Source organism: Heterodontus francisci, chromosome 34, assembly GCF_036365525.1.
Source record: "Heterodontus francisci isolate sHetFra1 chromosome 34, sHetFra1.hap1, whole genome shotgun sequence".
Taxonomy (NCBI): domain Eukaryota; kingdom Metazoa; phylum Chordata; class Chondrichthyes; order Heterodontiformes; family Heterodontidae; genus Heterodontus; species Heterodontus francisci.
Genome location: NC_090404.1, coordinates 9,452,481 through 9,524,144, shown reverse-complemented (window position 1 = coordinate 9,524,144; position 71,664 = coordinate 9,452,481). Strand labels below are relative to the sequence as shown.

The following is a 71,664-nucleotide window of genomic DNA, read 5'->3' as shown; positions in this document are numbered from 1 at the left end:
TTCACACTGATATCAGACCTTTTCAATGTTCTGACTGTGAGAAGAGCTTTTAAAATCTAACAGGAACTGGTAACACACCAATACATTCAGTGGAGAGAAGCCGTTCACCTGCTCCAAATGTGGGAAGAGATTCACTACATTATGCCACCATGTAACACATCAGGGAACTCTACAGGGGAGAGGCTGTTATATCTGCTCTGAATGTGGGAAGAGATTCACTGCATTATCCCACCTTCCAACATTCCAGCGAGCTCACACAGGGGAAAGGCTGTTCCCCTTCTCTGTCTGTATTCATGCACTCATCCAACCTGTAAAAACACCAGTGAGCTCACATGTGAGCGCAGGGATTGGATTCTGCTGCTTCTGCTGTTGTTAATCACATCCAACAACAACTTGCCTTTATATAGCATTTTTAATGTAGTAAACTCATCTCGAGGTGGGTTATCAAACAAAATTTGACACTGAGCCACATAAGGAGAAATTCAGGCAGATGTCCAAAAGCTTGGTCAAACAGGTAAGTTTGAAAGAACATCTTAAAGGAGGAGAGGGCCAGAGGTGGAGAGGTTTAGGGAGGAAATCCAGAGCGCAGGGACTAAGCAGCTGAAAGCATAGATGCCAATGGTAGAGTAAACAAAATAGGGGATACACAAGAGGCCAGAATTGGAAGACGACTGATATATCAGAGGGTTGTAGAGCAGGAGGTGATTACAGAGATAGGGAGGGTTGAGGCCATGCAGGGATTGAAAATAAGGATGAGAATTTCAAAATCGAGGTGTTGCTTCATAGGGAATCAGTGTAGGTCAGCGAACACAGGGGTGATAGGTGAATGGGATTTGGTTTAGGACACGGGCAGCAGAGTTTTGGATGACCTCAGGTTTACTGAGGGTAGATTATGGGAGACCGGTCAGTATTGGAATCGGGTGCATTTGCTGTAATAAAGATGGAATAAAAACAGAAAGTGCTGGAAGTACTGAGCAGGTCTGGCAGCATTTGGGGGGAGAGAGAAGCAGTGTTAATGTTTCAGGTCTATGACCTTTCATCTGTTCAGATGCTGCCAGACCTGCTGAGTATTTCCAGCACTTTCTGTTTCTTTTCAGATTTCCAGCATCTACAGTATTTTGCTTTTATTTTAGTAATAAAAATGGCAGTCAACTTGACACAAAAAGTGAATTGTACTCAAACCCCCTCGGCTGCTCGCTGTCTCCCGCACTGCACAGAGACGTGGCCAGGGTTGGGGCGGGAAGCGGGCAGTCTAGGGTGGAGCGAGCAGCCGAGGGGTGGCGCAGGGAGTGAATGGCCGTGGGGGGAGCGGCTGAAACAGCGAGGTGGGGAGTGAACGGCCGAAGCGGCGGGGCGGGCAGCGAATGGCTGAGGACGGGAATTGGCTGAAGCAGCGAGGCAGGGATCAAACTGCGAGTAGTCAAAAAGTGGTGATTGAGGCGGGGATGGCTGGAGCGAGCGGAGTACTGTTGGGGGGAGATGGAGGCAGCGATCGCTGCCATTACGTCTGACATCATTTCGTGGTGACGTCATCCCGAGCGTGTGCGGATTCAAACTGGCAAATATTCAGACGCGCTGATGAGGACAGCGATCGCTCTGCATCATCAGGAGAGACACTGATTGCAATAATCAAGTCTAGAGTTAACAAAGGTATGGATGAGGGTTTCAGCAGCAGATCAGCTGAGGCAGAGGTTGAATCGAGTAATATTACAGAGGTGGAAACAGGCAGTCTTAGTGATGGCACGGATGTGTGGCCAGAAGCTCATCTTGGGGTCAAATATGACATGAAAGTGTTAAATGTCTGGTTTAGTCTCAGACAGCTGCCAGGGAGAGGAATGGAGTCAGCAGTTAGGGAGCAAAAACAATGGCTCCCATCTTCCTAATATTTAATTGGAGCAGATTTCTGCTCGTCCACTGCTGGATATCAGACAGTCTGATGATTTAGAAAAAGTGGAGGAAGCGAGAGAGGTGATTGTGAGGTAGAACTGGGCACTGTCAGTGTACATGTCGAAACCGATGCAGTAATTTTGTATAATATTGTCAAGGGGTAGCATGTCAATGAGAAATAGGAGGCCAATGATAGGTCCTTGGGGTGCACCAGAGGTAACTGCATGAGCAGGAAGAGAAACCATTGCAGTTGATACGCTGGCTACAAAATGATGAGTGGAACCAGGTGAGAGCAGTCCCGTCCAGCTGGACGACAGTGGAGAGGTGTTGGAGGAGGATGGTGTGATCAACTATGTCAAAGTCTGCAGACAAGTCGAGAGGATGAGGGGAGATAGTTTACCTTTGACTGTCACATAGGAGGTCATTTGTGACTTTGATAGGAGCTATTTTGTTATGGTATTTGGGGGAGGTGGTGGCGTAGTGGTTTTGTCACTGGACTGGTAACCCAGAGACCCAGGGTTTTGCTCTGGGGACATGGGTTCAAATCCCACCACAGCAGAAGGTGGAATTTGAGTTCAATTAATAAATCTGGAATTAAAAGCTAGTCTAATGATGGCCATGAAACCATTGTCGACTGTTGCAAAAATCCATCTGGTTCACTAATGTCCTTTAGGGAAGGAAATCTGCTGTCCTTACCTGGTCTGGCCTACATGTGACTCCGGACCCACAGCAATGTGGTTGACTCCTACATGCCCTCTAAAATGGCCTAGCAAGCCACTCAGTTGTATCTAACCGCTAGGAAGTCAATAAAAAAGAATGAAACCGGACGGACCACCCGGCATCGACCTAGGCACTGGAAACGACAACGGCAAACCCAGCCCTGTCGACCCTGCAAAGTCCTCCTTACTAACATCTGGGGCTTGTGCCAAAGTTGGGAGAGCTGCCCCACAGACTAGTCACTCACGGAATCATACCTGACAGACAATGTCCCAGACACTGTCATCACCATCCCCGGGTATGTCCTGTCCCACCAGCAGGAAAGACCCACCAGAGGTGGCGGCACAGAGGTATACAGTCGGGAGGGAGTTGCCCTGGGAGACCTCAGCATCGACTCCGGACCCCATGAAGTCTCATGGCATCAGGTCAAACATGGACAAGGAAATATCTTGCTGATTACCATCCACTGCCCTCCCTCAGCTGATGAGTCAGTACTCCTGCATGTTGAACAGCACTTGGAGGAAGCACTGAGGGTGGCAAGGGCACAGAATGTACTCTGGGTGGGGGACTTCAATGTCCATCACCAAGCGTGGCTCAGTAGCACCACTATTGACCGAGCTGGCCGAGTCCTAAAGGACATAGCTGCTAGACTGGGTACGCGGTAGGTGGTGGGGGAACCAACAAGAGGCAAAAACATACTTGACCTCGTCCTCACCAATCTGCCTGCCGTAGATGCATCTGTCCATGACAGTACTGATAGGAATTACCAGCGCACAGTCCTCGTGGAGACTTTTTTTTATTCATTCATGGAATGTGGGTGTCGCTAGCCAGGCCAGCAGTTATTGCCCATCCCTAATTGCCCCCGAGAAGGTGGTGGTGAGCTGCCTTCTTGAACCGCTGTAGTCCATGTGGGGTAGGTATACCCCAGTGCTGTTAGGAAGGGAGTTCCTAAGTCCCGCCTTCACATTGAGGATTCCCTCCATCGTGTTGTCCAAGGCTCCTTAGACAGCACCTTCCAAACCTGCAACCTCTACCAACTAGAAGGACAAGGGCAGCAAATGCATGGGAGTACCACCACCTGCAAGTTCCCCTCCAAGTCACACACCATCCTGACTTGGAACTATATCGCCGTTCCTTCACTGTCGCTGGGTCAAAATCCTGGAACTCCCTTCCTTGCAGCACTGTGGGTGTACCTACCTCCCATGGACTGCTTCGGTTCAAGAAGGCAGCTCACCACCACGTTCTCAAGGGCAATTAGGGATGGGCAATAAATGCTGGCCTAGCCAGCGACGCCCACATCCCATGAATGAATAAAAAAAATTATGGTAGGGGTGGAAATCTGAGCAAAGGGTTTCAAACATGGAGTTCTGGGAAAGATGGGCACGGATTTGGGAGATGTCAAAACATTCAAGGAGAGGAAAGGGAGGTTGCTGAGGGGGCTTTAGTTTGCAAGGACGGTTGGGTCAAGGGTTTTTTTTTGAGGATGATGTGATGGCGACAGATCTATAGGAGAGAGGGACAATACCTGAGGGGAGAGAACCATTCACAATGTCAGCAAACATGGGGAAGTTGGGTGATCAGCAGTTTAGAGAGGATAGGGTCGAGGGAGCAGGAGGTGGGTCTCATGGACAAGATAAGCTCACAGAGGGCAAGAGGGGAGATAGGAGAGAAAATAGAGAAAGATGTGGGTTCAGGGCTTGGACAAGGAGGAGTTTTAGAGGCAGTTTGGACTAGTGGACTAGTGGAAGGGAAGGAAGCAGCTGATTGGATGGTCTCAATCTTAGTGACAAAGAAGTCCATGAGCTCCTCGCACTTGTTGTTAGAGGCGAGGATGGAGGAGACAGGCGAGAGGGAGAGCACTTCAAAAGGAACTAACTTGTGTTAGAGATATTAAAAAGTCTCGACACACTGTGTGTTTAACACAAAGCTGATTTATTGGACTTTTATCCAGAATATTAACCCTTTAACTGGGCTGGAGTTTATTCACATCAGCACAAACAGACTCCAATGAACATGGTTCAGTCCTGGATGCTATTAACAGGAGAATCTAATCACTGTAGTTATTTGTGAACTCGCTGGTGTTTCATCAGGGTGGATGAATGAGCAAATCTCTTCCCACACACAGAGCAGGTGAATGGCTTCTCTCCAGTGTGAACCCGCTGGTGCGTCAGAAGTTGGGATGACTGAGTGAATCCCTTCCCACACAAGGAGCAGGTGAACGGCCTCTCCCCAGTGTGAGTGCGCTGGTGTACAGTGAGTTCAGATGAACGTCTGAACCCTGTCCCGCAGTGAGAGCACCTGAAAGGTCTTTCATCAGTGTGAACAAGTTGATGGAACTGCAGTTCACGAGAACTTTTATAGCACTTCCCGCAGTTTGGGCATTTAAAATGTCTCTCGGAAGTGTGAACTCGCTGGTGTGTCAGCAGGTTGGATGACTGAGTGAATCCCTTCCCACACTCAGAGCAGGTAAATGGCCTTGCCCCAGTGTGAATTCGCTGGTGTGTCAACAGGTTGAATGAGTTAATGAATCCTTTCCCACACACTGTGCAGGTGAACGGCCTCTCCCCAGTGTGAACTCGTTGGTGTGCCAGAAGATGGGATGAACAAGCAAATCCCTTCCCACACTCGGAGCAGGTAAACGGCCTCTCCCCAGTGTGAACTCGCTGGTGTCTCACAAGATGGGATGACTGAGTGAATCCTTTCCCACACACAGAGCAGGTGAACAGCCTCTCCCCAGTGTGAACTCGCTGGTGTCTCAGAAGATCGGATGACTGAGTGAATCCCTTCCCACATACTGAGCAGGTGAACGGTCTCTCCCCAGTGTGAACTCTCTGGTGTGTCAGCAGGTTGAATGACTGAGTGAATCCCTTCCCACACGCGGAGCAGATGAATGGCCTCTCCCCAGTGTGTCTGCGCTGATGAGTTTCCAGCTCACATGGGTAACTGAATCCCTTCCCACAGTCCCCACATTTCCACGGTTTCTCCCCGGTGTGACTGCGTTTGTGTTCTGACAGGCCAGATGATCGACTGAAGCCTCGTCCACACACAGAACACGTGTACGGTTTCACCCCACTGTGAACGGTGCTTTTCCCTTCCATGTTCAAAATATTCAGATGATGATAAATTGGGCGACTCCGCCAGATCCTGAAGTGACGTTTGTTTGAGTTTTCCGACTGAAAATCTTTCCCTTCTAATACCCTGTGAAACTGATTTAAAACAGGAAAAAAGCAGTGAGATCCCAAACAAATACAAAGGCAGGTTGTGAAATTGAGCTGAACGAATCTGGTAATTTGTGGGGCTGACACTAGGAAAAAAAGAGAGGGGTGGGAGAGGCAGAGGATGATGGAGAGGGATTTTATATATCTACAATTCGACTAGAACTTTGACACCACCTCCCAAACCCTCAACCTCCACCACCGAGAAGGACCAAGGTAGAAGGTGCATGCGAAGACCATCACCTCCAAGTCACACATCGTCCTGACTTGTGTGACATCCAACAGTGGATGAACACACTTCCTCTATTTAAACATTGGGAAGACTGAAGCCATTGTTTTCGGTCCCCGCTACAAATTCCATTCCCTAGCTATCGACTCCATGCTTCTCCCTGGCAACTGTGTGAGGCTGAACCAGACAGTTCACAACCTTAGTGTCATATCTGACCCCAAGATGAGCTTCTGACTACTTGTCCCCACCATCACCAAGACTACATATTTCCACCTCTAACATCGCCTGACTTTGTCCCAGCCTCAGCTCCTCTGCTTCTGAAACTCTCATCCATTCCTTTGTTACCTCTAAATGTGACTATTCTAATGCACTCCTGGCCCTCCTCCCACATTCCACCCCCGCCCCCCGTAAACTTGAGGTCATCCAAAGCTCTGATGCCCATATACTTACTCACACCAAGTCTAATTCACCCATCACCACTGTGCTCACTGACCTAGATTGATTCCTGGTTAAGCAGCACCTCAATTTTAAAATTCTCATCCTTGTTTTCAAATTCCACCCACCATGACCTTCCCCCCTTTATAACCTCCAGCCATGCAAACCTCTGAGATACCTGGGTTCATCTAATTCTGGCCTCTTGAGCATCTCAAGTTTAATTGCTCCACCATCGGTGGCCATGCCTTCAGTTGCCTAGGCCCCAAGCTCTGGAATTCTCTCCCTAAACCTCTCCACCTCACTTTCCTCCTTTAAGACACTCCTTAAAATCTATCTCTTTGACCAAGCTCTTGGTTATCTGCCCTAATATCTCCTTATGTGGCTCAGTGTCAAATGTTGCTTTATAACATTCCTGTGAAACGTTTTGGAATGTTTTATTACATTAAAGGCGCTATATGAATACAATTTGATGTTGACTTGGTATATTTTGTTGGGATGAACAAGGATAGGCAATAAAAATAAAGGTTACAATTCTAAAGGGGGTGCAAGAGCAGAGGGATCTGGGGGTATATGTGCACAAGTCAGTGAAGGTGGAAGGTCAAGTTGAGAAAGCAGTTAATAAAGCATATGGGATCCTCGGCTTTATAAATAGGGGCACAGAGTACAAAAGCAAGAAAGTTATGATGAACCTGTTTAAACACTGGTTTTGCCTCAACTGGAGTATTGTGTCCAGTTCTGGACACACTTTCGGAAGGATGTGAAGGCATTAGAGCGGGTCCAGAAAAGATTCACGAGAATGGGTCAGGAATGAGGAACTTCAGTTACGTAGAGAAGCTGGGGCTGTTCTTCTTGGAGAAAGCAAGATTAAGAGGAGTCTGAGAGGGTTGTTCAAAATCATGAGGGGTCTGGTCAGATTAGATAGGGAGAGACTTATTCCTGTTGGTGGAAGGGTCGAGAACCAGTGGACACTAATTTAAGGTGATTGGCAAAATAAAACAATTGGTGACATGAAAAACTTTTTTCTGCAGTGCATGGTTAGGATCTGGAATTCACTGCCTGAGAGTGTGGTGGAGGCAGATTCAATCGAGACCTTCAAAGGAGAAGAGGTCAGTTAGCTTAACATCTGTCATAGGGAAAATGCTGGAATCTATTATTAAGGAGGTTATAGCGGGACACTCAGAAAATCTCAATGTAATCAGGCGAGGTCAACATGGTTTTATGAAAGGGAATTCATGTTTGACTAATTTATTGGAGTTCTTTGACGAAGTAACAAACAACGTGGATAAAATCCAAACAACTTGGATTTCCAAAAGACATTTGGCAAGGTGCCACTTAATTATAAAAGCAAAATAAGAACTCATGGTATCGGGCGTGACATATTAGCATGGATAAAGGACTGGTTGGCTAAAGGAAGCAGACAGTAGGGATAAGTGGGTCTTATTAGGGTTGGCAAGCTGTAGCCAGTGGAGTACCACAGGGATCAATGCTGGGGCCTCAACTATTTACAATTTATATCAATGACTTGGATGAAGGGACAGAATGTATGGATTGCTAAATTTGCCGATGAGAGAGAGAGAGAGAGAGAGGTTACGTGAGTGGGCAAAAACTTGGCAAATGGAGCAAAATGTGGGAAAATGTGAACTTATCCACTTTGGCAGGAAGAATAGTAAAGCAGCATGGAGATGGAGAGAGATTGTAGAACTCTGAGGTACAGAGGGATCTTACTGTCCTGGTACATTGTACGACCACAATGGGAGCAATGCACTGTCAGTTCAGTCCCGTCACTCCAAAGGTCACAGCATACTTAATTGGGGGCTCGTCCACAATCAGGATCATATTTAATTGGACGGCTTGTTCCGGGATCAGAATCAGATTAATTGGGAGGCTCGCGTTTGGAATCATATTAATTACTTGTCCCTGGGATAACATATAAATTGGGGTCTTGCATCTCGCATCATATAAATTGCTCGCGCGTCTGGGATCATATTAATTGGAAACTCGTTTGTTGGGATCCAAAACTAATGCTAATTATAAAAATAAAGGGAACCAGGTTTCTTGTATAATAAGGTACAGTCTACACCATTGTAATGGCATTAGTGGTTAGAGCAGAGTTTCTGGGAAAGGTGAATATATTCCTCAGTGACTTGATAACTTTAACTAAACTGAACTAACTTAGCTAGAACAAACAAAGAATTGGTGGCAAAATTGAGGTTAGAATTGAAATCAGGTGCCAAAAAAGCAGTGATAATTGACCTAATAGCCCAATATCAGGAACAATAATAAGACGACGATGAGGAACAAGAAGGTAGTAAGTCAGAGAGTAATGCAGTGCAATTGGCTAGAATTCAGTTAGAAATGAAAAAAAACTTGAATTGGAAAAAGAAAAAGCAATAAGAAAACTTGAACTTCAGAGAGAAAGTGAAAGAGAAGAGGGAATTTAGGCGAAAAGGGACGGAACTAAGACAAAGGGGTGGTCTTGTCTCCAGGGAAAATTCGGGTCAGGAAGAATCTGAATTCAGCTTAAGACCCAGCAAAAGGTTGTTTAAATTTATACAAGCTCTTCCTAAGTTTGAAGAAAGGGATGTAGAGGCATTTTTCATATCTTTTGAAAAAATAGCCAAACAGATGAAATGGCCGAAGGAAAATTGGACACTGCTTATACAGTTTATTCCATGCTTCCTGAAGAGGCTTCTGCAGATTATGAGATGGCAAAAAAGGTTATTCTCGCTGCGTATGAGTTAGTCCCTGAAGCTTACCATCAGAGGTTTTGGAACTTATGGAGATTGGCTAGGTAGACATATGTAGAATTTGAGTGAATCAAATTAATTTTGACCATTAGATATGGGCATTAAAGATATACCACATATGAGAAACTTCAAGAGTTGATTCTCTTAGAAGAACTTAAAAACTCCATTTCTTCAGTCGTGAGAACTCATGTAGATTAGATTTAGATTAGAGATACAGCACTGAAACAGGCCCTTCGGCCCACCGAGTCTGTGCTGAACATCAACCACCCATTTATACTAATCCTACACTAATCCCATATTCCTACCAAACATCCCCACCTGTCCCTATATTTTCCCTACCACCTACCTATACTAGTGACAATTTATAATGGCCAATTTACCTATCAACCTGCAAGTCTTTTGGCTTGTGGGAGGAAACCGGAGCACCCGGAGAAAACCCACGCAGACACAGGGAGAACTTGCAAACTCCACACAGGCAGTACCCAGAATCGAACCCGGGTCCCTGGAGCTGTGAGGCTGCGGTGCTAACCACTGCGCCACTGTGCCGTAAATAACGTGAAAGTTTTGAAAGCTAGGCAAGCAGCGGAAATTGCTGATGATTTCGAGCTTGTGAATAAGCCAAAACCTTTTGCCCGTCACCCCCATAAACCTGAAAAGGTTAGAAAGTGGCTGGGGGCAAGAAGGAACAGCTGGGAATTCCCAAGGATCACCTCCTCAGGTCAGAAAGGAAGATTCTGAGGGTAGAAGTGAGGTTTGCAAGCTGAAGTGTTATCATTGCCACAAAACAGGTCATCTTCATTCAGAATGCTGGAAATTGAGAGGTAAACCATAGGAATTGTTGGGGCACAGAAGCTAATGCAGAGGAAAAGACTCTGACTGCGCGTATAGCAGACCAGGATATAGCTTTAATGGCAGCTTTAAAACCAGGTACAAAACCTAAAGAGAGTGTAGAGGTTAAGAATAAGATACCAAAAGTTATAATGAATTTTTGTCAAAGGGGAAAGTAACTCCATATCCTTTAAGGGAAGTAGGAAAACCTATCATTATACTCAGGGATACAGGAGCAACCCAAACACTCTTGCTGGGGAAAGATATAACATTTCCACCAGAGAGCGCCTTGAACACTAAACTTTTAGTTAATGGAATTGGCGGTGAGCATATACTCGTACCTTTATATAAAGTATGCCAAGAGAGTGACTTAATATCTGGGATAGTAACTGTATGAGTTGTCCACAGTTTGCCAGTAGAGGGAATTGATCTACTCCTAAGAAATTATTTGGCCGGCTCAAATAATAATTACAGAGGAACCAAGTGAAATTAAGGAAACGGAGCAATTACAGGAACAAGTTCCATGAATATTTCCGCGTGTGTAATCACCCAAGTAATGGCTAAACAGGATCCATTGTCGGAGGCAAAAGTGGCACCTCAAACAAATAGCCAAGGATCTGAAACCTTATGTGGGGCTTTAGATAATCCAAGTGACATGTTTAACAGTGTCTTAAAAGCACACCTTTTTTTTAATCCGAGGAGAAAATAATTACATGTCCATGACAGCATGAATCACTAAAGGTTGGTATACAGATACAGCAAGTGATTAGGACGGCAAATGGAATATTAGAACATAGAACATAGAACATTACAGCGCAGTACAGGCCCTTCGGCCCTCGATGTTGTGCCGACCTGTGAAACCATCTGACCTACACTATCCCATTTTCATCCATATGTCTATCCAATGACCACTTAAATGCCCTTAAAGTTGGCGAGTCCACTACTGTTGCAGGCAGGGCGTTCCACGCCCCTACTACTCTCTGAATAAAGAAACTACCTCTGACATCTGTCCTATATCTATCACCCCTCAACTTAAAGCTATGTCCCCTCGTGTTTGTCATCACCATCCGTGGAAATAGACTCTCACTATCCACCCTATCTAACCCTCTGATTATCTTATATGTCTCTATTAAGTCACCTCTCCTCCTCCTTCTCTCTAACGAAAACAACCTCAAGTCCCTCAGCCTTTCCTCGTAAGATCTTCCCTCCATACCAGGCAACATCCTAGTAAATCTCCTCTGCACCCTTTCCAAAGCTTCCACATCCTTCCTATAATGCGGTGACCAGAACTGCACGCAATACTTCAGGTGCAGCCGCACCAGAGTTTTGTACAGCTGCAGCATGACCTCGTGGCTCCGAAACTCGATCCCCCTACTAATAAAAGCTAAAACACCATATGCCTTCTTAACAGCCCTATTAACCTGGGTGGCAACTTTCAGGGATTTATGTACCTGGACACCAAGATCTCTCTGCTCATCTACACTACCAAGAATCTTCCCATTAGCCCAGTACTCTGCATTCCTGTTACTCCTTCCAAAGTGAATCACCTCACACTTTTCCGCATTAAACTCCATTTGCCATCTCTCAGCCCAGCTCTGCAGCCTATCTATGTCCCTCTGTAACCTACAACATCCTTCGGCACTATCCACAACTCCACCGACCTTAGTGTCATCCGCAAATTTACTAACCCACCCTTCTACACCCTCATCCAGGTCATTTATAAAAATGACAAACAGCAGTGGCCCCAAAACAGATCCTTGCGGTACACCACCAGTAACTAAACTCCAGGATGAACATTTGCCATCAACCACCACCCTCTGTCTTCTTTCAGCTAGCCAATTTCTGATCCAAAGCTCTAAATCACCTTCAATCCCATACTTCCGTATTTTCTGCAATAGCCTACCGTGGGGAACCTTATCAAACGCCTACTGAAATCCATATACACCACATCCACGGCTTTACCCTCATCCACCTGTTTGGTCACCTTCTCGAAAAACTCAATAAGGTTTGTGAGGCACGACCTACCCTTCACAAAACCGCGCTGACTATCGCTAATGAACTTATTCTTTTCAAGATGATTATAAATCCTATCTCTTATAACCTTTTCCAACATTTTACCCACAACCGAAGTAAGGCTCACAGGTCTATAATTACCAGGGCTGTCTCTACTCCCCTTCCTGAACAAGGGGACAACATTTGCTATCCTCCAGTCTTCCGGCACTATTCCTGTCGAAAATGACGACATAAAGATCAAGGACAAAGGCTCTGCAATCTCCTCCCTGGCTTCCCAGAGAATCCTAGGATAAATCCCATCTGGCCCAGGGGACTTATCTATTTTCACACTTTCCAAAATTGCTAACACCTCCTCCTTGTAAACCTCAATCCCATCTAGCCTAGTAGTCTGTATCTCAGTATTCTCCTCGACAACATTTTCTTTCTCTACTGTAAATACTGACGAAAAATATTCATTTAACGCTTCCCCTATCTCCTCTGATTCCACACACAACTTCCCACTACCATCCTTGATTGGCCCTAATCTAACTCTAGTCATTCTTTTATTCCTGATATACCTATAGAAAGCCTTAGGGTTTTCCTTGATCCTATCCGCCAATGACTTCTCGTGTCCTCTCCTCGCTCTTCTTAGCTCTCCCTTTAGATCTTTCCTGGCTAGCTTGTAACTCTCAAGCACCCTAACTGAGCCTTCATGTCTCATCCTAACATAAGCCTTCTTCTTCCTCTTGACAAGCGCTTCAACTTCTTTAGTAAACCACGGCTCCCTCGCTCGACAACTTCCTCCCTGCCTGACAGGTACATACTTATCAAGGACACGCAGTAGCTGCTCCTTGAATAAGCTCCACATTTCTATTGTGCCCATCCCCTGCAGTTTCCTTCCCCATCCTACGCATCCTAAATCTTGCCTAATCGCATCATAATTTCCTTTCCCCCAGCTATAATTCTTGCCCTGCAGTATATACCTGTCCCTGCCCATCGCTAAGGTAAACCTAACCGAATTGTGATCACTATCACCAAAGTGCTCACCTACATCTAAATCTAACACCTGGCTGGGTTCATTACCCAGTACCAAATCCAATGTGGCATCGCCCCTGGTTGGCCTGTCTACATACTGTGTCAGAAAACCCTCCTGCACACACTGGACAAAAACTGACCCATCTAAAGTACTCGAACTATAGTATTTCCAGTCAATATTTGGAAAGTTAAAGTCCCCCATAACAACTACCCTGTTACTCTCGCTCCTGTCGAGAATCATCTTCGCTATCCTTTCCTCTACATCTCTGGAACTATTCGGAGGTCTATAGAAAACTCCCAACAGGGTGACCTCTCCTCTCCTGTTTCTAACCTCGAATATTGGCATTTATTGCAAGGGAAATGGAATATAAAAGTAGGGATGTTTTGCTACAGTTGTACAGGGTATTGGTGAGACCACATCTGGAGTACTGGGTACAGTTTTGGTCTCCTTATTTAAGATAAGATATAAATGTGTTCAAGGTAGTGCAGAGAAGGTTCACTCAACTGATACCAGGGATTGGGGGGCGGGGGTTATGAAGAAAGGTTGGACAGGTTGGGTCTGTATCCATTGGAGTTGAGAAGAATGAGAGGTGATCTTATTGAAACATATAAGATCCTGAGGGGACTCGACAGGGTGGATTCTGAAAAGATGTTTCCTCTTGTGGGAGAGACTAGAGCTCGGGGACACAGTTTAAAAATAAGGGGTCTCCCATTTAAAACAGAGATGAGGAGAAATTGTTTCTCTCGGAGGGTTGTGAGTCTTTGGAACTCTTGCCCAGAGGTGGAGGCAAGGTCATTGAATATTTTTAGGCAAATTCTTGACCAACAAGGGAGTCAAAGGGTATCGAGGGTAGATGGGACAGTGGAGTTGAAGCCACAATCAGATCGGCCATGATCTTATTAAAGGGTAGAGCAGTCTCGAAGGGTCTGATTGGCCTACACCTGCTCCTAATTCATATGTTTGTATGAACTGGACAACTAGCAGAAGTGAATAGGTTTGCAGGGTTATGGGGAGAAGGCAGGGGTGTGGGACTAGGTAAGTTGCTCTTCATAAGATCACAAGAACTAGGAGCAGGAGTCGGCCGTCCAGCCCCTCGAGCCTGCTCCGACATTCAATAAGATCATGGCTGATCTTTTCGTGGACTCAGATCCACTTACCCGCGCTCCCACCGTATCCCTTAATTCCTTTATTGTTCAAAAAGATATCTACCTTAGCTTTAAAGACGTTTACTGAAGAAGCGTCAACTACTTCACTGGGAAAGGAATTCCATAGAGTAACAACCCTCTGGGTGAAGAAGTTCCTTCTTAATTCAGTCCTAAATCTGCTCCCTCTAATCTTGAGGCTATGCCCTCTTGTTCTAGCTTCACCTGCCAGTGGAAACATCCTCTCTACTTGTATCTTATCTATTCCCTTAATGATTTTATATGTTTCTATAAGATCCCCCCTCATTCTTCTGAACTCCAATGAATATAATCCAAATCTACTCAGTCTCTCCTCATAAGCCAACCCGCTCAACTCCGGAATCAACCTAGTGAACCTCCTCTGCACCCTCTCCAGTGCCAGTATATCCTTTCTCAAGTAAGGAGACCAAAACAGTGGCGGCGCAGTGGTTAGCACCGCAGCCTCACAGCTCCAGCGACCCGGGTTCAATTCTGGGTACTGCCTGTGTGGAGTTTGCAAGTTCTCCCTGTGTCTGCGTGGGTTTCCTCCGGGTGCTCCGGTTTCCTCCCACATGCCAAAGACATGCAGGTTGATAGGTAAATTGGCCATTAACAATTGCCCCTAGTGTAGGTAGGTGGTAGGGAAATATAGGGACAGGTGGGGATGTGGTAGGAATATGGAATTAGTGCAGGATTAGTATAAATGGGTGGTTGATGGTTGGCACAGACTCGGTGGGCCGAAGGGCCTGTTTCAGTGCTGTATCTCTAAACTAAACTGCACACAGTACTCCAGGTGCGGCCTCACCAGTACCTTATACAGCTGCAACATAACCTCTCTGCTTTTAAACTCAATCCCTTTAGCAATGAAGGACAAAATTCCATTTGCCTTCCTAATTACTTGCTGTACCTGCAGACCAACCTTCTGCGATTCATGCACAAGGACACCTCGGTCCCTCTGCATAGCAGCATGCTGCAACTTTTTACCATTCAAGTAATAATCCTTTTTCCTGTTACTCCTACCGAAATGAATGACTTCACACTTATTAACATTGTATTCCATCTGCCAGACCTTGGCCCACTCACTCAATGTATCGATGTTCCTCTGCAAAGTTTCACAGTCATCTGCACACTTTGCTCTGCCACTCATCTTAGTGTCATCTGCAAACTTTGACACCCTACATGTGGTCCCCAACTCCAAATCATCTATATAAATTGTAAATAATTGCGGTCCCAACACCGACCCCTGAGGCACACCACTAGTGACTGATTGCCAACCAGAATAGCACTCCTTTATCCCCACTCTCTGCTTCCTGTTAGTCAACCAATCCTCTATCCATGCTAATACTTTATCCCTGATGCCATGCATCCTTATCTTATGCAGCAGCCTCTTGTGCGGCACCTTGTCGAAGGCCTTTTGGAAATCTAGGTACACCACATCCACTGGGTCCCCATTGTCCACCTTGCTTGTAATGTCATCATAGAATTCCAAAAGATTTGTCAAGCATGACCTGCCCTTCATGAACCCATGCTGTGCCTGCCCAACGGGACAATTTCTATCGAGATGCCCTGCTATTTCTTCCTTGATAATAGACTCAAGCATCTTCCCCACTACAGAGGTTAAGCTAATCGGTCTATAATTCCCCATCTTTTGTCTACCTCCCTTTTTAAACAGTGGCGTCACATCTGCTGTTTTCCAATCAACTGGGACTACCCCAGAGTCCAGTGAATTTTGGAAAATTACTGTCAGTGCACCTGCTATTTCTCCCGCCATCTCTTTTAGCACCCTGGGATGCATTCCATCAGGGCCAGGAGACTTATCAATCCTTAGCTCCATTAGCTTGCCCAACACTACTTCTTCCGTAATAATGATTGTTCCCAGGTCCTCACCTACGTTCGTCTCTTTGTCAATTACTGGCATGTTATTAATGTCCTCCACTGAGAAGACCGATACAAAATACCTGTTCTTCTAGAGAGCCGGCATGGACACGAGTGGCCTCTTTCTGTGCTGTAACCATTCTATGAAAAGAAGCAGCCTGCCCTGATTCACCTTCCGCCCCTCCCAGGCAACAACTCAACCTACCAACTTGCAGCTTCCTGCACCTTGAGCCAGTCCAGATGTGGGACAGTCCAAGGCGAGTCTTTGTGTGACCAGGGAGTGGGGAAGGAGGTCCTCCTGTCCTGTGCTTTGTCACAAACGGTCCCTCCCTCTCCTCTCCTCCCCCAGGCCCCTCCTGAAAAGTGAATATAGACAGAGCCAGGGCTGATGGACCTTGGGGAGCCTCACTCACCTGCACGGGTACATTATCCTGCCTGCCTCCCCTCCCCTCCTCACTGTGTGAACCAACTGTTTGTGTCTCTGCTGCACCTTCGCTTAAACAAGTCTTGTTTGATGGCTCTTTATCCTCGCTCCTGCCTTCCAGTACTTCCCACCTTCTGCCTTCCAGTACTTCCCACCTTCTGCTATTGTTCCTGGCTCGTTGTTTAACCTAGTAACTCCTCCCCTTTCTCCTGCTCACTCTGTGCCGTGGGGGTGAGACTTTCTCCCCGAACCCCCGGGGCCCTTTAATCAGCAGCAGCTGCAGGAGAGCAGTGAGCATGCGCACTCACCATCAGTCGCTTTTTGTTCAGATTTGCAGCATCTGTATCAAACTCACCGGAACTGATCGCTCGATGGGTTTTTATCGCCGTTTTGATCAGAGGCGGGGAGGCTTCAGAAACAGCTGGTGTAGGCCGCAGGCCCCGAATAAGATGTTTCAAGTCCCGCGTTTGCAGCTCTGAGGCTTTTTCTCGCGAACAAATTCAGGTCAACGGCCGCCATCTTAGTTGAGCGAGGAGCAGAGCGCATGCGCGGCCATTTTGGTGACGTCACAGAGCGGGCGCGGCTTCAGGGACCCAGTGACCAGGAGAGAAAAATCATTGACTCATTGATTTGATTCTCACTCTGCAACACAGGGGCTGGAGAACTGAACCCAGTCAGAGTAGAAGGAGGGAGAAAACTGGCAGCGGAGGAAAGAAATGGTGCGATGGGTTTGGATTTCAGCACAGAGACGAGGGAGAGTGTGTGGGACGGGGATTTACAGCTTTGGGGGAACAAGAGAGGAGAAAATGTTCCAAAGAAACTAGAATTGTCTGTTCAGAATTTCTATCCTGTACTGACAGTGATGACTTTTGTAAACTCCTTTTACAGGGAATAAGGAAGGGGGGATTTACAGATGGGAAACTCAAACCAAGCATCACATTAAGATCTGATGGAGTCATTCGATTCATCAAGACTTTAATATCATCGGCCTTTGAGTGTGGAAGGAGAAATGTTTGTCTGTTCTGCCTGTGGGAAAAGATTTCAAAAATCAGTGTGACTGGACAAACACTGAGACACACACACCCGAGTGAGAGTGTTCCAGTGCACTGACTGCGGAAAGAGCTTTAACCAGTTACACAGCCTGAAAAAAACATTGCATAATTCCCAGCAGGGAAAAATCGTACATCTGTTCTGGGTAGACGAGGTTTCATCTGATCATCCAACCTGGAGAGACACAAGGACACCTGCACCATGGAGAAACAATGGAAATGTGGGGACTTTGGAAGGGATTCAGTTGCCCATCCCTGCTGGAAACTCATCGGCATATTCACACTGGGGAGAGCCCGTTTACCTGCTCCATTTTTGGAAAAGGATTTAATCAATCCTCCACCCTGCTGATACACCAGCGAGTTCACACTGGGGAGAGGCCGTTCACCTGCTCAGTATGTGAGAAGGGAGTCACTCGGTCATCCCACCTGCTGATACACCAGCGAGTTCACACTGGGGAGAGGCCACTCACCTGCTCTGTGTGTGGGAAAGGATTCACTCATTCATCAAACCTGCTGATACACCAGCGAGTTCACACTGGGGAGAGGCCGCTCACCTGCTCTGTGTGTAGGAAAGGATTCACTCATTCATCAAACCTGCTGATACACCAGCGAGTTCACACTGGGGAGAGGCCACTCACCTGCTCTGTGTGTGGGAAGGGATTCACTCATTCATCAAACCTGTTGATACACCAGCGAGTTCACACTGGGGAGAGGCCGCTCACCTGCTCTGTGTGTGGGAAGGGATTCACTCATTCATCAAACCTGGTGATACACCAGCAAGTTCACGATTGACTGGAAGGGTTGCATTCTGCTGTTCATCACATCCAGGACTGAACTGTTCATTCTGATAGTTGGGATTTGTTTCTGCTGATAATAACCCCTATAACAGGGCTGAAGTTTTAATATTCTGGATAAATGTCAAATAAATCTTGATTTCTTCAAGGAGGGGGGACTAATTGATCAGCCAGAATGGTGCAGCAGTTCATATGTACTTTCTCCCCAGACTTCCCCCACTAACTCTGCCCAAATGCTGGTTTCCTGTTGCACTGCCTTCTCCCCAGTTCTCCCATGACTTTCCATTCATCAGCTGTGTTTGAGTCCAAGTTTATTAGGGACATAGGAACAGGAATGTTTAGTTTAGTTTAGAGATACAGCACTGAAACAGGCCCTTCAGCCCACCGAGTCTGTGCCGACCATCAACCACCCATTTATACTAATCCTACACTAATCCCATATTCCTACCATATCCCCACCTGTCCCTATATTTTCCCTACCACCTACCTATACTAGGGGCAATTTCTAATGGTCAATTTACCTATCAACCTGCAAGTCTTTGGCATGTGGGAGGAAACCGGAGCACCCGGAGGAAACCCACGCAGACACAGGGAGAACTTGCAAACTCCACACAGGCAGTACCCAGAATTGAACCCGGGTCGCTGGAGCTGTGAGGCTGCGGTGCTAACCACTGCGCCGCCCGATCGGCCATTTGGCCCCTCGAGCCTGTTCTGCCATTCAATAAGATCATGACTGATCTGCAACCTAACTCTGTGTACCCATATATTATTTTAATTCCAGCTTCCCCAGTCTGTTGTCATGTGATTTTAAAAACAACTGTCATCTACATTACACCTTTAAGGTAGGAAAGTGTCCCAAAGTGCATCTCAGAAGCTTAAACTGACAAGTTAGACAAAAATTGACAATGAGTTAAAGAAGGGGATATTAGGAGGGCTGACTAAAAGCTTGGTCAAAAATGTAGGTTTTTAAGAAGGGTCTTAAAGGAGGAGAGATATGGACTGACAGAGAGGTATAAGGAGGGAATTCCAGAGCTTAGGGTCGATGACTGAAGGCACAGCCAATGGGAGAGAGAGAGAGAGAGTGAGGGATGTGTAAGTGGCCAGAGTTGGAGGAATGCCGAGTTCTCTGAGGGTTGTACGGCTGTAGTCTGGGCACAAACAGTTGACAAAGCTTAAAACATTGTGCAGACGTGGATGGAAGTGAGATTGTGCTGACGAGAGGAAACTCCAGGCCCGAGTCTCAGGCTGCACTCTTGAAATAAGTTGGGTATTTTTGTAACTCCATCACTGATGCCATTTCTAGCTTGTGAGAATCACAACCCACTGAACTGAAATCAAATGTTTTTCATGTAAGATTTGCTTTTACTACTGATTATTGGAGTGGTGAATGGTTGTGAATTGTTTACAATCAAATATCAAATTGAACTGGTTTTCCTTTAATGTTAAAGTGACCAACTGGAAGTTGGAAGTGATTTGTTAAAGAGAAAAGAGAATTCTGCAAGGGTCTCATCTGGGACCCTGGTGTTTGTACAATTCATGTCAAAAAGAGAAATACAGAACAGGGGGCTTCAAGTTATCTGGAATTTACTGATTGGAGCAAACTGGAATTAGGAGACCAGCATAAGGAGGATCAGAGTGACTTAACCAGATGGATAAATTCATCTATTGAACAGTCACTGTGAAATACATATACAAGAAAGAATTGAATTGAAGAAAAGATGGTTTCGGATCAGTCTGATTCTACTCTTATACAACAATACACCGTGAGAGTGTTGAGAGAGTCCTTTCAGCCCTCAGATAATTTAACTGTCAGCCGTGACTTGGAATTGATGAAGTGTTTGTAAGGCTGTGAAAAACTGTGATATATCCTGAGATCTTCAGAAAGAAGAAGAAATATTAATCCGAGTCAACTTCAGGAAACATTGTTCAGATCACAGTTCCAACTCAAGTCGTAACCACAGCAGTCTTGTGACCAATGTTGCCTTTTCTTCATCCTCTGTCCCCAGTTCAAGGTGGATCCTTTCCCCTCCCTCCAACTTCACACCGACACTCCTTCCTCCTCCCTCCAACTTCACACCGACACTCCTTCCCCCTCCCTCCAACTTCACACCGACACTCCTTCCTCCTCCCTCCAACTTCACACCGACACTCCTTCCCCCTCCCTCCAACTTCACACCGACACTCCTTCCCCCTCCCTCCAACTTCACACCGACACTCCTTCCCCCTCCCTCCAACTTCACACCGACACTCCTTCCCCCTCCCTCCAACTTCACACCGACACCCCTTCCCCCTCCCTCCAATATCATTCTGCCTATTTCCTGCTGTCAGTACAGCTTCCATCTCCTGCCCCTTCAATGCCACCACCATTTTGTTTTGCCTGGTTGATGTGCTTTCAGTGACCGAATGTGACTCCACACAGTGGGAAGGAATTCCTGCAGACGGTGCGGTGCTGTGTTTAACCACTCGATACAGCAGCATTCAGGGGCCAGCGATGCTGTGGGGCTGTGGAAGGCACCAATCTGCCTGCCGCAGATGCTTCTGTCCATGACTGTATTGGTAGGAGTGACCACCGTACAATCCTCGTGGAGATGAAGTCCCGCCTTCACATTGAGGATACCGTCCATTGTGTTGTGTAGCACTATCACCGTGTTAAATGGGATAGATATCGAACAGATCTAGCAATGCAAAACTGGGCATCCATGAGGCACTATGGGCCATCAGCAGCAGCAGAATTGTACTCAACCACAATCTGTAACCTCGTGGCCCGGCATATCCCCCACTCTACCATTACATCAAGCCAGGAGACCAACCCTGGTTCAATGAAGAGTGCAGGAGGGCATGCCAGGAGCAGCACCAGACATACCTCAAAATGAGGTGTCAACCTGGTGAAGCTACAACCCGGGACTACCTGCATGCCAAACTGCATAAGCAGCATGCAATAGACAGAGCTAAGTGATCCCATAACCAATGGATCAGATCCAAGTTCTGCAGTCCTGCCACATCCAATCGTGACTGGTGGTGGACAATTAAACAACTAACTGGAGGAGGTGGCTCCACAAATATCCCCATCCTCAATGATGGGGGAGCCCAGCACATCAGTGCGAAAGATAAGGCTGAAGCATTTGCAACAATCTTCAGCCAGAAGTGCCGAGTTGATGATCCGTCTCGGCCCCCTCCTGAAGTCTCCAGCATCACAGATGCCAGACTTCAGCCAATTCGATTCACTCCACGTGATATCAAGAAACAACTGAAGGCACTGGATACTGCAAAGGCTATGGGTCCTGACAATATTCTGGCAATAGTGCTGAAGACCTGTGCTCCAGAACTTGCCGCACCCCTAGCCAAGCTGTTCCAGTATAGCTACAACACTGGCATCTACCCGGCAATGTGGAAAATTGCCCAGGTATGTCCTGGACACAAAAAGCAGGACAAGTCCAACACGGCCAATTACCGCCCCATCAGCCTACTCTCAATCTGCATGCATTCAGATAAAGTGATGGGAGGTGTCAGCAACAGTGCCATCAAGCAGCACTTGCTTAGCAATAACCTGCTCAGTGATGCTCTGTAATGCTCAGTTTGGGTTCCGCCAGGGCCAATCAGCTCCTGACCTCGTTACAGCCTTGGTTCAAACATGGACAAAAGAGCTGAACTCAAGAGGTGAGGTGAGACTGACTGCCCTTGATATCAAGGCAGCATTTGACCGAGTCTGGCATCAAGGAGCCCTAGCAAAACTAGAGTCAATGGGAATCAGGGGGAAAACACTCTGCTGGATGGAGTCACACCTAGTACAAAGGAAGATGGCTGTGGTTGTTGGTGGTCAATCATCTGAGCTCCAGGACATCACTGCAGGAGTTCCTCAGAGTAGTGTCCTAGGCCCAACCATCTTCAGCTGCTTCATCAATGACCTTCCTTCAATCATAAGGTCAGAAGTGGGGATGTTCGCTGATTACACCATGTTCAGCACCATTCGTGACTCATCAGATACTGAAGCAGTCTGTGTAGAAATGCAGCAAGACCTGGACATATCCAGGCTTGGGCTGATAAGTGGCAAGTTACATTCGCGCCACACAAGTGCCAGGCAATGACCATCTCCAACAAGAGAGAATCTAACCATCTCCCCTTGACAGTCAATGGCATTACCATCACTGAAGCCCCCACTATCAACATCCTCGGGGCTACCATTGACCAGAAACTGAACTGGAGTAGCCATATAAATACCGTGGCTACAAGAGCAGGTCAGAGGCTAGGAATCCTGCAGCGAGTAACTCACCTCCTGACTCCCCAATGCCTGTCCACCATCTACAAGGCACAAGTCAGGAGTGTGATGGAATACTCTCCACTTGCCTGGATGGGTGCAGCTCCAACAACATTCAAGAAGCTCGACACCATCCAGGACAAAGCAGCCCGCTTGATTGGCACACCATCCACAAACATTCACTCCCTCCACCACCGACGCACAGTCGCAGCATTGTGTACCATCTACAAGATGCACTGCAGCAATGCACCAAGACTCCTTAGACAGCACCTTCCAAACCCGCGACCTCTACCACCTCGAAGGACAAGAGCAGCAGATGAATGGGAACACCACCACCTGCAAGTTCCCGTCCAAGTCACACACTATCCTGACTTGGAACTGTATCGCCGTTCCTTCACTGTCACTGGGTCAAAATCCTGGAACTCCCTTCCTAACAGCACTATGGGTGTACTTACCCCACATGGACTGCAGTGGTTCAAGAAGGCAGCTCACCACCACCTTCTCGAGGGCAATTAGGGATGGGCAATAAATGCTGGCCTGGCCAGTGTCGCCCACATCCCATGAATGAATTAAAAAAAAAAAAATGGGTATGATATCAATTCATCCATCTTGTTAGGAGTGCTGCATGCATTCAGATAAAGTGCCTTTAATTTTGTCTTTTCATCATTTTTCCCTACTCTGACCTTATTTGCTGATGCACTCTTACTCTCTATTCCTTCCTGTTACACTCTGGTTATCATTGCCTGTATTGCTACCCTGCAATATTATCTTGTCCCATTTTGTTAACGTTCTCAATTTCCCCTCACCTCCACTATTTCGTTTCAAGCCCTCTCTACAGCCCTAGTATTAGGATTCACCAGGACACTGGTCCCAGTACAGTTCAGGTGAAGGCCGTCCCAATGGTGCAGCTCCCCCTTTCCCCAGGACTGGTGCCAGTGCTCTATGAATTGAAACCCATTTCCCCACACCAATCTTTGAGCCATGCATCCAACTCTCTGATCTTATTTATCCTAAGCCAATTTGCTTGTAGCTCAGGTAATAATCCAGAGATTTATTACCTTTGTGGTTCTGCTTTTTAAATTTAGACCAGAGACACTCAAACTCCCTCAGCAGAACCTTTTTCTTAGTCCTACCTGTCGTTGCTACCCACATGGACCATGACAATGGAATCCATCCCCTCCCACTCCAAGTTCCTCTCCAGCCTCGAGGAGCTGTCCTTAACCCTGGCACAGGGCAGGCAACACAGCGGACAGGACTCACTTTCTCGGCTGCAGAGAACCGTATATATCCCCTTAGCTATACTGTTCCGACTACAACTACACTTGCTTTTACTCCCCCTGCAACACGCTGCCATGGCCAGTTTGCTCATCCACCCTGCACTTGTCCACACAAGCTACAAGACCCTTGAACCTGTCGGACAAGTGCAAGGAACGAGGCTCCTCCAGTGCTACCTAATGGGGGTCCCCATACTTGCCACACACTCAGTCATATTCTCCTGTCCCTGACCATGGACCAAATCTGAAATACCTAGCCTAAAGGTGTGACTGCCTCCTGGAACAAAGCGTCCAGGTGGCTTTCCCCCTCCCTAACGCATCGCAGTGTCCAAATCTCGGATTCTAGCTCATCAACTCTGAGCCGAAGTTCAAGCTGCAGACACTTACTGCAGGTATGGTTGCAGTGGACCACACTGGTATCCACCAGCTCCCACATGCTACAGCTGCAATACATCACCTGCCCTGCCATTTCTAACATTTTCTACTTAAGTAATTAGGTTTTGAGTTTAGAAATACTGATAATTTGTAGTTATATTAAGTAGTTTAACTGGTTAGCATACAAATTTAATAAAATACTTCTATCTTCCCAGTACCAGTTTAAACTACTGACCCAGTGTAAAAAAGAAAAAACTTCAAAACTCACCAACCAATCACCTATCTGCTGCCTAATTAATGCCTCTGGGCTTCAGCTCTCCAATCTCACTGTCTGAAGCTCTTGGATCACTGCTTGTTCTGGAAAAGACCAGAACAGTATCTCCTCCCTCACTGCACCAAATTCTGAAGTTCAGCTCCCTGCCCCCAAGTCAAGCAGATCTCTGAGCTGCTTACCTTGTGCGTCAGCAAAACTCCCTGGATTTATACTAACTAGAATTCCACAGACCTGAGTCAGGCCCGACCAACTAGGAAACCAGTTCTAATTAGCTACCTAAGTAACTAACTAATGCAGCTCACACTAGCAGGCAGCTTGTTTACCACTAAGACTGAAAGAAACTACAATTTAATGTGAAAGTTAAATTCAATGCTCAATGCAAACATGACTAGATTTTAGAAAGAAATCAACCCTTGAAATTCCCACACTTAGCAAATTCACAAATTAAACGCTCTATCACACAGCTGTGGTTCTCTTACATTAATCCAGAGGCCATGAGTTTGAATCCTGCCATGGCAGTTTGAGAATTGGAAGTCAAAATCTGAAAATAAAAAAGCTGGTTGTCAGTAGGAGTGACCATGAAGCTGCTGGGTTGCCTTAGAATGTTCATTTATATAGCGCCTTTCCCGACCTCAGGGTGTTGCAAAGTGCTTTTTAGTCAACTGAGCATCTTTAAAATGTGTACTCACTCTTGTAATGTCAGATAATGTGAGCAGCCCAAACTGTACACAGCAAGATCCCAAAAACAGCAAAGGGATAAAGGACCAGATAGTCTATTTTTTTTCGCAATTCACGTAAAATTGGTTCATTAATATCCCTTAAGGGATGGAAACCTGCCAACATTACCCATTCTGGGCCTGTATATGTGACTGAAGTCTTACACTAACATGGTTGACTATGAAGTGGCCGAACAAGCCACTCAGTCGTATGAAACCGGTTCAAGGAGACGGCCGCCCACCACCAGCACCTTCTCAAGGGGTGACTAGGGACAGGGTAATAAATACCAGCTTTACCAGCGATGCCCACATCCCAAGAATGAATTAGTAAAAACTTGCAGCCAGTCCTTTCCTCAAAGGGACTGGTGGAAAATCTGAAGCCCACCCACTGGAGACACCAAAACCCATCCAAGCTCAGTAATTATCAACCAGGTTTTCTCACACCCATTGCCTCCCCCTCAAAGGCTGTGACACTAAAATCCCCGTGTTTCAGTGTTTTGGGTGGCCCCAGTCAGAGTGGTGTCCTCCCCAGGAGAGAGGCCTGCCGGCTCCCACTCGAGCCCCAGGCTCTCTCCGCGGCCTTGCTCCTGGCCGCTCACCTGCTGCTGCTCAGCTCGAACTCGATGGCACAGCTGTGCCGACGCGCGCTGTTACCAAGCCCCGCCCCCGCAGCCATGGCAACGGCGGCGACCGTTGAAACTTCCGAGTGCGAAAAAAAAATCCTCCGCGCGCCCACCCCCAAAAACACCAGTCACTCGCGCACGCGCAGCTGCTCCGCTCGGGGAGAAATAACAAGCCCTGCCCCCATCGTCGCCATCTTTGTTCGGGGCAAATCTGCACGAACCAGACGAAATGAAGGACCGCAGCCCCAGAGAAAGATGGACGTCACTCCCGAAAAGGACTTTTCATCCAGTTCTGAAGAAGGTTCACTGACCTGAAATGTTAACTCTGCTTCTCTCTCCACAGATGCTGCCAGACCTGCTGAGTATTTCCAGCATTTCTTGTTTTAATTTCAGATTTCCAGCATCTACAGTATTTTGCTTTAAATTCATGATATCGCTTGTTTTCTCAAATAAAGTATTTATCTTTTGCAAATTGGGGTGGACTGCAGAGTCATACAGCACAGAAACAGGCCCTTCGGCCATCAAGCACCGATCGATTATATTTCCTGCATTTGGCCCGTAGCGTTGTGTGCTATGGCGTTTCAAGTGCTCATCTCAATACTTCTTAAATGTTGTGAGGGTTCCTACCTCTATCACCCCTTCAGGCAGTGTGTTCCAGATTCAAACCACCCTCTGGGTGAAAAAAAATCCTCAAATCCCCTCTAAACCTCCTGCCCCTTACCTTAAATCTATGCCCCCTGGTTATTGACATCTCCACTAAGAGTAAAAGTTTCTTCCTATCTACCCTATCTATGCCTCTCATAATTTTGTATACCTCAATCATGTCCCCCCCCTCCAGCCTTCTCTGCTCTAAGGAAAACAACCCCAGCCTATCCAGTCTCTCTTCATTGCTAAAATGCTCCAGCCCAGGCAACATCCTGGTGAATCTCCTCTGCACTCTCTCCAGTGCAATCACATCCTTCCTCTAGTGTGGTGACCAGAACTGCACACAGTACTCCAGCTGTGGCCGAACTAGCGTTTTATACAGCTCCATCATAACCTCCCTGCTCTTATTTTCTATGCCTTGGCTAATAAAAGCAAGTATTCCATATGATTTCTAACCACCTCATCTACCTGTGCTTCTGCCTTCAGTGATCTATGGACAAGTACACCAAGGTCCGTCTGTACTTCCTAGGGTCCTACCATCCATTGTATATTCCCTCGCCTTGTTAGTCCTCCAAAAATGCATCACTTCACACTTCTCAGGATTAAATTCCCGTTGCCATTGCTCTGCCCATCTTGCCAGCCCATCTATATCATCCTGTAATCTAAGGCTTTCCTCCTCAATATTTACGACACCACCAATTTTCGTGTCATCTGCGAACTTACTGATCATACCTCCTTTTTTTCCCTCAGCAGAGGGATGAATAACCAGGGGGCATAGATTTAAGGTAAGGAGTAGGAGGTTTATAAGGGATTTGAGGGGAAAAAAATTCACCTAGAGGGTGGTTGGAATCTGGAACACACTGCCTGGAGAAGTGGTAGCGGCAGGAACCCTCACAACATTTAAGACACAAAATCAGGTGGCAGGTTGTTCAACCTTGCCCGTCTAAAGGCGAAGACCAAAGTACAGAAAGTCCTCATTAGGGAACTCCTCTTTGCTGACGATGCTGCATTAACATCTCACACTGAAGAGTGTCTGCAGAGACTCATCAACGGGTTTGCGGCTGCCTGCAATGAATTTGGCCTAGCCATCAGCCTCAAGAAAACGAACATTATGGGACAGGACGTCAGAAATGCTCCATCCATCAATATCGGCGGCCTCGCTCTGGAAGTGGTTCAAGAGCTCACCTACCTAGGCTCAACTATCACCAGTAACCTGTCTCTCAATGCAGAATTAAACAAGCGCATGGGAAAGCCTTCCTCTGCTATGTCCAGACAGGCCAAGAGAGTGTGGGAAAATGGTGCACTGACACGGAACACAAAAGTCCAAGTGTATCAAGCCTATGTCCTCAGTACATTGCTCCACGGCAGCGAGGCCAGGACAACATACGTCAGCCAAGAGCGACGTCTCAATTCATTCCATCTTCGCTGCCTCCGGAGAATCCTTGGCATCAGGTGGCAGGATCGTATCTCCAACACAGAAGTCCTCGAGGCGGCCAACATCCCCAGCATATACACCCTACTAAGCCAGCGGCGCCTGAGATGGCTTGGCCATGTGAGCCGCATGGAAGATGGCAGGATCCCCAAGGACACATTGTACAGCGAGCTGGTCACTGGTACCAGACCCACCGGCCGTCCATGTCTCCGCTTTAAAGACCTCTGCAAATGCGACATGAAGTCCTGTGACATTGATCACAAGTCGTGGGAGTCAGTTGCCAACGATCGCCAGAGCTGGCAGGCAGCCATAAAGCGTGGCGAGTTGAAGAGACTTAGCAGTTGGCAGGAAAAAAGGCAGAAGCGCAAGGAGAGAGCCAACTGTGTAACAGCCCCGACAACCAATTTTATCTGCAGCACCTGTGGAAGAGTCTGTCACTCTAGAATTGGCCTTTATAGCCACTCCAGGCGCTGCTTCACAAACCACTGACCACCTCCAGGCGCTTACCCATTGTCTCTCGAGACAAGGAGGCCTAAGAAGAAGAAGAAGAGATGAGCACTTGAAACATCTTCGCATACAAGGCTACGGGCCAAGTGCTGGAAAATGGGATTAGAATAGTTAGGTGCTTGATGGCCGGCACAGAAACAATGGGCCGAAGGGCCTGTTTCTGTGCTGTATAACTCTATGACTCACAGTAATGCCTTAAAAAGCAGTCATTTCCTTTTGAATTATAGAATAGTCCTATGTATTATTTTAGTTCTATAAGCTTCAGAATTAAGTTCTGTAATTAGTTTAGTAGTTATGTAGTTTTTTTCCTTTTGCTCTTGTTGTTTACGATCCTATATTAATTGGGTGTACCCTGCTGTATTTCTTAAGTGTGTCTTGCTCCCTCATCTTTACACACTGATTGTCTTGACACGCTGGTTTCATGCATATTATGTGCAGATTTTATGCATGAAATAGTTTTGTAATTTCTGTATTAATCTTGAGGCTGTGTAATGTGCCATTATATAATGATGAGTACTGCATATCACGAGGCGCTATATAATCTTATCAGAAAAGCATTAAATTTAATGAAAGGACAAAAAAAATGCTGTAATGTGGGATACTGTTCTGCAGGTGACTGACACCTGAGGGAACCATCAGGAAGTGACATCCGCAGGTGACTGCCAGTCTAAAAACCCTTTCAGAGGATGATCACGCACTGCCTGAACTGATCAAGAGCATAGGCAGTGCACCAGAAAGGGTTAAGAGACTTGCTGCCAGCCATCCGACGCAGAGTGTGAAGTTGGAGACTGCATATCCAAAGTGATAGAGAGAGGAGACCATGTGTCGACTCGCACCCAAGGCTGTATCAGGTGCATAGATCTTTAAAATGCCATGAGCAAGTGCAGAAGATAATCAAAAAGGCTAATGGAATGCTAGCCGTTATATCCAGAGGATTGGAGTATAAAGACAGAGGTTATGCTGCAGATGTACAAAACCCTGGTTAGATCCCACTTGGAGTACTGTGAGCAGTTCTGGGCACCACACCTTAGGAAGGATATATTGGCCTTGGAGGGAGTGCAATGTAGGTTTACAAGAATGGTACCTGGACTACAGGGGTTAAGTTACGAGGAGAGATTACAGAAATCAGGCCTGTTTTCGCTAGAATTTAGAAGGTGAAGGGGTGATCTGATCAAAGTCTTCAAGATATTAACAGGAAAAGACAGGCTAGATAAAGATAAACTATTTCCACTGGTTGGAGATTCTAAAATTAGGGGGCATAGTCTAAAAATTAGGGCCAGACCGTTCAGGAGAGATGTTCGGAAGCACTTCTTCACGCAAAGGGTGGTAGAGGTTTGGAACTCACTCCCACAAACAGCAGTTGAAGCTAGAACAGTTGTTAATTTTAAATCTGAGGTAGATAGATTTTTGTTAAGTAAAGATATTAAGGGATATGGGCCAAAGGCAGGTATATGGAGTTAGGCCGTGGATCATTGATAATCTCATTGAATGGCGGGACAGGCTCGAGGGGCTGAATGGCCTACTCCTCTTCCTATCTTCCTATGTTCCTATGAGGAGGCAAGACTCACATTGAGCCAGTAACATTACTGTCTAACCTTTGCTAAGTATTACTTTTGTTACTTAATAAATGTTTCCTGATATTATGATACCAAATTATCTTTTATTGCCTGTATGGTGATAGTTTCAAAAGGACAATTTAATATTAATTGGATAAAGACTCACATAGTTAGTTAATATGACCCAAAACTCTTACAGAAGGGATTTACTCTCTCATCCCACATCACTGAACATCAACTTGTTGACACTGATCTTTTACATGTTCTGACTGAGAAGAGCTTTAAAAAAGCAGCTGCTGAAACACCAACACACTCACTGGGGAGAGGCCAATCATTTGCTCTGTATGTGGGAAGGGATTCACTCAGCCATCCCACCTGCTGAAACACCAATGAGTTCACAAGTGACTGCAGGGGTTGGATTCTGCTGTTAATCACATCCAGGACTGAACTGTGTTCATTCTGACGTTTGGGGTTTATTTCTGCTGATGTTAATAACCCCTATAACTGGGCTGGAGTTTAATATTCTGCTCATTCTCAAATGAATTAATATTGTTTCAAACACACGCTTCGTTGGGTCCTTAATTTCTCCAAGATAACAGTAGACTAATTGATGTCCTGTTACTGACTGTTCCATTTTTGGGCCTTTTCTCTTTTCTAACTCCAGATTATTTCAGTCCTCATAGATTTGTTTACTCTCAGCTCCCTATACCTTCCAGAATGCCTCTCCCAGCCTTGGGATCCAGGGAAGGTATCAGAAACACGCCTGGGATAACGAAACACAAGTTCCAGTCTGTAGTTCACTTTCAGCTACTGGACTTGGCATGTGTCCCACAGCATCTCTCTCATCTTTGATGTGTGAATCGTGCATCATGCCTGCAAACAAAGGAGCAGGAGTAGGCCATTCAGCCCATCGAGCCTGCCCCACCATTCAATATGATTGCGGCTGGTCTTTCACTTCAATCCTTTTTTCCCACACTATCCTCATACCCCCTTATGTCATTTGTATTTAGAAATCTGTCAATCTCTGCTTTAAACATACCCAATGACTGAGCTTCCACAGCCTTCTGGGGTAGAGAATTCCAAAGATTCACAACCCTCTGAGTAAAGAAATTTCTCCCCATCTCTGTCCGAAGTGGCTTCCCCCTTATTTTGAAATTGTGTCCCTGGTTCTAGACTCCCCAACCAGGGGAAACATCTTACCTGCATCTACCCTGCCTATCCCTTTGAGTATTTTGTAGGTTTCAATGAGATCACCTCTCATTCTTCAAAACTGTAGAGAATACTGACCCACTTTTCCCAATCTCTCTCCATAGGACAGTTCCACCATCCCGGGAACAAGTCTGGTGAACCTTCATTGCACTCCCTCTATTGCAATAATATCCTTCCTGAGGTAAGGGGACCAAAGCTGCACACAGTACTGCAGGTGCAGTCTAACCAAGGTTCTATACAATTGAAGCAAGACTTCACTTTTCCTGTACTCAAATCCTCTTGTGATAAAGGCTAACATACCATTAGCCGTCTTAATTGCTTGCTGCACCTGCATGTTAGCTTTCAGTGACTTATTGACAAGGACACCCAGGTCCCTTTGTACATCTACACTTTCTAATCTGGTTTAAATTTAAATCCACTCAGGACACGTATTTAACAGGAGCCTTTTAGGTTGATGAGACTCTCTGAAGATGCCAATATTATAATCCCACAACTAAACCTGTAGGTAATTAGTTCAAATCATTTCATGTTTAAAATTAAAATGAGATTTATATTGTGGCAATTTTTACATATCTGGATAAATCAACATTTTTTCTTTACAGAAGTCAGCCTTTTCCAAACACTTGTAGTAAGGAGATGGTGATATCACACAAAGGGAAGATCAGTGAGACTTTAAGTCAGTACCTGACTCACACCAGGATGAGTCCGATTTCCTTCCACTCTGGTTAATGTTGTTTTTATCCACCATCAGCTTCATGGGCCCTGATTGGAAATGACTGGGAACATCGGTCCAATTGTGTCTGTATGAGGTCACAGCCCTGGGCTCATCATGGGTGTTGTGTTGACCTTGGAGTAGCAGCTACTCTGTGTCTCAAGTGGAGAATCAATGTCAGTGTAATAGGAAATGTGACCAAGAGAGATAGACATAGGCAGACAGACAGAGAGAGTGAGACAATATCAGAGAGTGAGCCAGGGAGATGGAGAGAGAAAGGCAAAGAGAGAAAGAGTGACAGACTGACAGTGTGAGACAGAGTGAATTTCAAAAGTTAAGATGGTTATATTTTTGTCGGTTAAGGTTATTAAAGATATGGAACCAAAATGGGTAAATGTAGTTGAGATACAGATCGCCGAATTGTTACAGTGCAGAAGGAGTGGATATTTCCTGTCCAGTTATCTTTCAGCTGAAGGGAGGATAAAAGTTTTCACCACAAATCACATCAATGTTCACTATATCGGACAGTCCTGGACAACTTTCCTGCAAGTTCCTGTAAAAGGACACTGATGAACCTTACATTCAGAAATGTAAATGTACAAGGAGTTTATAGTATCATTTAGGTGTGGGGTCTGTGATTACTAATCCATTTGAAAAGGAGTCCTTCAACCAAAAATCTTTGAGAATCACTGCTGTCAATTCAATGTAACTCTGTACTCGCTGTATTTCTCTGTAACTCTATGTTACTATGTCTCTGACTCCTGATGTAGCTGGAAAAGTTTTACTATTACCACAATTGTGCACCACCTCTTAGCTTCTCTAATGGCTGGTTTTGTCTCCTTCAATTGTGGGTGATAGTTGTCCTTATTCCCCTGTAAACTGAATTCATCTTGATTCAAACTGGGTTCAGTGTAAGGCAGTCCGGGGAGTCAGGCATCATTCACCCCTAGACCTACACTGGCAGGTAAAACCACAGACAGTTCCTTAGTAAGGATTCCGCTGGTTCCTCGCCATATATTTGTCAGGATACTGAAACCCAGCTTTCTTACAGTCCACTCTTGGAGGCCCCAATCCCTGAGTCTACACCCTTCAGCAGGGTCAGTTGCAGGGTTCCTCAGTGGGAGTGGTCTCAGAGTAACTGTCAGGATTGCACCCTCGTGGATGTTCCGGGTCATTTATTTTTAGTTACCCTGGTGTCTAACACAGACATATCAATAAAACAGGGAATTCCTGGATATATATTGCAGGTCCTTCTTTATCTGGAGAAAAAATGTCCGTTGTATCAGCAGTTAACAGGCTCCTGTAAACTCCACTGTCTGCTATTTTAATGCAGACTTTAATCTGTTTATTTTAGACGGGCTTATTTCAAATAAGTTAACACCCAACTGAAAATAATGGACTCAGGACAGTGACAAAAACATATTAATTCATCGTAGAATAATTACCACAATCATTTTCAGACTGGAAATTTAAACCTGCTGTTTCACTTTCAGTCAGGAACAGATCACAGTTTTACACCAATCTCTGATTTGACAGCACGTTTCCAGCATTCACTGTTGTCCCTCCTGACACTAAACACAGTTGTAAAGGAGCCTTCTGTTCCGTGCCTCGGAGCTCTGAACCATGGAAGAGTGTGACTGGGACACATTTCTTACACATCTCAGGATTAACCCACACGGGGACTTTGCTGTCAGTGAAGAGAGATGAGAAAGAACAAAGTGCCTTTTGTCCCTCTCACTGTGATCCTGAAGGACTGTGTCCAGGCTGAAGTTCTGTTCCTGCCGTACGATCCTCCCCCCCGATTGTCCTTTCTGAGCTCCAGCCTGGTGGAAAAGAGAAAAAAATCTACAACCATGTGTTTAAACCAAAGCTGATTTATTTCAAATCTCTCCAGAATATTAAACTCCAGCCCAAGTAGAGGGGTTATTAACATCAGCAGGAACAATCCCCAGCTATCAGAATAGAAACATAGAAAACTTATGGGATAGAAGGAGGCCATTTGACCCATCCGGCCAAAAAAAGAGCTATCCAGCCTAAGCCCACTTTCCAGCTCTTGGTCCATTGCCCTTTAGATTACAGAATTCCCAAGTGCATATCCAAGTGGTTTTTTAAAAATGTGATGAGGGTTTCTGCCTCTGCCATCCTTTCAGGCAGTGAGTTCCAGACCCCAACCACCCTCTGGGAGAAATGATTTCTCCACTCAATCCTTCTACAAATTCTTCTTTGGTCTCCTTGTCTCGGGAGACAATGGGTAAGCGCCTGGAGGTGGTCAGTGGTTTGTGAAGCAGCGCCTGGAGTGGCTATAAAAGCCAATTCTAGAGTGACGGACTCTTCCACAGGTGCTGCAGAGAAATTTGGTTGTCTGGGCTGTTACACAGTTCGCTCTCCCCTTACGCTTCTGTCTTTTTTCCTGCCAACTGCTAAGTCTCTTCGACTCACCACTCTTTAGCCCCGCCTTTATAGCTGTCCGCCAGCTCTGGCGATCACTGGCAACTGACTCCCACGACTTGTGATCAATGTCACAGGGCTTCATGTCGCGTTTGCGGACGTCTTTAAAGCGGAGTCATGGACGGCCGGTGGGTCTGATACCAGTGACGTGCTCGCTGTACAATATGTCCGTGGGGATCCTGTGATCTTCCATGTGGCTCACATGGCCAAGCCATCTCAAGCGCCTCTGGCTCAGTAGTGTGTATATGCTGGGGATGTTGGCTGCCTCGAGGACTTCTGCGTTGGAGATACGGTCCTGCCACCTGATGCCAAGGATTCTCTGGAGGCAGCAAAGATGGAATGAGTTGAAACATTGCTGTTGGCTGACAAACGTTGTCCAGGCCTCGCTGCCATAGAGCAAGGTACTGAGGACACAGGCTTGATACATGCGGACTTTTGTGTCCCGTGTCAGTGCGCCATTTTCCCACACCCTCTTGGCCAGTCTGGACATAGCAGTGGAAGCCTTTCCCATGCGCTTGTTGATTTCTGCATCGAGAGACAGGTTACTGGTGATAGTTGAGCCTAGGTAGGTGAACTCTTGAACCACTTCCAGAGTGTGGTCGCCGATATTGATGGATGGAGCATTTCTGACATCCTGTCCCATGATGTTCGTTTTCTTGAGGCTGATGGTTAGGCCAAATTCGCTGCAGGCAGCCGCAATCCTGTCGATGAGTCTCTGCAGATACTCTTCAGTGTGAGATGTTAATGCAGCATCGTCAGCAAAGAGGAGTTCCCTGATGAGGACTTTCTGAACTTTGGTCTTCGCTCTAAGATGGGCAAGGTTAAACAACCTGCCATCTGATCTTGTGTGGAGGAAAATTCCTTCTTCTGAACACTTGAACGCATATAAGAGCAGCGGGGAGAAAAAGATGCCAAACAGTGTAGGTGCAAGAACACAGCCCTGTTTCACACAACTCAGGATAGAAAAGGGGTCTGATGAGGTGCCGCTATGCTGAATTGTGCCTTTCATATTGTCCTGGAATGAGGTGATGATACTCAGTAGCTTTGGTGGACATCAGATCTTTTCTAGTAGTCTGAAGAGACCACGTCTGCTGACAAGGTCAAAGGCTTTGGTGAGATCAATGAAAGCAATGTAGAGGGGCATCTGTTGATTGCGGCATTTCTCCTGTAGCTGGCGAAGGGAGTACAGCATGTCAATGGTGGATCTCTCTGCTCGAAAGCCACACTGTGCCTCAGGGTAGACACGCTCAGCCAGCTTCTGGAATCTGTTTGAAACAACTCGAGTGAAGACTTTCTCCACTATGCTGAGCAGGGAGATTCCACGGTAGTTGTTGCAGTCACTGCGGTCACCCTTGTTCTTATAGAGGGTGGTGATATTGGCATCACGCACGTCCTGTGGTAAATTACTTTAAATCTATGCCCCCTGGTTATTAACATCTTTGCTCAGGAAAACAGGTCCTTCCTGTCCACTCTGTCTAGGACCTGCATAATTTTATGCACCTCAATTAAATCTCCCCTCAGCCTCCTCTGTCCCAAAGAAAACAACCCCAGCCTATCTAATCTTTCCTCATAGCTAAAATTCTCCAGTCTTGCCAACATCATAAATCTCCTTTGTAACCTCTCTGTTGCGATCACACCGAGCCTGTAATGAAATGACCAGAACTGTATGCAGTACTCTAGCTGTGGTCTAACTAGTGTTTTATTCAGGTCTAGCATAGCCTCCCTGCTCTTTCAGAAAATGCTGGAAATACGCAGCAGGTGCAGCAGCTTCTGGAGATAAAAACTGAGTTAATGTTACAGGTCTGCGATGTTTCATCAACAGAAAGTGCTAGAAATACCCACTGCTCTTCTATGCCTCAGCTAATAAAGGAAAGTATCCCGTCTGCATTCTTAACCACCTCATCTACCAGTTCTGCTACCTTCAGGGATCTATGGACATGCACTCCATGGTCTCTCTGTTCCCCTACACTTCTCAGTATTCTACCAGTCATATTGTATTCCCTGCCTTGTTAGGCTTCCCCAAATGCATTACCTCACACTTCTCCGGATTGAACTTTATTTGTCTGTTTCCTGCTCACTTGACCAGTCCATCTTAATCACCCCCCTTAAGTTAAAGTCTAAATCACTGATATATACTGACATTGATGATATAATACTGAGCCATACAGAACCCCACTGGAAACAGCCTTCAAATCACAAAAACCCCTCTTGATCATTATCCTTTGCTTCCCGCTGCTCCAGCTGATGAAACTTCCTGCACATGTGGTTATCCAGGACACAAGATGTGTCCTTGAGTTCCCACATGGAACTGGATGTACACTCCACTGGACTGAGATGCCCTGCCATTCCTTTATTTATTAGACTATTAATTGACTTTACTTATTGAAATGTTCAGTTTATTCCAGTTAAGACTCATCAGCTACTCACCGGTCAGCTGCTTCCTTTGTGTTGACGTCATTTTATTTTATACGGAGTTAACTTAAATGTTTTGCTGAACGCTTATTATCTGTATATCTCTGATTTTAATTTACTGAAAAATTCAGAACCCGTTATTGTCACTATCCCTTGTTATTTCACTTTATCCCCTGATCTGATCAATTAATTGAACACTGACTGTAATTAAATGATAAATTATCAAATTGGCTTTGGTTTTATGCTAATTAATTAATAATGTCTTATTTTATAGTTGATGAATGCAGAGACCAGAACTATACAAAGTTCTGTAGCTGGTTGGGTGGCGGGGATGGGGTGTAACTAGTGTCTTTTTATGGTTCTAGCATAATCGACCTGCTCTTATACTCTAGGCCTCAGCTAATAAAGGAAAGTAATCCGTATGCCTCCTTGACCACCTTACATACCTGTCCTGCTAGCGTCAGATATCGGTGGACATGCACTCCAAGGTCCCTCTGTCCTTCAACACTTTTCATCCTACCATATTATTGTGTATTCTCTTGCCTTGTTTGTCCTCACTTCACACGAGATGGCTGTTGGTGAACCAAGCAAAAGTTATTCTGAGGTGCTAGTATACGGACAGGTCAGTGTAATCCAAGAAACAACTCAAAACTCCTTTAATAATAATTGTCAGTTCCGAAGAAGGGTCACTGACCCGAAACGTTAACTCTGCTTCACTTTTCACAGATGCTGCCAGACCTGCTAAGTGGTTCCAGCATTTCTTGTTTTTATTTCAGGTTTCCAGCATCCGCAGTATTTTGCTTTTATCAAAGCTCCTTTGTTCAATTCACATATTTATACATTAATTCTCCACGTCAGCTATTTCTACATGCCCACTTGGCCAGCTGCATATTTCTACAACATATGTTTCTACAAATCGATCCCCCTTTTACCATCTAACCATCCCAAGGCCATCTGCTTGTGATTGATCGCTCAGTTCCCTTCTTTGTTCCTGTCCCTTCCCCCAGTCACGTATCCCTTTAATTATTCTCAATAAGAAGTTGAAGTTATACATTATTTACATTGTTAGCAGTTTTCAGCATTCTTCTTACTAATTATCCTATGATTCCCTACTTCAGTAAAACTCCCTCTACACCGTCCCAGAAAAAGAGTGGGTTAGCTGTTGCTTGATTGGAGGTGCTGATTGCAGCAATGAGCCAACGAGACAGTGTGGTGGCAGCTGGAGGTTGCAGAGGTGGAGAGAGGAGCTACCCTGAGCAGAGGGAGAGCAGTTACAACCAAGCAGAGGGAAAACTTGAACAACAATCACCTTTATAGTGAAGAAGGAGACTCTTTTTTGGAAACAAGGCTTTGTTTGGAGGTGGGTGCTGAATACCAGAAATTTCCTTTGCTTTGGACTGTCGGGGGAGGAACAAATGGCCGGAACAATAAGGCGAGGGGCTGCCAATTCTGTAGGGATCTGTGCTGCTGCAATAAGCACACAGGGAAGCTCCCTCCCCACCCCAATTGCCCAGCCTGGGTCAGCTGAAGCTGCCCAGCTAAAGAGACAGAAGGGGATAGCTAGTGCCTGGGTAGTTTCAGCTGACCCAGGTGAAGATGCCTCCCCAGACCAGAAGACCGGAAGACCAAGACCAAGGCAAAGACTGTTTTAAGTGCACCACCTTCGGAAAGCAAGTCATCCCTTACAGCCTGTCTTTCCCTCTCCTCGATACCCTCAGCCTCTCCCCTAACCTGTTATAAGTTTTTTTTTTCAATATCTCTTGTGAACCTTTCATTTTGTTCGATTTGCAAGCGTGCAATTTGGGGTGGCTTTAGCTCTTGGACCCAAGAGCAAGGGCAAACCCTTCATCACCGGTGGCGGGGCCCTCTACTACCTATGCTGCTGCAGCCTCTGTGGCTGCCCATATGGTCCCGTCACCTTTTAAATTAATAACATCAAGCCAAGGGGTGAAGAGCTATCCCCACCCCAACATTGAGGCCCGCATAAAAGCAATGGTCGAGGTTGTCAGCCCCTCGGCCATCGTTGCAGCCTCAAAGATGTATGGAAAGGCTGTGTTCTTCCTGAAGACCGATCGAGTAGTGTTCCTGGTCCTGAGTAAGGGGCTCACTGTGGGGGGGACGTTTCTGCCGATGGACCCTCTGGGGACCACTGCACAGTGGATCATGCTATCAAACGTTCCACCCTTCATTTCCAGTGAGCCCCTCCTCCCCCATCTGCACCATCTAGGGGAGGTGAGGTTGGCTATAACCCCAGTCCTGCTCGGTCTTCAGTAGAACAGCTGCCGGCACGTGTACTCCTTCCGCTGCTAGGGGTGCCCTACCATGTCTTCTGGACCTCGGATGGGGCACGCTGCCATGCCTGCAAAGGGGTGGGGCACATTCCTAAGAACTGCCCCAACCTCCCGGCCACCAACTCCACCTCGGCAGCCCAGTGTGGAACCACTGCACTTCCCCTACTCCCCTGACACCTGCAACAACCAATGGTCAGGCGGTTCTGGAGGCAGTTGGGGAGGGGAGACCCGTCCGTTTGGGAGGAAGGCTCGGTGCAAGGCAAAACACCCAAAGGCACGCCCCCTGGATGTAAAATGACAACCTGAGCTTGAGTTTAGCCCTAGGCCCAATCCAGGGGAGCTCACCTGCCCCGCTGCTGAGCATGGGCCAAAGGAATCTGGGCAGGGGGATGCCGGGGCAGAAGCAGAGGCCCGTATTGAGCCTCCGTGCCCCTCCCGGAATAAGAGGAGGAGGGCTAGGAGTTGCGGGGTCCATCTCCTGGTGTGGGTCCTCGGGCTTCCCCCACCACTAACACCATCAGGGCCTCGAGCCCTCAGCAGCAGCCTCCATCCCTCAGGATGGAGTGGGGAAAGCCCTTGTAAATTTGGCAAATCCGAATGAGGAGGGAGAGGGCTTGCCTATGGTGGGGGAGCCTGTGGACCCGACGGGAGAAGTTTCCCCTTTGGCCGATGGGTCAGCTGTCCTGGGTGGGAGCAAGACCTGTGAGGGTCAACCTTCCCAGCAGCCTGATTATTCCGCCCAGGATGTACCCGACCCTGGGGCCAATTTGCATAATTCCCCATCTGCTGGGTCTAAGGGCGCTGGCGGAGCGGGAGATGGCTTCATCTCTCCACCTCCGGTCTCGGCTCCGGCTGGATTTCTGGAGTCAGGAACTTCCATCTCCCCTGGGCCGCTCATTTGCCTGGGGGCGGTGGTGGAGGGGGGAGTCCTCCACCACTGGTGCCCATAGGCTCCAGTTCCACACAAGAACCCAGTGAGGACTCCTCTGCCATCGATTCTGGGGGCTTGATTGTATGGAGCTGGGACCAGCTGGCGTGGCCAGGACGTCTGCCCCACAGTGTGTGGTGGGTGTGTCGGCCGCTGGCGGTGACGACCCGGAGGAGGATGGGGACTCGATGTGAGGCACAGAGTACAATCTTGAATCCATCACCAGTGAGGCGGTGGAGTCTCTTGTGCCTCCCACAGAGTCTCCTCTCATCCCCACAGTGGATCTCCAGGACTTCCTCGTGGCACGCAAGGGTTGCTGCAATAAAGTTCAGCTGGCCCTCGGCCGGTGGTCGAGTTTGGCGCTGATCATCCAGTCAGTCCGTGCCACCCTCAAGAAGGCGAGGAAGGGTGCGGACATGGAAACTGGTTGAGAGGCGCCGGTTTAAAGCATTCCTCAATGGGCTGCTGGGGGAGTGGAAGGCGAGGTGCACTTTCACTCACTCCTCACAGTGAGGTGTTGGTGATGGGTTTCTAAGTACTTTTGACATGAAGATAACCATAGCCACCTCAAATCAACGGCAGCAGGGGGTCTCACCGCAGATTTCACAATCACTCAGTCCTCAGGGAAGGGAGATATGCAGTGAGCTTTCTGCATTCCACACCATTCTGGGAGACAAAGCCACCTGGCTCCTGGAGTGGCAGGGTGGGGTCTACCTGAGTCACCTCACCCCTATTTCTAGTGGGGTGACTATCTTGTTGGCCCCGACTTTTCAGCTGGAGAGCTTGAGGGTCAAGGAGCTTGTGCTGGGCCACTTGCTCCACCTCGCCGTTCACCTGGGTAGCGTGCCGCTCCAGGTTGTGAATGTGTACGCGCCCAGGCCCGACACGTTGCAAGCACTTTTCTTTGAAGAAGTGTCTGCTCTCTTGAGCTCTATTGATAGCGACAAGTGCATCATCGTCTGGGGGGATTTTAACTGTACCCTCGAGGTGGGGGATCGCTCCAGTTCCCAGAGCAGCCAAACGTTGGCGGAGAAGTTGAGGGAACTGATCAGCTACCTCAACTTGGTGGACATCTGGCGGAATCTCCATCCTGACTCCAGCGCCTTCACCTGGAGGTCTGGAGGAGGAGGGTTCCTAATTGACTGCCTCTACATTTCGCAGGCGTACGTCTCCCATGTCTTTGTGGCCTCCATGCGGCTGGTGCCATGCTCGGACCATCGCCTGGTGTGGGCGGAATTCACTCTACTCCGCACATGGGCGGGGTCCGCGTACTGGCACTTTAACAACTGGCTGCTGGAGGACGAGCGATTCTAGGACTCCTTCCGTCGATTCTGGACGACTGGAGAAGGAGGCGCGGGAGCTTCCCCTCCTTGAGGCTCTGGTGGGATGTGGGCAAGACTCACACCCTTATCTTCCGTCAGGAACATGTGAAGGGGTCGACCAAGAGGCGGGAAGCCTACAGAGGGAGGTACTCGACTTGGAGTCCCGCCTCAGTCATGCCGTTGTGGACCTGGCCATGTGGCAGGCGTACAAAGAGAAGAAGGGTGCGCTGTGGGACCTGCAGCTCATAGGGTCCTGAGGCATGTACGTGAGGTCGCGGATCCAGATCCTGGAGGATTTGGACTGCGCCTCATCCTTCTACTACTCGCTGGAAAAATGGCAGGGGGTCTGTAAGCAGCTCGTTGAGCTGCTGGCTGACAACGGATCCTCCGTCATGCATCCGGAGGGAATGGGCCTCCTGGTCCGTACCAATTACAGTGCGTTGTTCTCTCCGGATCTGTCCAGCGAGAACGCGCGCAGAGTTTTGTGTGAGGACCCGCCGAAGGTCAGCCCGGGGAGCGCTGAAGAATTGGGGGGCTCCGCTCACGTTGGTGGAGCAGACTAGTGCCTCCACCAGCTCTCGAGGGGCAAATCCCCAGGGCTGGATGGGCTGACCATGGAGTTCCTCAGGGCATCCTGGGACGTCCTGGGGGAGAGCCTGGTGAACGGGGAGATGCCCCTCTCGTGGTGCTGAAGAGGGCGATCTCCGCCTGGTTAAGAACTGGCATCCGGTCTCCCTCCTCAGCACGGATTACGCGCGGTTCATCGTTTTGGCCCCGCCCCCTGCATTTACCACCAAGATCCAGAATATGCTCGTCGATTTCTTGTGGGGCAAGAGAAAACACTGGGTCTCTGCCGGGTTCCTGACTCTCCCGATTGAGGAGGGCAGCCAGTCGCTGGTGTGTGTCCGAACCTAGGCTACAATTCTCCGCCTTTGGACCCTGCAGAGATACCTGTACGTCGAGCGTCCTCCCATATGGTGTGCGCTGGCGACGTGTTTTTTCACCAGGGGCACTGCCTTCACGACGTTACGCAGCTCCCGTTGGAGAACATAAGCCGCGCCTCTCTGAGGAAGTTGCCTGTCTTTTACCAGGATCTGTTCAGAGTCTAGAACATGGTCGCCTCCAGTCAGGGTGCTCCCCCGCCGGTGGAGGAGAGCGCCTCGACTGACCGGGCGGCTGACTCTGGGGACGAACCAACAGATGGAGTAGCCGAAGCCTCCGGGATGCCCCTCACTATGGGTGACGAGGGGGCTCAAGGGTGTGGAATGCTCCCGGCTGAGCTGACCCCGCTTGGTTGGAACTACTGATCGGACCCAGGCCCCGAAACCCTCCTCGGGAGCTGGTCCCATACAACCCAGGCTGCCTCTTGGAAATGCCCTAGTGCCATTCCACACGGTGCGGAGGGGTTTCCTCTACAGGCTGCTCCAGCACACTCTCCACTTCCTCACCCTCGTCTTCCACCCGGATACGCGGTGGCGGTCCGTGTTGCCATCTGGTGACGAGCACTATGTGGGAGTCCTCCCTCTTTACATCGGGTACCCGGTAGAGGGTGCTGCACAGGGCAGTCCCGTGCAATAGACTTTTAAGTAGCTTCATGGACTCCCAGCCGCCTGTAATTTCTGCGGCCGGGACGAGTCCGTGTTCCATGTATATATGGAATGTGTGAGGTTGCAGCCCCTGTTCAGGTATTTGAAGGGGCTGCTCCTCAAATTTTGGCTGCACTTCAGCCCCATGCTCCTAATCTTTGGGCACCCGGTGCGGAGCATCTCCTCGTCGGTCTGCTCCTGGGCCTGGCCAAAGTAGCAATTCAAAGGTCCAGGCTGCGGGTCATCGGGGAGGGGTGGGGGGGGGTCTGTCCTCCCTGATTGCCTGCCCCTCTTCCGAGGTTACATTCACACCCGGGTGTCCCTAGTTCCCTTGAGGCCTTCCGCGACTGCTGGGCGCTGCAGGGGCTGGAGTGCATTATCGATGCTGAGAATTAAAGCCTGACTCGGGTATAAAATTAAAACCCAACCCAGGCCTGACCCGACCACAGCCAACCCGAGCCCTTTAATTTTTTTTCCCGCCCAACCTGACCGACCAGAATATCCTTCATCTGATCCGGCAGCAGGCAGTCCCTGCAGCTGGAGTTGTGGGGAATAATGGGTAAGCCTGATCCCGTGACTTCCCATAAGCAGCAGTGCCTAGCCCGATCCAACCCGAGCCCGAATGCTGGACTCGGAATTTCAGCCCGACCTGAACTTGAGACAAAAACAAGAAATGCTGGATTCACTCAGCAGGTCTGGCAGCATCTGTGGAAAGAGAAGCAGAGTTAACGTTTCGGGTCAGTGACCCTTCTTCGGAACTGGTCAGTTCCGAAGAAGGGTCACTGACCCGAAACGTTAACTCTGCTTCTCTTTCCACAGATGCTGCCAGACCTGCTGAGTGAATCCAGCATTTCTTGTTTTTGTCTCAGATTTCCAGCATCCGCAGTATTTTGCTTTTATCTGAACTTGAGACATGTCGTCGGGTCTCGTCGGGTCTCGGGTCGGGTAGCCTGGCTTTACTGAGAATGAAATTTAAATTTGAGTTTTGTTTTATTTAACTGTTTTTAATAAAGTTATTTATTTAAAATGTATATATATATATATATATATAGGGGCCGGGGAAATCAAGGCCCCCTCAAGCAAAAAAAGGGTTAGACACAGGAAAAAAAGGCAAGAAAGATAAAAAAACAGGGTTAGAGAGAAAAGCTCCCTCTGCACTGTGCCCATAAAACAAAAAAAGAAAAAACACGGGGTCAGTAAATTATCATCACTAAACCTAATAATGAAACTGAAGAAATGAGCATATAAACTCAGGGGAGGCTTACTCCAGCCCTACTTCCCAATTACCCCGAACCACAATGCAAGAGCCCAGTACGCAGGCGCGGAGCTAGACGCTATCTGGAGCATGCGCAGTGTCACTTTGTTCAGAGCTGTGCGAGTGCTGGAGACGTTTTCGCAGTGGGTGAGAGTTGACGGGGCGCACAGGAGGAATGGAGCTGGCGGGTGGGCGGGGAGGTTTCGGATACACCTGGTGTAGGTTTCGAGCCCCGAATAATAACCTCCAGGTCCCGCGTTTACAGCTCCAGAGCTTTTTCCCGTTTACAGGCCCCAGGATAACAGCCGCCATCTTGGCTGAGTGGGGAGCAGAGCGCCTGCACGGCCATTTTGGTGACGACACAGTGGGCGGGGCTTCAGGGTCCCAGTGACCAGCAGAGAAAAATCATTGACTCATTGATTTGATTCTCACTCTGCATACAGGAGCTGGAGAACTGAACCCAGTCAGAGTAGAGGGAGGGAGAAACCTGACAGTGGAAGAAAGAAATGGTGCATCGGTTTGGATTTCAGCACAGGGACGGGGATTTACAGCTTTGGGGGAAACAAGAGAGGAAAAAATGTTCCATAGAAACTAGAATTGTCTGTTTTGAATTTCTATCTTGTAGTTGCAGTGATGATTTTTCTAAACTCGGGATGGAAGGTGAGGACAAAGGAAAAACTATAGTGCTTCTGGGAGATGGGGAAGAGATGAGAGCAAAAGTGCGGGAAATGGAATGGAACAGGAAGGAGGAGGCTGGAGAGAGCAGGCTAATAAATCCTGGTCAATGTGGGCTTCACACACACCAAGTGCAGCCCCAGGCCCCAATATAAAACAGGGAACATTATCTGTTTTACAAACAGGTGTAGGCCTCAAACCCAGAATAAGAAGCTACCGGTACTGAGTTTGTACTGAGCAGGTGGGCAGCTGTGGGGTTTCTCCAAGTGACAGGCCCGGGTTAACAGCCGCCATCTTTTTAGGAGGCAATGTGCAGCAGGGCGCCTGCGCGGCCATCCTGGGCCAGGAAGCAGGAGGAGAGAATGTTGTGAATTTCTATCCTGGACTGACAGTGATGGCTTTTGTAAACTGCTTTTACAGGGGCTTAGAGGGGGAGGATTTAAAGACAGGAAACGCATCACATCAAGATCTGAAAAGTCACTCGATTCATCAGGACCTGAATGACATTGTCCTTTGAATGTGGAAGGAGAAATGTTTGTTTGTTCTGTCTGTGGGAAAAGATTTCAAACAACAGTGTGACTGGAAAAGCACCGAGACACACACACCCGAGTGAGAGTGTTCCAGTGCACTGACTGTGGAAAGAGCTTTAACCAATTACACAGCCTGAAGAAACACACCATTCACAACAGGGAGAAGCAGTACACGGGTTCTGTGTATGGACAAGGCTTTAAGTGAGCCTCCAAGCAGGAGAGAGGAAAGGACACCCGCACCATGGAGCAACTGTGGAAATGTAGGGAATGTGGGAAGGGATTCAATTCTCCATCCCAGCTCGAAGCTCATCAATGCAGCTACACTGGGGAGAGGCCATTCACTTTCTCAGTGTGTGGGAAAGGATTCGCTCACTCATCTGATTTACTGACACACCAGCAAATTCACACTGATCAGCGACCTTGTAAATGTTCTGACTGTGAGAAGAGCTTTAAAAGCAGAAATGTGCTGCTGAAACACCAACGCACGCAGACTGGGGAGAGGCCGTTCACTTGTTCTTTGTGTGGGAAGGGATTCACTTGGTTATCTCAGCTTCTGACACACCAACACACTCACACCGGGGAGAGGCCATTCCCCTGTTCCATGTGTGGGAAGGGATTCACTAGGTCATCTGACCTTTTGACACACCAATGGGTTCACACTGGGGAGAGGCCATTCACCTGCTCAGTGTGTGGGAAGGGATTCACAAGGTCATCCCACCTGCTGACACACCAGCGAGTTCACACTGGGGAGAAGCCGTTCAGCTGCTCCATGTGTGGGAAGGGATTTACTCAGTTATCCCACCTGCTGACACACCAACTTGTTCACACTGATCAGAGACCTTTCAACTGTTCCGACTGTGAGAAGAGCTTTAAAAGCAGAAATGATCTGCTGAAACACCAACGTACTCACACTGGGGAGAGGCCGTTCACCTGCTCTGATTGTGGGAAGGGATTCACTAATGCATCCAACCTGCTGAGACACCAGCGAGTTCACACTGGGGAGAGGCCTTTCATCTGCTCCGTGTGTGGGAAGGGATTCACTCACCTATCCTCTCTGCTGACACATGAACTTGTTCACACTGATCAGAGACCGTTTAAATGTTCTGACTGTGAGAAGAGATTTAAAAGCAGAAACTACTTGATGCAACACCAGCGAGTTCACACCAGGGTGAGGCCTTTCACCTGCTCCATGTGTAAAAAGGGTTTCAACAATTCATCAAACCTTCTGACACACCAGCAAGTTCACAAGTAACTACAGGGCTTGGATTCTGCTGTTATTGCTGCTGTTAATCACATCCAGGACTGAACCATGTTCATTCTGACACTCTGGATTTATTGCTGCTGAAGTTAATATCCCTATAACTGGGCTGGGGTATAATATTTTGATATCTGTTAAGTAAATCAGTTTTACATCAAGCACAGTGTCAGATATTTAATTTCTCCAAGATAAGAGGAGACTAATTGATGTCCTGTTACCAAATGCTCCATTTTTGGGCTGTTTAGATTAGATATACAGCACTGAAACAGGCCCTTCGGCCCAACGAGTCTGTGCCGACCATCAACCACCCATTTATACTAATCCTACACTAACCCCATATTCCTACCAAACATCCCCACCTGTCCCTATATTTCCCTACCACCTACCTATACTAGTGACAATTTATAATGGCCAATTTACCTACCAACCTGCAAGTCTTTTGGCTTGTGGAAGGAAACCGGAGCACCCGGAGAAAACCCACGCAGACACAGGGAGAACTTGCAAACTCCACACAGGCAGTACCCAGAATCGAACCCGGGTCCCTGGAGCTGTGAGGCTGTAGTGCTAACCACTGCGCCACCCTTTCTTAACTCTAGATTATATCAGTTCTCATGGACAAGTCCCATCTCCCCATACCTTCCAGAGTACCTTTTTGAGACTTGGGATCCAGGGAAGGTATCAGTAACACACCCGGCATCACTAAACACAAAACCCAGTCTGTTGATCACTTTCAGCTACTGGACTTAGTGTGTGTCCCACAGCATCTCTCTCACCTTTGATCTGTGAATGAGCATCACGTCTGAAAACATGATTTAAAGTGAAATTCACTCAGGAAATGTATTTAACAAAAGACATACACATCAAAGCCCAATTCTCCATCTCGATATTTACAGGAGAAAGTCTGTTATCTAACACCTCGAGCAGACAGAATAAACAAAGATCCGAACTGTGCGAACCTCTAGAATCCATTGCAAATGCTTTTCAAATCCTGACTGGCACAAGCTGTTCATTTCCTTTCAATGAAGTCAACTCACATCTCCCTCTAGTTTCTCTCATCATTCCCTCTCCCAGCTAATCGTGTCCATGTGACCCACATCTTGCCCCCTCGACCCTATTCCCACTGAACTTCTGACCAATCAGCTTTCCTCTCTGGCTCCTAAATTAGCTGGTATTGTTAATGGATCCAGCTCCTCGGATACTGTTCCCTCCCCTCAAATCTGCTGTTATCTCCCATCTCAAAAAATCCAGTATTGACCCCCTGCCCTTGCAAATTACCATCCATCTCCAATCTCCCTTGTCTTTCCATTGTCTTTGAATGTGTTGTCACTTCACAAATCCTGGCCCATCTTTCACGCAACTCAATGTATGAATCCCTCCAATCAGGTTCCTGTTCCTGCCATTGTACTGAAATGGCCCTTACTAAAGTCACAAATGACATCCTATGTGACTGTCTCCAGGGGAAAGTATCCTCCTTATCCTTCTCCAACTGCCTGCAGCCTTTGACATGGTTGACCAACACCATCCTCCTCCAATACCTCTCCTCCATCATCCAGCTGGTTGGCAGTACCCTCACCTGGTTCTATTCTTACCTAGCCAATCATAGCCAGAGAATCACCTGCAATGGCTTCTGTTCCTGCTACCATACTGTTAGAATGTTTTGAAGTAACCTAAATGTTTGGGGTATCCCAGTCTGCTTTGCTTTAATATTTTAGCCAGAGAATGAATGTGGAGTAAAGGGGATGTTGAATCTTGTCTCTGTGTGTGAACAAAAGACAGTTTGGAAACTCAAAGACAGAATACTGTCATGATAAACACCCAAGTCAGGAGAAGGTCTTTACTGAGATAAGGGAGGCGGTTGCAAAGAGTCCCACATATCTGAAGACTCAATAACACTGGAAGTTACTCAGACATTGGATTATTTGTACCAGGTGAGACCAGGAACAAGTTCACATTCTGATAACCGAAGCTTACATATTCCTAAGAGGGATAGAACATAAGAACTAGGAGCAGGAGTAGGCAATTCAGCCCCTCGAGCCTGCTCCGCCATTCACCGCTGATCTCATCTTGGCCTCAACTCCACTCTCCTGCCCGTTCTCCATAACCCTTCAACCCATTACTAATTAAAAATCTGTCTATCTCCTCCTTAAATTTACTCAATGTCCCGGCATCCACCGCACTCTAAGGTAGTGAATTCCACAGACTCACGACCCTTTGAGAGAAGTAATTTCTCCTCATCTCTGTTTTAAATCTGCTGCCCCTTATCCTAAAACTATGAACTCTTGTTCTAGATTGCCCACCAGAGGAAACATCCACTCTGCGCCTACTTTGTCAATTCCCTTAATCATCTTATATACCTCAATTAGATCTCCTCTCATTCTTCTAAACACTAGAGAGTAAAGGCCTAAATTGCTCAAACTCTCTTCATAAGACAAACCCCTCATCTCTGGAATCAATCCAGTGAACCTCCTCTGAACTGCCTCCAATGCAACTACATCCTTCCTCAAGTAAGGGGACCAAATCTGTATGCAATACTCCAGTTGCAGTCTCACTAATGCCTTGTACAGTTACAGCAACACTTCCCTACTTTTATACTCTATTCCTTTAGCAGTAAATGCCAAAATTCCATTTGCTTTCCTTATCAGCTGCTGTTTCTTCAGATAAGATAAGAGATGAGATCTGGAAATTAATGGCAATACCTGGCACAACCCATCATGGTTAACATAGAGTCAGGATGAGGGTGGGATTAATCACCAGGATATAAGAAGAACGATGCCTCCATTTTAAATCTCTCCATGGCCTTGTCCCTCCCTATCTCCTTCAGTCCCAAAACCTTCTGAGATCTCCGTGCTCCTCTAATTCTTGCCTCTTCAGAACTCCCACATTTAATCACTCTACCATTTAGCAGCCATGCTTTCAACCCAAAACACTGGAATTCCCTTCCAAAGCTCACACCTCTCCTTGAAGATGTTCCTCCCAACACTTCACTGCATCTCTAGCTCGCTTTCCTCCTTTATGGCCTATCTCTCTGACCAAGCTTTTGGTCATCTGACCTAATATCTCCTTATGTGGCTCAGTGTCAGTTTTTTTTAATAATGCCCCTGTGAATCCTTGGGATGTTTTATTATGTTGAAGGTGCTGTATAAATATAAGTTGTTGTTGTTTACTCAGAGTTGATGTCCTGGTTCTTTAAGAAACACACATCGAACACATCTACTAGTTTGACACAAGAGGACATATTACAGTTTTTGACCCAGTTGTTTGCAATGACCCTCCCAATAGGCCAGGCCTGTTACATCAAACAAAGCATCAAAGGCTGCACTGAACTGAAGCAGACCAGTATTGCTGGAGTTTTCACCACAGCAATACATGTAGGAGAGTGAACAATCTCCAATCTGTACAAAGCACCACTCGTACAGTGACCTGACCCACTGCTCCCTCCTCATCAACATCCATCAATCCATCTCGGAGACTTTAATATCCACCACATAATCTGGGGCATTGTAGATGTCAGCTCTAATGGAGAAGCAATTGTACAGTGACCTTCACTGGAGAATAAATTTCTCCTTTTTGATGCAAAGGTTGAGGTACATTCCATTCCTCAAGTTGGCAGAGAGAATATAACCCAGATCTATGTTTCCTCACCAAAGACAGTAAAAGAAACCCGATCATCGCCTCCAGAACTGTTCCTGACACATTCCCCAACAGTTAACACAAGCCCTTGATCATCACCATTGGCATTGAAACTCCTGTCATTACATCAATACCAGAACCACGATGGAATTTCAAAAAAGCAGACTGGGAAACCTTCCAAAAGGCAATGACACCAACATCAGGTGGATTCCAGCAACCATCAAATGTCTTCAACAGGTTTATAGGAATGATGAAAGCTTGGGGTTTGATGTGGTAGAAGGTGAACTAGATGAGAACTGAAATAAGAGTAAAAAAAGATCCAAAAATGTAACAGTCTGTAACAGAACATCAGATAGTCTCCTCTTATCATGGAGAAATCAAATACTCCACAACTTTGCTCCAAACTCAATATTTATATAGAATATCAATGTCCAGCCCAATTTTAGGGAATATCAGCAGAAATAAACCCCAATTGTCAAAATGAATGTGGTTTGGTCCTGAATGTGATTAACAGCAGCAATAATAGCAGAATCCAACCCCTGCAGTCACATATGTTTAGTTTAGTTTAGAGATACAGCACTGAAACAGGCCCTTCGGCCCACCGAGTCTGTGCCGACCATCAACCACCCATTTATACTAATCCTACACTAATCCCATATTCCTACCATATCCCCACCTATGTTTCCCTACCACCTACCTATACTAGGGGCAATTTATAATGGCCAATTAACCTATCAACGTGCAAGTCTTTGGCATGTGGGAGGAAACCCACGCAGACACAGGGAGAACTTGCAAACTCCACACAGGCAGTACCCAGAATTGAACCCGGGTCGCTGGAGCTGTGAGGCTGCGGTGCTAACCACTGCGCCGCCCAGACACTCGCTGGTGTCTCAGCAAGGTGGATGAATGACTGAATCTCTTCCCACATGTGGAGCAGGTGAACGGCCTCTCCCCAGTGTGAACTCGCTGGTGTGTCAGCAGGGTGGATGACTGAGTGAATCCCTTCCCACACACAGAGCAGGTGAACGGCCTCTCCCTGGAGTGACTCCGCTGGTGATTAAGCAGGTTGGACATCCAAATGATACCTTTCCCACATAAGGAGCAAGTGAAAGTTCTCTCCCTGGTGTGGGTGTGTTGGTTTGTATCAGATCCTCTGTGCTTTCAAAGAACTTCTCACACTCGTAACAGTTAAATGGCCTCTTCTCAGAGTGAATAAGTTGGTGTGTCAGAAGGTCGAATGAACGGGTAAATCCCTTCCCACACTGAGAGCAGGTGAATGACTTCTCCCCAGTGTGAGTGCGTTGGTTTGTCAGTAGATCCTTTTATAATTCTTCTCACAGTCAGAACGTTCAAAAGGTCTCTCCTCAGTGTGAACACGATGGTGTGTCAGGAGGTTTGAAGAGTTAGGGAATCCCTACCCACACACAGAGCAGGTGAATGGCCTCTCCCCGGTTTGAGTGCATCGATGAATATCCAGCTCAGATGGGTAATTGAATCCCTTCCCACAGTCCCCACATTTTCTCGGTTTCTGCCCAATTTGACTGCAATTGTGTCTGTCCAGGTTGGATGATCGGCTGAAGCTTCCATCACACACACAATAACGTGAACGGTTTCTCCCCACTGTGAATGGGGTTCTTTGCTTCCATGTTCAAAGGCCAATGATATTCAGATCCTGATGAATCGAGTAACTCTGTCAGATCCTAATGTAATAATTGGTTTTAGGTTCCTGTCTACAAATCCTCCTCTTCTAATACTCTGTAAAATGAATTTAAAACAGGTGACAGGGAGTGTGAAAAACAAAGACAGGTTGTGAAATTGAGCTGATGCAAATTGTGGGGCCTGTATGAGAAAAAGCGACCATGAAAGCTGCTGGATTGTCATTAATAACCCAACTGGTTCACTAATGTTCTTCAGGGAGCCTGCCACCTGGTCTGGGCCTACACAACACCCTGGCCTCAGTGGGAGAAATGAGAAAGTGAGGGAGCAGAGGGAATTTATAGATCTACAACTCAATAAGAGGTTTGACAGAACCTTTCAAACCCTCAATCTCCACCAGCTTGAAGGATAAGGGCAGCATGTGTTTGGCAACACCATCACCTCCACGTTCCCCTCCAAGACACACACTTTCGTGACTTGGCCATATATCACCGTTCCTGCATTGTCACTGGGTGAAAATGCTGTAACTCCTTACCTAACAGCATTATGGGAGTACCTTCACCAAACGGACAGCAGCGATTGATGAAGGCCCGACATCACCTTCTCAAAGGGCAACTGGACATTGGCAATATTTGCTGGTCTTGTTAGCAACCATATCCCAAGAATTAACTTTAAACATCTATATTTCAAAAATGGATTAAATGCCTCTGTAGAAATACTTTCCCCGACTTGAAACAGGCTCTTAATAGTCTGTATTTCTAGACTCAGTTCTATGAGCAAAGTCTGGGATTAAACAAAAGCAAAATACTACGACGCTGGAAATCGGAAATAAAAAGAGAAAACGCTGCAAATCCTCAGCAGAACTGTGGAGACAGAAACAAAGTTAACATTTCAGGTGGGTGACCTTCCATCAGGCCTGCAATAAAACTTACCGACAGCCACTGACTGATGGCGGCTGCAGTTTCCACAATCCTCTGCGCTCCCGAAACCCCTTTATCTCTCGCGCTGATTTCCCCTTTGCGCTCAGTGCGCATGCTCTGCAGGGCGAGCCGCGGAGCATTCTGGGCGGCCTCGGCCCTGTCCTTTGTTGCAAGTCGGACTGGGTGGAAACGGGAGGAGACACTGGGAAGTGGCGGGTAAGATGAGGGAGGGCTTGCACCATCGGGTTAATGGATTCACTCCATTGCCCGGGACCCTCGCCACACGTCCGGCGGTTCTGATTCGAGGCCTGAGAGCCACTGAGATTCAGTGTTGCTGAGGCTGCGCTCGTCCCCGCTCAGCTTCGCGGCGCCGCGCATGCTCCGCGCGGACAGCCCGTCTCCGGGGCGAGGCCTTCCTGCGCCTGCGCGTTGTGGCTCTTGTGATGGATAAACTATATTCAACCGCGCGGCGCATTCTGGGTACGTTCACCCGCCATTTTTATGTAAGAGCATGGAAGTGCAGTTCATGCATCATAATCATAGAAAAATAGTATGCTATAAAACAGTGAACATTATCCACTGCCATTCCGCAACGGTGTCGCGCAAACTGAATATGTTAATTGCAACAATTAATTTGATTTGAAATCGTTTAGATTATAATTTGAAACATGTTTCCCTAATTGTATTTTCCAACATCTGTGTTCCTCATCTGAGCTCCTGAACTCTATGTGGCAGTGTAATGTTGGCGAGTGGTGATTCTGTTCCTGGAAACGAACAGAAAGAGATCTCGGAGGCCAGAGGGCCAAGGGAGCTGTTTGTTCTGTAACCAATCGTGGTGTTTGTGAGGTGGAACCTGAGGCTGCCAGTCAGGTGAGTCAGTGTGATCTCCTGGCAAACAATTTATCTTTGAAAAGTTGAATCAATATTTTGTCAACAAAACTGTTTAATATTTGTCAGAATTTCGTTTTCCCGAGTTACTGTTATGAATTTCAGATGCTTCAGTGCCTTGTAGACCAGGTGTTTAATAGAAACATAGAAAAAGTTATCTCACTTTCCATATTGCTGTTAATGATGCAGTGATTGACTTCTCCTCATAGTGTATCTATTTGTGATGTTTAGAGGGACAGTGTCTTACCTTTCTGTACCTTTATGAGTTAAAGTAACATCCTTCCTCTCGCAATGAGTCACATTCAGGCTTTAAAATTCTCCCTCGCTTGTTCAATGCCCTCCTTACCTTTGCCTCTCGCTATCTCTATTATCTCCTCCAGGCCTATAACCCACCGAAATCTCTGCACTTCACCATCTCTGGCCACTCCCCACTTCCTTCATCCCACCATTGGCGGCAAAGCCTTCAGTTACCTCAGCCCTAAGATCTATGACCATGTTTGCGGCCAACTGTCCTCTGTGTCCATTTTTGACTGGTTACACTCTTGTGAAGCACCTTGGAACGTTTCAATACGTTGAAGGTGCTTTGTAAATACAAGTTGTTGGTCTCAGCTTTTCCAAACAGAATCTGCCAGAGAGAGTGGCTGTGCTGTTCCCCATGGTTCAAATGCTGGCAGTGAGTTGTATCAGATCACAAGCTCAGAATTACCACTTGGCAAGGTGCTGGAGGGTAAACAGCGACTGGGACTGAACCCCACCATCACACAGCACCTTCAGGAGAGAAAGGGAGAAAATTCCAAGCCTGTGTGTTGCATCTCTGCTGATGGAGATAGGCTGTATTCTACTGTATGGAGCATTTTGGGTAGGATCATCTGCCATTGTTGTCAGATAGTACGGCAGCTAACAAAAGCTGTAAAGCCCATCGTGTGAGTGCCAGTTCTTAGAGCTGTCAAATTAGTCCCACTCCCTTCTCTTTACTTACAGCCTTGGAAATTTCTTCCCTTGAACTGTTTATTCAACTCTGTCTTGAATGTTACTATTAGACCTGCTTCCTCCACCCTTTCAGACAGTGCATTCCAGATCACAACTCACTGCATAACAAAATGATTCCACATGTCTCATCAGGTTCTTTTGGCAATCACCTTAAATCTGTGACCTCTGGCCCTTCTGCGACTGGAAGCATTTTCTCCTTATTTAGTCTGTCAAAACCATTAATAATTTTAAATGCCTAGAGTCATTTACAGCACAGGAGACCATTCAGCTCATTGAGTCCATGCCAGCTCTCCACAGAGCTATGCAGTCAGTCCCACTCCCCAGCTCACTCTCTCTAGCCCTGCAAGTCTATTTCTTTCAGGTGGACACGCAACTTCCTCTTGAAGTCATTGATCATCTCCGCTTTCACCACCCTTGTGGGCAGTGAGTTCCAGGTCATTACCACCCGCTGCATAAAAAAAAGTGCTTCCTCATATTCCCCCTGCATCTTTTGCCCAAAATCTTTAATCTGTGCCCCCTAGTCCTTGTAATATTTGTTAAGGGGAACAGCTTTTCCTTGATTAACTTATCTAAGCCTGTTGTAATCTTGTACACTTCTATTAAATCTCCCCTTAATCTCCTTTGTTCCAAAGAGAACAAACCCAGCTTTTCCAACCTAACCTTGTAACTAAAATCCTACATCCCTGGAACGAATCTGGTAAATTTCCTCTGCACCCTCTCAAGGACCCTCACATCCTTCCCAAAGTGCGGTGACCAGAACTGGACGTAATACTCCAATTGGGGCCTAACCAGAGCTTTATAAAGGTTCAGCATAACTTCCCTGCTTATATACTCAATGCTTCAAATTATGAAGCCCATATGCTTTACTAACCACTCTCTCAATATGTCCTTCCACCTTCAAAGATCTATGCACATGCACCCCTCTGTTCCTGCACGCTCTTTGGAACTGTGCCATTAAGTATATATTGCCTCTCCCTATTCCTTCTGCCAAAATGCATCACCTCACACTTGTCAGTGTTAAATTCCATCTGCCATTTCTCTGCCCATTCTGCTAGCCGATCTATGTCCTGTTACAGGCTGTTCACATCATCCTCTGTTTGCCACACCTCCAAGTTTTGTGTCATTAGCAAACTTTGCAATACTACTCTGTATTCCAAGATTATTTACGGCAAAGGAGACCATAAATACAGTACGAGAATCTCAGCCTAGAGCACTTACCTTCCAGGAGAGCAGTGGAGAGTAGCAGACCTGCGGGAAAAACATGGAGCGGTGAGCCAATAAATACAGCCCGAGGATCGCGGCCTTGTGCACTTACCTACCAGGAGAGCAGTGGGGAGGAGTCCAGGCGCGCCAGAGTTTGAAAACAAAGTGAGCAGTGACATTACAGGAAAGCTGTAAGGTGATTGGTTGGTGAGTAACTGCTGTGAGGGAATAACTCTGAATAGCTGGGTTAGTACACCAGTGTTAGGGTGCATGTATAAATAGCTTAGTAATAAGGAACATGTGAGTAGCTGGTACTTTTGTTTGAGTAAGGTTTATTTTAACTGGTGAACCGTATTGATTTTCAGTAGGATTTATTAATCATTCCAAGCTGTTGTAGTATTGGTAAGGTTTTTCTTAGCAGTAGCCAAGGGTCAACTAATAAATAAAGGAATGGCAGGGTTCCTTCAACCTCGAGAGTGCACCTCCTGTGCTATGTGGGAGCTCCAGGATGCTTCCCGTATCATGGAGAACCATTTGCGCAGCAAGTGTTGTCAATTGAAGCAGCTTGAGCTCTGGGTTTTGGAACTTGAGCAGCAACTAGCGTCATTGCAGTGCATTCATGAGGATAAGAGCTACGTGGATAGCATGTTTATAGATGTGGTCATCCCACAGCTTAAGAATATGCAGGGAGAGAGGGAATGGGTAACCACCAGGCAGCTAAAAAGAACCAGGCAGGTAGTGCAGGAGACCCCTGAGTGCATCTCACTCTCCAACAGGTATTCAGTTCACAATACTGAGGAAAGTGATTCTTCACCTGGGGAGTGCAGCTAAGAGTCAAGTCCATGGCACCTCGGGTGGCTCAGCTGCACAGTGGGGTACAAGGAAGACTGGAAAAGCCATAATGATAGGTGATTCTACAGTAAGGGGAACAGACAAGCATTTCTGTGGCCGCAGATGTGAATCCAGGATGGTGTGTTGCCTCCCTGATGCCAGGGTCAAGGATGTCACTGAGCGGCTGCAGAGCATCCTGAGGGGGGGAGGGTGAACAGCCAGCAGTTGTGGTCCACATCAGAACCAACAACATAGGTAGAAAGAGGGATGTGGTCTTGCAGTCAGAGTTTAGGGAGCGAGGTAAGAAATTAGCAAGCAGCATCTCAAAAGTAGTAATCTCTGGATTACTCCCAGTGCCACGTGCAAGTGAGTATAGAAATAGAAGGATAGGACAGATGAATGCGTGGTTGGAAAGATGGTGCAGGAGGGAGGGCTTCAGATTCCAGGGACATTGGGACCAGCTCTGGCGGAGATAGGACCTGTACAGGCTGGACGGGTTGCACCTGAACAGAGCCAGGACTGAGTCCCTTGCGGGACATTTTGCTAGTGCTGTTGGGGAGGGTTTAAACTAGTTTGGCAGGGGGATGGGCACCTGAGGGTAGACACAGCTGCGACAAGATAAGAAATTAAAATAGAAGGCGAAAAATTAATGCATGCGTCTGAAAGACAAAGGAAACAAGGATTAGAAAATTGAAAAGAAGAGTTCGGCAGTGCTCAAGGGTATCTATTTCAGTGCAAGGAGTATAGCAAATAAAGCAGATGAGCTGAGGGCACAGATAGACCCGTGGCAGTATGATATCACAGCTATTACAGAAACATGGCTTAAGAAGGGACAGGATTGGTAGCTCAACGTTCCTGGTTACAGGTTTTCAGATGCAATAGAGAGGGGGATAAGAAAGGATGAGGAGTGGTAATTTTGGTCAAGGAAACTATTACAGCTGTGAGGAGGGATAATATGTTGGAAGGTTCATCAAATGAGGCCATATGGATTGAGCTGAGGAACAAAAAAGGGGCAATCACACTGCTGGGAGTGTACTGTAGACCCCAAACAGTCAGAGGGAGATAGAAAAGCAGATATGTAGGCAAATCTCTGAGAAGTGCAAGAAAAATAGGGCAGTAATAGTAGGGGATTTTAATTACCCCAATATTAACTGGGATAGTTTCGGTGTGAAAGGAATTGAGGGAGCAGAATTCTTGAGGTGCATTCAGGAGAACTTTTTTGCCCAGCACGTAGCAAGTCCAACAAGAGAGAGCGCAGTTCTAGACTTAGTGTTAGGAAATGAAGATGGGCAGATGGAAGGAGTGGCAGTGGGAGAGCATTTTGGTGGTAGTGATCATAATTCAGTCAGTTTTGACATAATTATGGAAAAGGACAGAGATAGAACAGGAGTTAGAGTTCTCAATTGGGGCAAGGCCAATTTTACTAAACTGAGGAGTGATTTAGTGAAAGTGGACTGAAAACAACTACTTGAAGGTAAATCAGTGTCAGAACAGTGGGAGGCATTCAAAGGGGAGATTCAAGGGGTTCAGAGTAAACGTGTTCCCACAGAGAAAAAGGTGAGGCGGCCAAATCTAGAGCCCCATGGATGTCAAGGAGCCTACAGGGTAAGATAAGACAGAAAAGGAAAACTTATGTCCGACACCGAGAACTCAATACTACAGAAAGCAGAGAGGAGTGTAGAAAGAGGAGGGATGAAATCAAAAAGGAAATTAGGAAAGCAAAGAGAGGGCATGAAAGAATGTTGGCAAGAAAAACCAAGGTGAACCCAAAGATGTTTTATCAATACATTCAGAGTAAGAGGATAACTAAGCAGAGAGTAGGACCCATAAAAGACCAAAAAGGTAACCTATTTGTAGGAGCGGAAGATATTGGTATGGTTCTTAATGAATACTTTCGTCTGTCTTCACAAAAGAGGGGGACGATGCAGATATTGTAGTTAAGGAGGAAGAGTGTGAAGTATTGGATGTGATAAACACAGGGGGAGAGGAAGTATTAATGGGATTAGCATCTCGAAAGTTGATAAATCACCTGCGCCAGATGAAATGTATCCTAGGCTGTTAAAAGAAGCAAGAGAGGAAATAGCAGAGGGTCTGACCATCATTTTTCAGCCCTCACTGGGTACAGGTATGGTGCCGGAGGATTGGAGAACTGTTAACATTGTACCTCTGTTTAAAAAGGGAGCAAAGGATAGACCAAATAATTACAGACCAGTCAGTCTAACCTCAGTAGGGGGAAAATTCGAGTCACAGAGAGATACAGCACTGAAACAGGCCCTTTGGCCGTGGTCTGTGCCGACCATCAACCACCCATTTATACTAATCCTACATTAATCCCATATTCCCTACCACATCCCCACCTTCCCTCAATTCTCCTACCACCTACCTACACGAGGGGCAATTTACAATGGCCAATTTACCTATCAACCTGCAAATCTTTGGCTGTGGGAGGAAACCGGAGCACCCGGCGGAAACCCACACTGTCACAGGGAGAACTTGCAAACTCCGCACATGCAGTCCCCAGAATTGAACCCGGGTCGCTAGAGCTGTGAGGCTGCGGTGCTAACCACTGCGCCGCAAATTATTGGAATCTATTCTGAGAGACTGGATAAACTGTCACTTGGAAAGGCACAGGTTAATCAAGGATAGTCAGCATGGATTTGTTAAAAGAAGGTCTTGTTTGACCAACTTGATCGAATTTTTTGAAGAAGTAACAAGGAAGATAGATGAGGGTAGTTCAGTTGATGTGGTCTGCATGGATTTTAGCAAGGCTTTTGACAAGGTCCCACATGTCAGACTGGTTGAAAAAATAAAATTCCGTGTGATCCAGGGAAATGCAGCAAGGTGGATACGAAATTGGCTCAGTGTCAGGAACCAAAGGGTAATTGTTGATGAGTGTTTTAGCGACTGGAGGGCTGTTTCCAGTGGTGTTCCGCAGGGCTCAGTACTGGGTTCCCTGCTTTTTGTGGTGTGTATTAACAGTTTGGCCAGAAATATAGGGGGCATGATCAAGAAGTTTGCGGACTACACAGAGATTGGCCATGTGGTAGATAGCGAGGAGGATAACTGTAGGCTGCAGAAAGATATTGATGGTCTGGTCAGTTGGGCAGAAAAATGGCAAATGGAATTCAACCCAGAGAAGTGTGAGTTGATGCATTTGGGGAAGTTAAACAAGGCAAAGGAATACACGAGTAATTGAAAAATACTGAGAAGTGTAGAGGAAGGGACCTTGGAGTGAATGTCCACAGATCCCTGAAGGTAGCAGGACAGGTTGATAAGATGGCTAAGAAGGCATGTGGAATCCTTTCCTTGATGAGCCGAGGTATAGAATATAAGAGCAGGGAGGTTTTGCTGGAACTGTATAAATCATTAGTTAGGACACAGCTTGAGTCCTGTGTGCAGTTCTGGTCACCTCATTACAGAAAGGATGTAATTGCACTAAAGAGGGTACAGTGGAGATTTACGAGGATGTTGCCAGGACTGGAAAAATGCAGCTCTGAGGAAAGATTGGATAGGCTGGGGTTGTTTTCCTTGGAACAGAGAAGGCTGAGGGGAGATCTGATTGAAATGTATAAAATTTTGAGGGGCCTGGATAGAGTGGAGGTGAAGGGTCTATTCACCTTAGCAGAGAGGTCAGTGATGAGAGGGCTTAGATTTAAAATGTTTGGTAAAAAAATTGGAGGGGAGATGAGGAAAAACCTTTTCACCCAGAGGGTGGTGATGGTCTGGAACTCACTGCCTGAAAGGGTAGTTGAGGCAGAGACCCTCAACTCATTCAAAAGGTGTCTGGATATGCACCTCAAGTGCCGTTAGCTGCAGGACTGTGGACCAAATGCTGGAAAGTGGGATTAGAATAGGTGGATCGGCCGGCACAGACACGATGGGTCAAGTGGCCTCTTTCTGTGCCTTAAACTTTCACTGATTCTAAGATCCAAGTCATTTCTACATAGCAAAAAAAGCAGTTGTCCCAGCACTGACACTTGGGGAACACCACTGTCTACCATCCTCCAGTCTGAAAAGCAAACCATTTACTACAACTAGCTGTTTTCTGTCCTAAGCCAATTTTTTATCCAATTGGACACTGACCCTCCTATTCCATGAGCCTCAGTTTTGTTAACCAGCCTTTTATGTGGTACCTTATCAAATGCTTTCTTAAAATCCATATAATCAACATCCACCATATTCGCTTCATCAACCTTCTCTGTTACTTCATCAAAAAATTCAATTAGATTAGTCAAGCATGATCTGTCTTTTACAAATCCGTGCTGACTATCCTTAATTAACTCGAATCTCTCCACGCGTCCGTTAATATTTTCCATGATGATTGTTTCTAATACCTTAATCACTGCTCTTAAACTAAGTGGTCTGTAGTTGCTAGGACTGTCCTTACACCCTTTCTTGAATAAAGATGTCACATTTGACACGAATGTTGGTGGTGTCGTAAATAGTGAGGAGCAAAGCCTTAGATTACAGGACGATATAGATGGGCTGATAAGATGGGAAGAGCAGTGGCAAATGGAATTTAATCCTGAGAAGTGTGAGGTGATGCATTTTGGGAGGACTAACAAGGCAAGGGAATATACAATGGGTGGTAGGATCCTAGGAAGTACAGAGGTTCAGAGGGACCTTGGTGTACTTGTCCACATATCACTGAAGTCAATAGCACAGGTAGATAACGTGGTTAGGAAGGCATATGGGATACTTGCCTTTATTAGCCAAGGCATAGGTTATAATGGAGCTGTATAAAATGCAATTTAGGCCACAGTTGGAGTACTGTGTACAGTTTTGTTCACCACACTAGAGGAAGGATGTGATTGCACTGGAGAGGGTGCAGAGGAGATTCACCAGGATGTTGCCTGGGCTGGAGCATTTCAGCTATGAAGAGAGACTGGATAGGCTAGAGTTGTTTCCCTTAGAGCAGAGAAGGCTGAGGGGGGACATGATTGAGGTATACAAAATTATGAGGGACATAGATAGGGTAGATAGGAAGAAACTTTTTCCCTTAGCGGAGATGTCAATAACCAGGGGGCATAGATTTAAGGTAAGGGGCAGGAGGTTTAGAGGGGATTTGAGGAAATTCTTTTTCATCCAGGGGTGGTTGGAATCTGGAACACACTGCCTGAAGGGGTGGTAGAGGCAGGAACCCTCACAACATTTAAGAAGTATTTAGATGAGCACTTGAAACACCATAGCATACAAGGCTACGTGCCAAGTGCTGGAAAATGGGATTAGAATAGATAGGTGCTTGATGCCAGTGTGGACACGATGCGCCGAAGGGCCTTTTTCTGTGCTGTATAACTCTATGACTTGACACTCTCCAATCCTCTGGCACCTCCCCTGTATCCAGGGAAGATTGGAAGATTATGGAAAGCCCTTCCACTATCTCTATCTTCACTAAAGGCTATGGGCCAAGTGCTGGCAAATGGGATTAGGTAGACAGCTCAGGCGTCTTTAATGCATCGGTGCAGACTCGATGGGCCTCGATACTTCTGCACTGTATTATTCTGTGATTCTGTAAAGGCCTGCTACCCGACTTGAACCCGACGGGACCCGACGACGTGTCGGGTTCGGGTCGGGTCGCACTTCCGGGTCCGGCATTCGGGCTCAGGCCGGATCGGACATGCTCTATCACCACCTCAGGTAAGTGACTCCAATGTTAATTTACTTTTTGGACTTTAAAGGTGGTTTTGCTGCAGTTATTTTAAGCTTGTGCAGGTAAGGAACAAAGTGAAAAATGGAAGGTAGGTTAACTGATGGTCGGGTCGGGTCGGGCGTGGGAAAAAATGGAAGGACTCGGGCCGGGTCGGGGTCGGATGGGGTTCTGTCGGGCTCGGGTCAGGTCTCATCTGCAGACCCAAGCAGGTCTTTAATCCCCACTTCCTTTACCACGCAGACCAGGTGACTTATCTATCCTAAGCATAGGCAGCCTTTCTAGTACCTCCCCCTTCTCAATGTTTATTCTATCCATTTCCTCTACTCTCTCTGCTTCTACTGATATTTTGTCACCTCTAACACATCTCCTCTTAACCCTTTTTGCTCTAAAGAGAACAATCCCAGCTTCTCCAATCTCTCCTGAAGCCTGTCATCCTTGGTGCCATTCTGGTAAATCTCTGCTGCACCCTCTCTAAGGCCTTGACATCCTTCCTACACTGTGGTGCCCATTATTGAACACAATACTCCGACTGCTGTCTAACCATTGCTTTATAAAGAATTAGCATAACTGAATGGCATTTTTTTTTTATATTCGCTCATGGGATGTGGGCGTCGCTGGCCAGGCCAGCATTTATTGCCCATCCTTAATTGCCCTTGAGAAGGTGGCGGTGAGCTGCTTTCTTGAACTGCTGCTGTTCTCGGGGTGTAGGTACACCCACAGTGCTGTTAGGAAGGTAATTCTAGGATTTTGACCCAGCGACAGTGAAGGAACGGCAGTATAGTTCCAAGTCAGGATGGTGCGTGGTTTGGAGGGGAACTTGCAGGTGGTGGTGTTCCCATCCGTCTGCTGCCCTTGTCCTTCTAGGTGGTAGAGATCGCAGGTTTGGAAAGTGCTGTCTAAGGAGCCTTGGTGAATTGCTGCAGTGCATCTTGTAGATGGTACACACTGCTGCCACTGTGTGTTGGTGGTAGAGGGAGTGAATGTTGAGGGTAGTGGATGAGGTACCAATTGAGCGGGCTACTTTGTCCTGGATGGTGCTGAACTCCTTGAGTGTTGTTGGAGCTGCACCCATCTAGGCAAGTGGAGACACTCCTGACTTGTGCCTTGTAGATGGTGGACAGGAATTGGAGAGTCAGGAGATGAGTTACTCAACACAGGGTTCCCAGCATCTGACCTGCTCTTGTCGCCACGGTATTTATATGGCTACTCCAGTTCAGCTTCTGGTCAATGGTGACCACCCAGGATGTTGATAGTGGGGGAATTCAGTGTGTGTAATGCCATTGAACGTCAAATATTGCTGATATTTCTGTGATGGGGTTTAGAAGGCTGAGGTCTGATGTGTTAATGGGACCATGAGCCAAAATAAGTATATTTGCAGTGGGGAGCCAGAGACATGGTGTGAAACCGGGTGCAAACACTTCTGCACAGCCCAGACATCACTTGTTTCCCTAGGACAGCTCAGGTTGATAAACACTGTCTGTGAAAAGTAAAAGAGTACTGTTTTAGGAACAAGTATTCCTGTGGAGTCTTTTAATCCATTTTATATAAATATACACATTTGCTTAATTCATTCTTTGGATGTTGAGAAGGTAATGGTGATGAACCTTTTTCATCATCCTTTGTAGTCCATGTGCTGAAGGTACTCACAATGCTGTTCAGTCAAGAGTTATTGGAGTTTCACCCAGCGACAGTGAAGGAACGGTGTTGCATGTCCAAGTCAGGATGGTGTGTGGCTTGGAGGGGAACTTGCAGGTGGTGATGTTTCCATGCATCTGCTGCCTTTGTTCTTCTAGGTGGTAGAGGTTGAGGATTTGGAAAGTGCTGTTGAAGGAGGCTTGGTGAATTGCTGCAGTGCATCTTGTAGATAATACATTAGATTAGAGATACAGCACTGAAACAGGCCCTTCGGCCCACCGAGTCTGTGCCGACCATCAACCACCCATTCATACTAATCCTACACTAATCCCATATTCCTACCAAACATCCCCACCTGCCCCTGTATTTCCCTACCACCTACCTATTCTAGTGACAATTTATAATGGCCAATTTACCTACCAACCTGCAAGTCTTTTGGCTTGTGGGAGGAAACCGGAGCACCCGGAGAAAACCCACGCAGACACAGGGAGAAGTTGCAAACTCCACACAGGCAGTACCCAGAATCGAACCCGGGTCCCGAGAGCTGTGAGGCTGCGGTGCTAACCACTGCGCCACTGTGCCGCCCTAATACTGCTGTTCAGTAAGGAGTTATATGATTTTCACCCAGTGATGATGAAGGAATGGCGATATATGTCTGTGACTTGGAGGTGGTGGTTTTCCCATGCACCTGCTGTCCAGGCGCTCCTTGTTGGTGGAGGCTGTGGGTTTTGGAGATTCTGTCAATGTTCTGGTTGAGTTGCAGGTGTATAAAGTTCCTCTCTAACTCCCCTACCCCTCTCTCCTCCCATAGATGCCACAGTCTTATGTAGGCAGAGACCAGGTGGCAGATTTCCTTCCCTGAAAGACATTAACTAACTAGTTGGGTTTTTACGACAATCCAACAGGTTTCATGGTCACTTTTTTCTGGTGTCAGCTATGATGTGATGTTCTTGGTTTATTCTGTTTTATTTTCACTTTCCCTTTGTTGTTATGTGCATTCTGCAGTTGCCCCATGTGTACACATGCAATTGCAATTTCAAACACTACCGACAGTACACTGGCCCCACAAATTACTAGGTTCATTCAGTTCAATTTCACACCTGCCTTTGTGTTTTTGTGAGTTCTCTGACATTCCCTTTTTCCTGTTTTAAATTTGTAGATAGAGTCACTAAATTCATCAGGACCTGAATATCATCAGGTCTTGAACATGGAAGGGAAAAGCACCGATCACAGCGGAGAGAAACCGTACACATGTTCTGTGTGTGGACGAGGTTTCAGCCGATCATCTGGCCTGTCACGGCACAAGCACAGTCACACCGGGGAGAAACCGTGTGAATGTGGGGACTGTGGGAAGGGATTCAATTATCCATCCCAGCTTGAAGCTCATCGGCGCAGTCACACCGGGGAGAGGCCATTCACCTGCTCCGTGTGTGGCAAGGGATTCACTCGGTCATCCAGCCTCCATACACACCAGCGAGTTCATACTGGAGAGAAAGAGTTTAAATGCTCAGACTGTGACAAGAGCTTTAAAAGCCCACGTTCACTGAGGGAGCACCAACGCATTCACACCGGTTCCACACCATTCAGCTGCTCTCACTGCAGGAAGAGGTTCAGGCGATTGTCCAATCTGCTGACACACCAGCGAGTTCACACCGGGGAGAGGCCATTCACCTGCTCTGTGTGTGGGAAGGGATTCACTCAATCATCCAACCTGCTGACACACCAACGGGTTCACACTCACGAGAGACCTTTTAAATGCCCAGACTGCAGGAAGTGTTATAAAAGTTCTGTGGAACTGACGTGTCATCAACGCGTTCACACTGATGAGAGACCATTCAGGTGTTCTCACTGCGGGACTGGGTTCAGACGATTATCTGAACTGACTGTACACCAGCGCACTCACACTGGGGAGAGGCCGTTCACCTGCTCTGTCTGCGGGAAGGGATTTACTCACTCCTCCGACATGCTGAGACACCAGCGCACTCACACTGGGGAGAGACCGTTCACCTGCTTTGTCTGTGGGAAGGGATTCACTCAGTCATCCCACCTCACTACACATCAACTTGTTCACACTGATAAGAAACCTTTTAAATGTTCTGACTGTGAGAGAAGTTTTAAAAGCAAAAGGGATCTACTGATACATGAACGCATTCACACTGGGGAGAGGCCATTCACCTGCTGTGAGTGTGGGAAGGGATTTTCTCTGTCATCTAACCTGCTGAGGCACCAACGGGCTCACACTGGGGAAAGGCCGTTCACCTGCTCCGTGTGTGGGAAGGGATTCACTCTGTCATCCAACCTGTTCAGACACCAGCGAGTTCACAAGTGACTGTATGGGTTGATTCTCTATTATTGCTGCTGTTAATCACATCCAGGACTGAACCATGTTCAATTAGACAGTTGAAGTCTGCTTTTTCTGATGTCCATAACCCATATAACTAGGCTGGAGTTTGATATTCAGGATGGATGCCAAATAAATTAACTTTGATTTAAACACATTGTTGTAGATTTCTGTCTTTTCCACCCGAGTGTTTGGCATCATCTTGCTGAAGTTCAGAAAGGACAAACATGGGGGGAGGATCGTGTGGCAGGAACAGAACTTCAGCCTGGACACAGTCCTTCAGAGTCAGTGAGAGGGACAAACGGCACTTTGCTCTTTCTCATCTCTCTTCACTGACAGCAAAATCCCTGTGCAGGTTAATCTTGAGGTCTGTGCGAAATGTGTCCCAGTTGCTCTCTTCCATGGTTCAGAGCTCCTAGGCATGGAACAGAAGACTCCTTTACAACTGTGTTTAGAGTCAGGAAGAACTATAGCGAATGCTGGAAACGTGCTGTCAAATCAGAGATTGTTGTAAAACTGTGATCTGTTCCTGACTGAAAGTGAAAAGGGATGTTGAAACGTCCAGTCTGAAAAGGACTGTGCTAATTATTCTACAAAGATTTAACATGCTTTCTGATAATCCTGAATCTAGCATTTTAAGGTAGATTCCATTAATTGGTAGGCTAATCCATTAAAAATACGCCTGTTTAAACTAAATTGGTTAAAGTCTGCATTAAAATAGCAGATGGAGGAGTTCACAGGAGCCTGTTAACTGCTGGTACAATTAGACAACAGACATTTGATCTCCAAATAAAGAAGGACCTGCAGTCATTAGAGAAACGAAGAGATCTTTGGAAAAGAAGATGGTGCACATTATGCTGGTAATCATAAATGATTTGCCAGCTACATCAGGAGCGAGAAGACATTTAAAGGTGGTTTAGGGCCACTGAAAGTTGAGGCCAGATTGAAAAATTGCCAGGCGATGGCAGAGCTGTGGATGCTCAGGATGCTGTGGACAGAGTTAGAAATTGTTCACTGAGATTGAAAAGTAACTCATGAAGTGTGACCTGAAGAAGATGCTTGAAGGGATCCAAAGTGATGCTGTGTTTGATCACTGGGGAAGGGAAGGAGTCATTAGAGATACTCAACATGGTCTGGAAAGGAAGGTCACATCTTACAAACCTGTTTGAGTTTTGTTAAGAAATTTAACCCTTTTAGGCCTGATATCATTCTGGTGAATCTGCGCTGTGCCCCCTCCCCCCCATCCCCCATCCAAGGCCAATATATCTTGCTGAGGTGTGGTGCCCAGATCTGAATGCAGTATTCCAGATGGGGCCCAACCAGCTCTTTACAGCTGTCACATCACCTCCACTCCTCAATGGTTACTAAGTGCTGCTTGATAAAACTGTTGCTGATTCTCTGTGCTGATGATTCAGAGCAGGCTGATCCGATGATCTTTGACTGGGTTGATTTTTCTATATGTGTCATTGACCAGGGTTAGTTGTCTGATTGAAGGTAATGAAGGAGGGCCATGAGGTTACAAATTTTGGTGGAATACAATTCAATTACTGCTGGTGGCTCACAGCATCGGTTTTGAGTGCTTGTTCTGTACTTAATCTACCCACTGAACGCTGTGGTATTGTCATCTGATACGATGGTGGATTTCCTCAGTGTGTAGACAGTATTTGGTCTCCACAAGGATTGTGCAGTGGTCACTCGGACCGATGTTGTCATAAGTAGACACATATGTGACAGCTGATTTACTGAGGATGAGGTTGAGTAGGTTATTCTCTCATTCTTTCACCACTGCCTGCAATGTGATGGTTTGTGGTGTTTTAATGGTGGTCTCCATCACTGAGCATGCACTGGGCTCCTGCGTTTAGACTTATTTTGTTTGTTTCCACTGCCCTCCACTAATGCCAAAGAGCTTTTCGTCCATAACCACTGAGCACCAGACGGACTGGAGGGTGTTGTAGACATAGAAAGCAAATTTATGTTTTAATTTTTGGAAATTTAATGACAATTTGCAGTTTCTTGTTTGTGGCCCCTTTAAAAAGGTTTCCCAGGATTCCGCAAGGGGCAGAAAGCTCCCTGTGTCAAAGACGACAGGAGCTCAGAGAGTAATGGCGGACTAATTAACCAGAATTCTCCGCAGGGTAGCAAGTCCACTAGCAATAACTACAGGAACCCAGGGAGCAATGGCGGATGGCTTACCCAGAGTTCTCCGCGGGACAGAAAGTCCCATATCAATGTCTACAAGAGCCCAGTGCGCTGGCCTATATTCTGAGCATGCGTAGTGGCAGTGGTTGAGGCGGAACAGGTGGGGGAAGGAGGTTGTGGGCGTAGGGATGCGTGAGTGGGCTGGGAAGCTTCATAAACACCCGGGGTAGGCCTAAAGTCCCGAATAAGAGGTCACAGGCCCGGGAGAGCCGGGTCACTGGCCGCTGTCTTGTGAGTGGGATTCAGGGCGGATCAAGGAGTTGGGGCTTCCTCCCCAATAACTGGCCGTGTTACCCAGGCAACCGACCACCATCTTGGTCGAGGAAGGCGGGGTTTGTTCAGCGAGCTGGGCGCATGCGTGACCGTTTTGGTGGGTAAACAGTGAGTGGGCGGGGCTTCAGGGTCCAGTGACCAGGAGAGAAAATCATTGAGACAAAGGCAGAAATCTGGAGAGAAACAGAAAGTGCTGAAAATCCTCAGCGGGTCTGGCAGCATCTGTGGAGAGAGAAACAGAATTAACGTTTCAGGTCAGAAACTGGGAAAAATGAGAGATGCAACAGGTTTTAAACAAATGCAGAGGCAGGGAAAAGGGGAGAGGAGGAAAGAACAAAAGGGAAGGTCAGTGATAGGGTGGAAGGCAGGAGAGATTAAATAGCAAAAGAGAGGATAGTGCAGGGCAGAAGGAGATGGTATTGGGACAAGTAAAGATGGATCTAGAGGAGGTGTAAATGGCAGCAGCAGAATAATTACCAACAGTTGCTGCAGTCTGAAAAAGTATGGTCTTTGGTTCTGATCTGAAATTGTTGATCTCAATGAGTCTAGAAGAGAAGATCATTGACTCATTTCTTTTGTCACTCTGCGGGTTTCTCGCCATTTTCTCTCCTCCTCTCCTGAAGACACTGACTCACATTGGGGCTGTGGCTCCAAAGGCTCTGCTCGAGCTCCAGGACCAGTGAAGTGGCCACTCTTCCCCTGTGAGCTGGGACAGTGAGTGTCGGCAGGATGTTTAGGAACAGGAGGAGACCATTCAGGCCCCCGGGTCTGCATCTCCATTCAATTAGATCAGGGCTGATCTACACCTCAGCTCCATTTACCCACCTTAGCTTCATATCCCTTAATACCCTCACCTAACAAGAATCCATCCATCTGAGTCTGGAAAGCTCCAGTTGATCCCCAGTATCTGCAGCTTTTCAGGGAGAGAGTTCCAGATTTCTGCTCCCCTTTCTGTGAAAAACTGCTTCCTGATTCTGTTACTCAATGGCCGAGTCCCCTTCTTCATTCTCCCACAGAGACAATAGTTTCTCCCTATCTCCCCTAACACAGAATCATCAGAACAAGAGCAGGCCATTTAACTCCTCGAGCCTGTTCTGCCATTCAATGAGATCAAGGCTAATCTGTGACCCAACTCTATATATCCGCCTATATAGCCTGACGTCAGTGGTAGGGAAGCTGCTGGAGAAGATACTGAGGGATAGGATCTATTCCCATTTGGAAGAAAATGGGCTGATCAGTGATAGGCAACATGGTTTTGTGCAGGGAAGGTCATGTCTTACCAACTTAATAGAATTATTTGAGGAAGTGACAAAGTTGATTGATGAGGGAAGGGCTGTAGATGTCATATACATGGACTTCAGTAAGGCGTTTGATAAGGTTCCCCATGGTAGGCTGATGGAGAAAGTGAAGTCGCATGGGGTCCAGGGTGTACTAGCTAGATGGATAAAGAACTGGCTGGGCAACAGGAGACAGAGAGTAGTAGTGGAAGGGAGTTTCTCAAAATGGAGACGTGTGACCAGTGGTGTTCCACAGGGATCCGTGCTGGGACCACTGTTGTTTGTGATATACATAAATGATTTGGAGGAAAGTATAGGTGGTCTGATTAGCAAGTTTGAAGACGACACTAAGATTGGTGGAGTAGCAGATAGTGAAGGGGACTGTCAGGGAATACAGCAGAATATAGATAGATTGGAGAGTTGGGCAGAGAAATGGCAGATGGAGTTCAATCAGGGCAAATGCGAGGTGATGCATTTTGGAAGATTCAATTCAAGAGTGAACTATACAGTAAATGGAAAAGTCCTGGGGAAAATTGATGTACAGAGAGATTTGGGTGTTCAGGTCCATTGTTCCCTGAAGGTGGCAACGCAGGTCAATAGAGTGGTCAAGAAGGCATACGCCATGCTTTCCTTCATCGGACGGGGTATTGAGTACAGGGGTTGGCAGGTCATGTTACAGTTGTATAAGACTTTGGTTCGTCCACATTTGGAATACTGCGTGCAGTTCTGGTCACCACATTACCAAAAGGATGTAGATGCTTTGGAGAGGGTGCAGAGGAGGTTCACCAGGATGTTGCCTGGTATGGAGGGCGCTAGCTATGAACAGAGGTTGAGTAGATTAGGATTATTTTCATTAGAAAGACGGAGGTTGAGGGGGGACCTGATTGAGGTGTACAAAATCATGAGAGGTATAGACAGGGTGGATAGCAAGAAGCTTTTTCCCAGAGTGGGGGATTCAAATACTAGGGGTCACGAGTTCAAAGTGAGGGGAAAAGTTTAGGGGGGATATGCGTGGAAAGTTCTTTACGCAGAGGGTGGTGGGTGCCTGGAACGCGTTGCCAGCGGAGGTGGTAGACGCGGGCACGATAGCGTCTTTTAAGATGTATCTAGACAGATACTTGAATGGGCAGGAAGCAAAGAGATACAGACCCTTAGAAAATAGGCGACATGTTTAGATAGAGGATCTGGATCGGCGCAGGCTTGGAGGGCCGAAGGGCCTGTTCCTGTGCTGTAATTTTCTTTGTTCTTTGTTCTTCGTCCTAAATCCCTGAACACACTTGGTTCACATAAATCTATACATCTCATTGACTTGATTCTCACTCTGCACACAGGGGCTGGAGAACTGAACCCAGCCAGAGTAGAGGGAGGGAGAAAACTGGTAGTGGAGGAAAGAAATGGTGCAGATGGTGCAATGGGTTTGGATTTCCAGCAAACTCAAACCAAGAGAAAGGTTTGTCTGTTCTGAATTTTTATCCTGACTGACAGTGATGGCTTTTGTAA

General features: G+C 46.9%; 3 protein-coding genes, 1 long non-coding RNA gene and 1 pseudogene across 5 annotated transcripts; 2 read left to right on the top strand and 3 right to left on the bottom strand.

Moving 5' to 3' along the window:
- Positions 1-4,519: 4,519 nt before the first annotated feature.
- LOC137349020 (zinc finger protein 235-like) lies at positions 4,520-17,394 on the bottom strand. 2 transcript variants are annotated; one of them, XM_068014277.1, is made up of 2 exons: positions 16,854-17,394; positions 4,520-5,810 (listed from the first exon to the last, which is right to left on the bottom strand). In XM_068014277.1, the coding sequence occupies exons 1-2, from the start codon at positions 16,854-16,856 to the stop codon at positions 4,665-4,667; spliced, it is 1,149 nt and encodes a 382-aa protein (XP_067870378.1). In that variant the 5' UTR covers positions 16,857-17,394; the 3' UTR covers positions 4,520-4,664. The 2 variants fall into 2 exon arrangements, with proteins under 2 accessions (XP_067870378.1, XP_067870379.1); XM_068014278.1 differs by having other exon boundaries at positions 16,901-17,394.
- LOC137349022 (zinc finger protein 239-like) lies at positions 16,875-19,704 on the top strand. Its single transcript, XM_068014282.1, has one exon. It carries the CDS (start codon positions 17,808-17,810, stop codon positions 18,384-18,386), a length of 579 nt encoding a protein of 192 aa, XP_067870383.1. The 5' UTR covers positions 16,875-17,807; the 3' UTR covers positions 18,387-19,704.
- Positions 19,705-31,625: 11,921 nt separating this feature from the next.
- Positions 31,626-53,269, bottom strand: LOC137349027 (uncharacterized). Its single transcript, XR_010969203.1, has 3 exons — positions 52,890-53,269; positions 37,273-37,398; positions 31,626-33,789 (listed from the first exon to the last, which is right to left on the bottom strand). It is a non-coding gene; the product is annotated as an uncharacterized lncRNA (long non-coding RNA).
- Positions 44,379-66,594, top strand: LOC137349024 (zinc finger protein 850-like). The gene is made up of 3 exons (XM_068014284.1): positions 44,379-46,569; positions 49,636-49,637; positions 65,470-66,594. The coding sequence occupies exons 1-3, from the start codon at positions 45,655-45,657 to the stop codon at positions 66,401-66,403; spliced, it is 1,851 nt and encodes a 616-aa protein (XP_067870385.1). The 5' UTR covers positions 44,379-45,654; the 3' UTR covers positions 66,404-66,594.
- LOC137348422 (zinc finger protein 773-like) lies at positions 50,654-52,554 on the bottom strand (annotated as a pseudogene).
- Positions 66,595-71,664: the final 5,070 nt, after the last annotated feature.

What these genes read in the sequence shown, in the direction of transcription:
- LOC137349022 (XM_068014282.1), top strand. Translation starts at nt 17,808, where the DNA reads ATGGAAATGTGGGGACTTTGGAAGGGATTCAGTTGCCCATCCCTGCTG.
- LOC137349024 (XM_068014284.1), top strand. Translation starts at nt 45,655, where the DNA reads ATGGAGCAACTGTGGAAATGTAGGGAATGTGGGAAGGGATTCAATTCT.